Source organism: Cylas formicarius, unplaced genomic scaffold (genome assembly GCF_029955315.1).
Source record: "Cylas formicarius isolate icCylForm1 unplaced genomic scaffold, icCylForm1.1 PGA_scaffold_6__28_contigs__length_40554024, whole genome shotgun sequence".
NCBI lineage: Eukaryota > Metazoa > Arthropoda > Insecta > Coleoptera > Brentidae > Cylas > Cylas formicarius.
Window position 1 is genome coordinate 1,785,060 of NW_026844347.1, and position 72,089 is coordinate 1,857,148.

The 72,089-nt window shown below is 33.2% G+C and overlaps 3 protein-coding genes across 7 annotated transcripts in view; 2 read left to right on the forward strand and 1 right to left on the reverse strand.

Annotated features, from left to right (window-relative positions):
• Window positions 1–10,061: 10,061 nt before the first annotated feature.
• LOC132703036 (ABC transporter G family member 20-like) lies at window positions 10,062–50,362 on the forward strand. 3 transcript variants are annotated; one of them, XM_060672060.1, is made up of 11 exons: window positions 35,911–35,989; window positions 36,050–36,110; window positions 38,282–38,503; window positions 39,758–39,837; window positions 40,607–40,841; window positions 40,907–41,108; window positions 42,827–43,141; window positions 44,244–44,778; window positions 47,341–47,527; window positions 49,087–49,175; window positions 49,244–50,362. In XM_060672060.1, exons 2-11 carry the CDS (start codon window positions 36,058–36,060, stop codon window positions 49,720–49,722), a joined length of 2,397 nt encoding a protein of 798 aa, XP_060528043.1. In that variant the 5' UTR covers window positions 35,911–35,989; window positions 36,050–36,057; the 3' UTR covers window positions 49,723–50,362. The 3 variants fall into 3 exon arrangements, with proteins under 3 accessions (XP_060528044.1, XP_060528042.1, XP_060528043.1); XM_060672061.1 differs by lacking the exons at window positions 35,911–35,989; window positions 36,050–36,110 and adding an exon at window positions 10,062–10,384; XM_060672059.1 differs by lacking the exons at window positions 35,911–35,989; window positions 36,050–36,110 and adding an exon at window positions 29,340–29,479.
• Window positions 50,363–52,380: 2,018 nt separating this feature from the next.
• Window positions 52,381–72,089, reverse strand: part of LOC132703540 (adenosine receptor A2b) — a 29,529-nt gene continuing 9,820 nt past the window's right edge. For 2 of the 3 annotated variants that reach the window (XM_060672861.1, XM_060672862.1), the window contains 3 exons: window positions 70,115–70,641; window positions 56,370–56,581; window positions 52,381–54,316 (listed from right to left, as the gene is read on the reverse strand). In XM_060672861.1, the coding sequence (XP_060528844.1) occupies window positions 53,378–54,316; window positions 56,370–56,581; window positions 70,115–70,541 (1,578 nt within the window). In that variant the 5' untranslated portion in view covers window positions 70,542–70,641 and the 3' untranslated portion in view covers window positions 52,381–53,377. Of the gene's footprint in view, window positions 54,317–56,369; window positions 56,582–70,114; window positions 70,642–72,089 lie in introns of those variants that run through there. The other variant, XM_060672863.1, reaches the window with a different exon arrangement.
• LOC132703541 (tubulin beta chain-like) lies at window positions 59,832–65,872 on the forward strand. Its single transcript, XM_060672864.1, has 7 exons — window positions 59,832–60,110; window positions 60,176–60,366; window positions 61,108–61,252; window positions 61,314–61,527; window positions 63,491–63,712; window positions 64,377–64,652; window positions 65,574–65,872. Exons 1-7 carry the CDS (start codon window positions 60,054–60,056, stop codon window positions 65,795–65,797), a joined length of 1,329 nt encoding a protein of 442 aa, XP_060528847.1. The 5' UTR covers window positions 59,832–60,053; the 3' UTR covers window positions 65,798–65,872.

Consider the following 72,089-nt stretch of genomic DNA (forward strand, 5'->3'; position numbering starts at 1 on the left):
TTAATAAAATTGAATATTTTGAATTTTTTGGCAGTTCCTATTTTAAAATTTCAACAAATTTTTATATTATGGAATTTCAATAATCACTAATGTAAAATACTGTATTATAAAACAAGCATGATAAACGCCAGGGTGACAATATTTCATATTTTTAGCTGAGGATAAGACCTTTCATTTTAGATAGGGCTAGAATTATGTAACAAGGTAATTCTATAATTTGAAACTTTAAAGAATTTAAAGAGGTACATACATGTTTGTTGTGCGTTGTTTAATTATAGTTGGGCATAATAAAACAAATGACTTTAATAAAAAATGTTTACGGCATTTTGGTATTTTCGAGGTTACGTTTTTTAGATGACGTTTCTAGGAAGAAAAAGTTAATAGTCATGTCAGTGTGTGACGCAAAACCCATCAATATTATTTACGATAAAACGCAAAATTTTTTATAAACGTTTTTTTTTTTCGAGGTTATCGCTAAAAATATTGCATAGGTATTAGTGGCCGAGTCTTCAAATATATAATTTTTTCAATTTATCAACTCAATATTTTTTTATATTTTAGTCTTTAAAACAAAGTATTTTCCTGAGATATCTTTATAAGAACTTTTTGTCTAAATAATAAAAACTGCTATTCAATTAAAATTTGCATATTTGTAGTGTAGTACTCATATTACTAACTAGAAAAACTTCAATTTGCTTTCCATTAATCGCTCACTTAGCAAAACCCAGTAGCACTTTGCAGAATTCTGATTTTTAACCCTGACACATTATTAAGACATTACATGAACCTAGAGTTATAATTATTTTAAACACGTTCGGGTGTTTTACATTATATGACTTATGAAATCCAAGTTGAGACCTTAACCTAGAGGAGCAGACATTCATTATATAGAAGTGGGAAAGAACACAAAATATTTTCCTCGAATATGAATGCAAGCAGAAGTTGGAACTTGCTAAATATTTCGTTAGGTGAATACTAATTACTTGCATTGAATACGACCACCTGAATGTTAGGATTTTACAGTTTTTACCGTGAGTCATCAAAAACTATCATTCGTGTCTAGATTTTCACGAAATACATTATCTCGAGTACGGCTACACTTTTTTTAGAAATAGTATACTAAATATTAGAGTGTTTAACTAAGAGTTGACCATATGATAACTGGAAGAACTGTAGCACAAAATGTGAATATTTAATCTAAAACAAAAAAAATTCCTCCTTACCCAGATAACTGATTTCATCTTGGAAAATGTCTTTCCGTACACAGAGGCCTGCCGTAGTAATTAGTAATTTCTTTTATTGTGCTCTTAATTCCATACACAGTTAATGTTTATTTCGCAGGAGCTTCGTTAATAATGTAATAATAAATTTCATTCACGTTCTATATATTAATTTCACTAGTTTCCCTTACAAATCCTTAATTCGTGTCAATGGTTATTAAATTATCTTTTATTAGCATTATTTATCATCAACTTGATTCATTCAATAACGATACTTATTTAAAATAAGCAATACAGTGATATTAGACATTTTACTTAAATGCAAATAACAAAAACAAAAATGTGTGATGGCAAAAAAAATATTTTTCACCATTTTTGTTCATTTAAGTTTATATTTATTGAACTGATTAACCAGTTGAAAATTTCAAAGGTTGAAAATTAACAAATACGTATTGGAATTTAAATTGTGACTACTGAATAAATTCAGTAATGATAGACCGGCTACAAGTAGACCTTAAACAAAAAAAACGACAATCAATGGAAATATATTTTAAGTTTTATATCCTCTTGGAAAACGTATTTGCACTCTGAATCATCGCATGCTTCGTATAAAGTCCGATTGATATCCGGAAGATTAATTTTGCCGCACTGTGTGTATAATTATTGCAAAATGCAGCGGCTTTCAAAAAACCGTGAACGGCAGAAATAAGTTATATAATATTTGAATGCTTTAATTGTTAACTATAAAATGCAGATATACTGATATATTGATTAACTGTTTCATGCGTATAAGAGTACTTAAAAATAAATAAATAATTTTCCTTCCCTATTATCGCAGCACACTTCTCACTGTTATTACTAAATTATTTGTTTTAAGGTCAGTTTAATGGTCTACACGTTTTATGAATTTCAGTAATCAGTTTCTGTACCCATCTGTGTAATATTGTGTAAATAGTGGAAGAACACAAAATTTTTCGCCATCACTGACAGATCCGATTTAAATAAAAATAAAATTTATAAAAAACAAAAAAATATTTAATTGTTTCTTTTGCTTATACTATTATATATATATATATATATATATATATATATATATATATATATATATATATATATATATATATATATATATATATATATATATATATATATATATATATATATATATATATATATATATATATATATATATATATATATATATATATATATATATATATATATATGGGGTTTGTTACAGCTCGCGCCGTTTTCCCTCTCTCAACCAGACTCTCCATTCATCTTTGTCATTCCAATCTCCGTCTTCCAACCCCCTTTCCTCCATGGCTTCATCTATTTCATCCCTCCACGATCTTCTGGGTCTTCCTCTCTTTCTACGTCCCATAGGGCTCCACTCTGTGATTTTCTTTATCCACCGTCTATCGTCACTTCGTCTGACATGACCATACCATTTAAGCTGTTTTTCTGCTATTGTAGTTAATAAGTCTTTTTCTACATTCATTTGCCTCTTGATTTCTGCGTTACGTATTCTATCCATGCGTGTTCGTTGGCAACACCTTCTCCAATATTCCATTTCTACGGCGGTTACTTTAGATTTGTTCTTTTTGTTCAATAGCCAGGTTTCTGCTCCGTATGTAATTATACTTTCTACTATTGTCTTAAATATTGTTGTTTTTGTTTTCTTTGTTAATTTCTTGTTCCATATAATGGAGTTCAGTTGTTTTATACATGTTCTACCCTGACCTAGTCTAGATTTGATTTCTTCTTCTGTTGATCCATCTTTTGTTATTATACACCCTAAGTATTTAAATTTGTCTGTTGCTTTTACAGTTGTGTTTTCATCTATTTCCAAATCTTCGATTTCCCCTTCTTTTGTTGTTAGATATTCTGTCTTTTCGAAGTTTATTTCCAAACCTACCTTCTCATATTCCTCTTTCAGCTTTCTGAGCATGTAACTCAAGTCGTCTTCATCCTGGGCTATGACCACCTGGTCGTCGGCAAAGCTTAGGGTGTATAAGTGGTCGTCGCGTACTGGGACTCCCATACCTTGACATTTTCTTTTCCATTGTGTTAGCGTCCTCTCAAGATAGATTTTAAACAACGTTGTTGATGTAGGGCATCCTTGTAGTAGGCCCTTTGATGTTGTGAATCGATTTGTGTACCTATTACCTATTTTAACCGACAACTCGTTGTTCTTGTACATTGTATCTACGGCTTTTATTAGTTCTCTTTCTATCCCAATATCTTCCATTGCTTTCCAAAGTTGTTGTCTGGGTATAGAGTCATAAGCTTTTCTTATATCTATGAATGCTAAATGGATGTCTCTGTTTTTAGCTTTTTTCTTTTCGATAGTCTGCCTTACCGTATATATCTGATCAACGCATGACTTCCCTGCCGTGAAACCGACTTGATCTTCACCTATTTTCCCTATTATCTGGTCTTCTATTTTGTTTTTGATTATCTTTCCATATAGTCTTCCCATGCTTGATATAATGCTAATTCCTCTGTAGTTGGTACACTTCCTACGATCCCCCTTCTTGAAAATAGAGCTTATATATGCCGTAAAAAATATTTAGTTGTTTCTTTTGCTTATACTATTATCATTACAAAATTAGTTAAGTTTTAGTTTGAAAACAATTCATAAGCAATAATTTTAACATAAAGTTATCCATGGTGCTATTTTGCATATATTTTTAGTTAAAATACATGTTTAAAGCCCTTAAATGCCTCATACTTAAAGGTCGGCGTTTAATAGGGCTAGAATTATTGCATTGCATGAAGATCTTTCTGGACATCAAATGATGTTTCTCCCATAAATATAAGATGTTACCATGAACAGTATCCAAATAATGCGCACATTTTGCGCAACCCAAACGAAATTTTGCGCATACTTTTTGAAATGTAACACATATTTGTAAAGGTGGGAAAATTTGACGTTTCTCCTTCATCGATATGAATTTTTGGGTTGGGGAAATTTTTGAAAATTAGGAGGGAAAAATAGGATTAATGTGGGAGAATGTACAAAACAAAAATGTGTCAAAAAATTCGTTCGGGTTGCGCAAAATGTGCGCGTTATGTGGGTTTTGTTTACAGTGGTATCGTTTACACATGTTAAATTGTTAGTCGAACAACGATAAGCGGGGATATTGATTGCCGTTTTAGTTCCGGTTGAGGAAGAGTGACAGATAAAAGACAAGACCTCTGCCTTGCTCAGCATGCCAGGAGAAATCGCTCAACCTGCATTCGAGAACAACGATTTCAATTTAAAGGTAGATGTCATCAAGTCATCAAGCCAGACAATTAATACGGCCACGAAGGGTTCCATAATTAAATTTGCCACAAAGGGGAAGACGATTAGAATAGACTAGATAGCATCAGGGTTAGTTGTTAGCTCAGTTAAGATGCGTTCTTTATTGAGAATTACCTGATAGCAGGATGCATCGACCTGTTCATGGATTAATAAGAAGTAGAGGAAAAAATGCTCATAATTAAATTGTTATTATTAACAAGGTTTCTATTTGCATTTCTACCTAATTGCAAAAAAAAATTAAAAAAATCATTTCACAACTCAAATAGGCTGGGGTGCAATATGACCTTATATTCTGCAGGCAAACTCAGATATTCTTTATTTAATGATTATGTCTTTTTTGTAAAGCCGAATAATGACTTTTGCTAGCAGAAAAAGTGTATAACGTTAATATAGTTTCTTTGTTTTGCACCCGCCCATCAGCATCGTTACATATGGGAATACATTTTGACATCAGCCACGTGATAATTGTCAAAATAGCCAAAAAAGTATTTAGAATGGTGCTGTATATGAAATTAAAATGATAATAACGAGGGCATTTCCTCTTAATTAGAACACTGCAAGTGAACTATGCAATTAATCTTTTTCATTTGAAGAATAAAATAAATTTGTTCTCACTAAATCAATCATTCGCGCCTCAATAACAATATGAGAATTGTTGAACTGAACTTACCACTATCTTAATATCGCATCTTAAGATTATCTTATCATTTGTTGAGTAAGCTTGCTAACAGTTTCCACAGCAGCTTTCTTTTCATTTAATGATCGAATAATAAATTTAATTTTGGAAAATCAAAGAATATTTAAGGTGGTTTTCGCTATTTCCTCGCCTGAGAAATTATTATTTAGTAATATGTTACAATAATTAGGCAACTACAAGTGGTATAATAAAATGTCAATTTTACTCGGAAGCAACTATTGACTCCGATATTTTATTGAATCGGCAGGTAAAATAGGAACAGGGATTTAGTGCGAAAACTGGTATCTCGATTTGCGTCACCAAATGCCACTAAGATGGAGGGTCCGAAACTGGTTTCGTCTTTATGTCTGTTTAAATAAAGTGTATGCGTCGTAAATTTGATTGCAATAATATATCAGATAAACTCGTACTTTCCTGAAGAAGTTAATGAACGGGGACACAACCTTTATTTTCCATACAGTCACGCATGTATTTTTAATTTTTAAAGCCAAACAACATTATACGTTACAACGTGTTGTTTATTGCGTAAATGATTATTAATAGTTTTTTATTAATTATATATAAATGACATTTTATGCTGTGAGAAATCTGTTACAATATTTCCAGCGAAATTTAAAAACAACCGATTAATAAGTGATTAGTTCCAAAAAATCCAAGAATCCGCCATATTTTTTCTACCAAAATCTCTAATAGTACTTTTTTAATATTCACACCGGAAAATGCCAAAAAACATCATGTTAGCCGAATGCGCCAGTTGAATACTTAACTGACACAAAAGGTTTATTAAAAACGATCAAAAAACTACAGATTTTACTATTGTTGAAAGTGCTTAATGTGTACACATTGTACATGCTATTGCTATATATTAAAAATACATTAGTTGTATCTATCTATGTTGATGTTGATATTGTCTTAGAAGTCACCAAAAATACTATTTACAAATCTTCTGGATTCCTCCTGCGTCAGTCAAACTTGCTGACGTATCGCCCATCATCCTGTTATATTCTTCAGTTAAGCAGGAGGAATCCAGAAGATTTGTAAATAGTAGCTTGTGGAAGTTTCTTTGAAAAAGTTTACCAAAGAAATATTTTTGCAAAGGACACGGTTTAACCATTAAAGAAGTAAAAACCAGCAACCAATTTAAAATATTTATGAATGGTTTGGTTTCCAAACATGTTTGACGCTTGAAAATGTCAAAGGTGTGCGATGTCACCAAAATGAAGTTAAAGTCAATTCACACATTAAAACAACCCAAAACCATTTAACTGCTTAAATAATCTGACGTTTCTAGGTAAAAATTTTACGCACCTTAATGAAGATCAGAACGATTGTATACCTAAAAATTATTCAAACACTGAAGCAACGCGCTTCATTTTTTTTTCGATTTTTGTCCTTTGTCCTTTATTCTATAGTTTCCAATATTCCCAATTCCCTTTAAGCGTTAAAATTATTAACGGTTTCAGCAACAAAATGCTATGAATTGAACTACTACTTATGTGTTATGTAATTTACTTTCATTTGCTGTGTGAAGTAGGGCGTAAATGTTATTCCAATAAGTTGCTTTTGCTAGATAATCCTGTGTATGTAGTATACAGTGTCTTTAAATAGGACCGCATCATACTATTATTACAAACAATTGTAATAATAAGTTTTCTGGAAATTCCCACAAACAATGTCAATTAAAATAAATATTAAACAAAAATAAATGATCTTACTCTGATTTTTAAATTTTAAAGAAATATGAGCGGCTTGATGGTGATCAATGTTATGTGCTACGTAAAAACAACGGTCAAATATGTATGGCAACCCGGTAGTAATTTCTGTTTGAGTAAATAATATAATGATGCTATAAACTTTACAAAAAATCTGTTGCATGAAAAAGAATATCACATATCGCGCAACTTTGATGCAATCGGCGATGTCCTCACGATTTTTTTCGTAGACCTTAAAATACTTTCGGTTATGCTTCGAGTAATTTACCATTTCATCACACAAGCTCTGTCGTTCAAGGCTTTATGTTACAGCAGACGGTGTCGAAGAGATCTGGCTGTTTCGCGATTTCACAATTTATTTTAATGCCAACGTATTTCATTTAAAATTTGTGCTTTATTTATTCGAAATTTACTAAAAATAAAAATTTTGCAGTTGTCTCGCGACATTGATAATTTTTCAAAATTGACATTTTCTCGATCAGCGTGCAATCTGCAAGTACAAGTTTGGCAACGCTTCCATAAAAGCTTAATCAGAAATACTCGTAACGCGGTTAATCAATTATAATTGGATTGAATAAAATCGGTTCAGTTCTCGGAGTGCACATAATAAATTTTTGATTGTGTGAAACTATAATTTACATATAAATTTTCATAATATTTTTCAGTCATGAATGAATGAAGAAACAAAGTAAAGAAACGAATCTAAAATGATCGAAATTAACGCCAACCGGAAAGAGTGATGAAATAGACTAGAAAAAAAAGATATTGTCAAGGTAAATTTTAATAAAAAAATAATTCTTCACGGTTTTACATTTACCTAGATGTAATTAACTAATTGTGTAACGCCACCGGCAGCGGCGGCAAAAAACGGGAACACTTTTCTTAGTATGCAAGCAATAAAAAATATCATAATCACACTTCTGGCTTTTAGCTAAGAGGATAATTGCTTCGGCGTATCTTGGAAATATAAATACAGAAACAGATCAATGAAAATAGAAATTAAATCATAAACATAGCACTCTATTTAAAATTTTATTAAAAGACATGTAAAATTTAATTCTTACACTGTTGACATTGTCATCACGTAGTCATTTTCGAAGCCCATTTACACTTATTAAAATTATATTCTGATAATATCGAAAAAAAAATTTTCAAACAATTCTCAATAAATTATTTTGTTTTAAATTAGAAGAGCAAAAAAATTAACGAACTATTAACTTACCTGCACCACCAGAAAATATGCACGTGCTTTGATATATCCAGAATTTTCTGTTAAATATTTGTTGAAAATTTGAAAGGGAAAGGTACCATCAATTTCTAGGTAAAACCTGATTTTCTGCATCTCTTTGGAAGATTACTTACTTGACAGGCAATCAAGTGAGTCCGACATGATTAGCAAAGATACCTTTAATAATTGAACTGAGTTGGCTTTTACTTGATGAAAATCCATTTATCAAAATAAATAAGAACTAAAAGTTCAGATTTTCACGAAATTATATATTTTGACAAGACAATTGTTTCGACAACAGCGTGTCTTTATCAAATGCTATTAAATGATAAAGACACGGTGTTGTGAAAATTTCGTGAAAATCTGAACTTTTAGTTCTTATTTATTTTGATACTTTTAATACTTCACTTGAATATAAGGGGGATACTCTAAATTTAGCCAATCAACGTCAATTATCTCCAATGGTGCACTTTTATTATTGAGAAACTTCGGTAAACTAAACTGTACAAAATTAAAAAAAAAAAATTTCAAAAAAACAAAAAATTCAATACTTCAATACTGACAAATCAGACAACAATAGGCAGCCTATTTTACAATACACACAAAACTTTTACTTCCAACTATTCTCATAAGAATTGGGGGCTTCTACCAATAAAAAAATCCTAATAAAGCTATAAATGAGCCGTTTGCATTTTTATCGTAACAAACACATGAATTAGAGGGAGATTTAGATGTATCGGTGTATAGAGTCAACAGAGGGTACCAGATATTGTATTAATATCTAAATTTTATATTGTTATTTTTATTTGTTATATTTGTTGGTAACTTATTGTTGGGCTTGATTTGTGACATTAATAGAGTTTTTTCAACATCAAAGATAATTTATAGGTTCGTCCCAACCGCTGTCAAGTACGTGAATTATTTTTAAAGTGGCTCCAAATTTGAACTTGTGAATTGTTTCAAAACTGTTTGTGACTTGAAGTGAGGCTTGATTCTTAAAACTTGTTACCTCCAAGATGAAGTGTCCTTTGGTGTAACATATAAGGCGTTATATAAGGTTATTAGTAAACTAATCAGAAGGACTTGTCTAAACCGTCATTAAGCAATTGAGAATATTTTTAACGCTAGCCCGGCCAACGCTAGAATTTTAGGGAATCACCAGAAAATTGTAAGTGTAGCATTTATAGGAAGACAGATGAAAAGGTTAGTAGCCATTTTTTTTCAATAAAATTAATCATTGCAGACGATATTTACAATAAACAACATATTTGAGTTTATTCAGTTTGAACTAGTTTCACCTAGAACGCGCCGGTTACTCTCAAAGAAGAAATAAGATAAAACAAAATAAACAAAAGTATGCTACCACATTAAAAATAAACCCTTTTAGGCAGACGAGTTTTCGGTTAATTTTTGTTTCTTTTCAGACACTGATTTAGCCTAGGACTTCCCCGCTTAGGACTGTTTTTTAACGTTTTTCCCTGCTTGTAAGAGTTGCCCGAGATAAGTGGGGTATTGCTGGGTAGTGTAGTTCCTTGAATAAAAGAAAGACTCCATCCAGATCATTATACTCCTATTCAGCACTTAATGTCTCAAGATTTATCAGCTCCCCTATACGGTCATGTGAAAAGACTTTCTCAATTAATGAGAAAATTTTAAATGAAATTTAAAATTTGAAACCAGCGACTTTATATGAGACGTGTATCTCTAGTTGTCAGATTGCCCGTTCTTTTGGAATCCCTCTGTATATTCTGTAAATGTTGGTAAAGAAACGAAAAGTGGACAGCCTGTATTTTCCCGACTTCCGAGGTACCCATGACGTACACGTTCGTCTTGGACGTACCGCATACTCGTTTGACTAAAATGAACCTGCCTCCAGATAGATCGACCGAAGTCGAGGGTTTGCGATCGGTGGGGAACCGCCAACCCTCCCGCGGATACGCAAAAAAGGAAAAGTAGACTTGAACGGTCAGTATGACGAGAAACCTTCCTTCAAGAACGTACGACCAGCTATAGGTAGTACGCGTCTGTCCGTCAACTGAGTGGTGCGTGTGAGTGGGCCGTTACGGATTACCACCGTCATCTTATACCGAGTGCCTGGTGGGTTCTATAGAGTGGATTTATATCGGAAAAATGTGGATTTGATCGGTCGACATCGTATAAACCGATACGAGATTTTAGCTTCAATTTCCGTTCGTTTCGCTATTTCGAATAGCCGAGGTAAGTCGCTGAATGCTGACCGAGGGTTTCTCCGCTTTTGTTTTTCGTCGACTTAGCGGTTTTCATTTTGTTTACTTTTATTAATACGCTGCAGTGTGCAGTTTTCAGAATTAGTTAGACTGACAAATACAATACGGGTGTTGAGGAAAATGTTAGCAATTTGTCGGATTTCCAAGAAACCCAAAAATTAACGTGATAGTACTACTATACAATTTTTTATTACAATCCCTCCCATATTTGCCCCTAAAGGCCGCCGCTGGCAATCTTCATTCAGGTATTCGATATATCTTAAAACAGCGTTCTTCACATATATTCACCTATTTTTAATTTCGGTTAGGTTTGGTTCGAAAGGGGCGGCTGAGTTGTATACCTTAAAGCTTATATTTTATAAACCTTGTACTAAACTTAACAGGTTGTTTGGAACAATAATTGCCGAACAACATTGTTTTCCTTTTCCACAAACATTTCAATGGTTTTTTCTTTACATTCTTTTTTCGAAAAAAAATTATAAATATCTAAAATGGTATTGTACCGTGCGTTCAATTTATCTTGATAACATTTTAATTGACTGTAATTTTTTTGTTTTTAGAGATATCGAGGTAAACAAAAAAAAAACAAAATGTAGGGTTAGTAGCCAAGTTCTTTTCCAAATTTCTGGCATATAAGCCTACTTCATATTTTTTTAATACACCCTGTATATTATATATGTATGTATGTATATTATATATGTATATAAAAATTTCGTATTTTTGCAGATTTGTCAAAAACGAGTGAACTAAAATATGAAGTGGTACATAATTCCAATCCACATATATAATATAGAGGGTGTTCTATTTAAAAAAATATGTGTAGGCTTGTTGTCAGAAAATTGAAAATGTTTTGTTTTATACGTCGAGTGGAAAAAAACTTGGCTACTAACCCTATATTTTGTTTTTTTGTTTACTTTGATATCTCTAAAAACAAAAAAGTTACATCCAATTAAAATATCAAGATAAATTGATCGCACGGTACCTACTTCCTTTTTATCGAAAATTAATATATAAGTTCCTCTGCGCAGTGATATACGCTAAAATGGGACTTCCTATTAGCGAATTCCCCTTCAAAATATATTTTTGTTTTGTATACTTACCTACTCGGGGTTGTATTTAAATGATACGACTTGAGTTAAACGAACATTTTCTGTCAACTTTTATATCAATAGTTTTTGATTTTCGTTTGGTTTTTTTTATTATTTTTTAAATCGATTTCAAAATTTTAACGATTATTTCAAACGTACAAAATTTACGACTTTTAGATAAATTTGATTAAAAAAAGAGAAAAAAGAGGGAAATAGAAATAAAAAATATTTATTCCTAGTTCTTAAATAATCAGATCGGATATTACGTCAATTTAAGTTTGAAAAAGATGTATAAAAATTCTTTCGAACCTAACGATCCAATTGAGTGGATGTACATATACAAAACTACGCCTAATAAACAGCACGACATCCAAAGATAGATTTTTCGCATACTTAAATGGCGGAATTTTAGGAACTGGGGCAACATTAAATGTACAGCGAATGTTATGCTAAGTTTGTACTGTAGAAACTATGTCGATGAATAACCAAAAACAAACATAGAATTTTGAGCTAACATAAATGTGATAACTAGTAAGTAAATCATTTATGTAACATCAGCATTTACCGATTGATGTTATTCATTTGGTAAACGAATGTCTGGACGCAATAAAAATAACATTCCTGTACATTCTCGTGATTTGAATAGTAAACTCGGTGTACATACATGTTGATGATGAGTAAGCAGTGATTGCCAATCTCTTATTTTGATTTCGTTTTATGTACGATTTAACGCGCCCAATTTGAATAATAGTGATTAAAACTAATAAGAGTTTAGAATAAAGTGGTTAGTGTACCCCGCGAACAGAGCTACGCGTTTCTTTTGAATGTCAGTCGTTTGGAAATGAGCTGCTGAGAAATAATGATGTTTATTTTAAAAAAATAAAACAAGCATTTGATCAAAACTCAAGATTGCATGAATTCTTAGTGGTGTCACTACTACTACTGATATTGGTCTTCGAGATGTATTATTCACTAAATGATTATTAAGGGTCGCACCTGCGACTTTTAATAATCATTGCTGACAAAATTGGTTTAGGACAAAATTCGCGGTACTCCATGTATAAACCAATAACACAAATTTAACACGTTCGTTCGTTGTAAAAATGGGTTGTAAATTTGAAATCGTTAAAAGTTCAAGGTTTCATGTGCTATTAAGCAAAAACACGTTAAACTACTTACATCTTAATATTTATTTGCAACTGTCTAATTACACATAGCAAGCAAAAAGAACTATTAACGAAATTGTTTAAAATGTTAAAGAATTATTTAAGTAATTTAACTGTCATATAAACTGAACATATTTATCCAATTATCTATTTCATCATATTAAAAAAACAAGATCGTAATATTCTCAAACAATTTCAAACTGAGTGATTTAAAACACTATTGGTATTTTGACGTTTGTCAGTTCTGATGGTCACATCGCACATCACTCAATGAAAGTATTCCTGCAGTTTTGCAAAAGCGTTACCAAAAGCTAATGTTTGAATGCAACATGTTCCGAAACTCGTTTAATTAATATTATTATAGATTCGTCACTATCGTTTGTATACAATAATAATTAGGTAAATTTTCTTGAGCTTATATTACATAAAAGTGTGAATTATAAAAATAGATGTAGTAAATTTTTATCGCACCGTTTTTGTTTTACGTTACTGGTTAAAGAGTTTTTCTACTCTCGTCTGTAAAATACCTAATTACGCACCGATCTAGCGTGCGGGAAACGTCACTTTACCACGTCAGTTTCGTCTCCCACGAATCCGAGCCTCTTCGGACATTTGCGGGATTCTACCGCACGGGTTTGGGAGCAATCGGATGTTTTCGGAGATATTTCCCACGCTTTGCATTTTGACGTTTATCAATTCTGACAGTCATGTCAGTGAATGTATTCGTGTTGTTATGCGGAAATGTACCCAAAAACCAACGGTCGTAGAACAAGTATAGTATGCAACACGTTCGGTAAACTTTTTAACTCACTCGTTTATTAAACACTCGCTCTGCTCGTGTCAAATAAACTCGTGAGTCAAATGCCGTTTACCGCACTAGTGGCATAATATACTATTGTTTGTTACTATTTTAAGTGAAAAATATTAAAATGTCATTAAACAACTCTGTATGTAATATAAAAATGTAGGATATGGAAGCACACAACATAAAACAAAGCTATATTTGCATTGCTTATTGTTTCGTTATATGGTGAAAAAAAATCTAAAAATTCTAGATAAAGAAATAGGTAAATTTCATTGAACTGCTATGACAAATTTCTGAAATATAACACAAAGATAAAATAAACGCCAAATTTGATAAACAAACGAAAAAATCTAAAACCGAGTTTTCTTAATGGTGTTTTGGCAGCAGAAGAGTGGGGCGAGCGCATAATAGACGAATAGAAAAACAAAATTATATACAAGTAATGAACGGTTAGGTTAAAATGGATATAAGCTAATCGAATTAAAAAATGTGGCCACAGCATGGCGCAGAAGAGCTCAATGTGACTAAGCGATGACAGCCATAAACGCAGGATTAATATGGAACAGAGACTCAAGAATAAGAAACAAGAGAGAGAAAAGGTCAGCAAGAAATACACTTTTAAAAAGTATGATAATAGCACCTGATGTTTTGTAGTTTCTAAGTAAAAATTTAAATCCAATTAGGAAAAGTTACGGCTTTTCATCGTTCATTCGATATTTAAGTAATACGTAACGATTCTTGCCATCACGTCATCGGGAATATTCCTTTAATAGCTCGGAAATTTTTTGATTTGCCGAAATATGGATTTGTTAAGCTCACATAAAAGTTGACCAGTTTCGGGTTTTATGTTAAGTTTCAAACGAGTTAATTTTGACTAAAAAAAGTGTTATCTACATACATAATTTATGGGGAAAACCGTAACGTGAAATTTCATGGTTTTTGAGATATTATTGTTACATAAATTTCACATTTTGTAGCTATTACTTTTGATACTGAACCTGACGGGCTCACATAGTCTGTCACAAACATTAATTTAAACAATTGAAATTTTAAAAAGCACAAAATTATTATTTACAGAATATCACATTAAAAGTTTAGTAAAACTTAAACGCGGATAAATATGTGAAAAATCGTCCTTGTTTTTAATTTTAATAGATGAAGATAAAATGTACAAAACCTTTTTTTGAGAGTCACCAGTTGAAGAAGCCAACAGGATGATTGGCGAATAATTTTTAGGTTTACAATCGTTCTGATTTTCATTAAGGTGCGTAAAATTTTTACGTAGAAACGTCAGACTATTTAAGCAGTTAAATGGTTTTGGGCTGATTTAATTCACTTTGGTGGCATCGCGCAACTTTGACATTTTCAAGCGTCAAACATGTTTGGAAACCAAACCATTCATAAATATTTTAAATTGGTTGCTGGTTTATACTTATTTAATGATTAAACCGTCTCCTTTGCAAATATATTTCTTTGGTAAGCTTTTTCAAAGAAACAGAATTGACAAATGTCAAAATTCAAGGCGTGGAAAATATCCCCGAAAACATCCGATTGCTCCCAAACCCGTGCGGTAAAATCCCGGATATGTCCGAAGTGGCTCAGATTCGTCGGAAACGAAACTAAAAGTGACGCTTCCCGCACGCTAGATCGGTGTGTCATTAGCCATTTTACAGACGGGAGTAGAAAAATACTTTTACAGCAGCCAGTGGACGTTTCTTGATATGATGATAATATAATGATTTTTTTAATACATTGCCATAATAATCACATGCAGTTAATAATTAATGAAGGTATATTTGAGACACTGGAACTGTATATAGAAGTTATATATGGTTAACAAAAAAAAGTTATCAGCTTCTTTCAATACCACCAAACTCCATCCTTACACTCGGTCTATTCAGGGTTTTTCTTCGGTATTATTAACGTTTCTACTAGAAGGTAAACTTTTAAATTTGTATGGTCCATAAACAAATCAAATCGATAGAATGTTATTTGTTCAGGAAAGTGTTGCCTAGGAACGGACCGCTTTCTTAGAAATATTTTATTATACAGGATTACGGGAGCGATTTCTAATATAAATAATTTTTATAAACAAGACAAGTTCTATCAAATTCAAACCGAGTATCAAAATATCTCAACACTCGTCGTCAATTACAAAATTTCAATCCGCACACTAAAGCATGGCATTATTTACATTTGTTAAAACATGAATTTCATTTGCTTTTCTCTATTCTCAGTTGTATAAAATGTGTGTCTGATTCAAGGCTTCTTTTAAGAATTTGAAATATATTTGGAAATAGTTACGACCTTGCTATATTTAAATTTTTCTAGCAAAAAAGTCAGAAGATAAATTTTATATGGCGATAAACCCCATAGTGCAAATACATTTTCAACACTTCTATGACTTCTTATTGCGGCTAGATCGAAAGATGAGGTTTTCATTATAAAAGATGATATAAAATTTGGATATACCTTAAAGCGCATATTCAAAAATCTCTAAAACGTAAATGAATAAAGACAAGTAGTACATTATTGCCGATTGTCAAAACCGTAACTATCTATATATTCCGTATAACTGTGGAAGACGGAATACCCTGTATAACAAGTATTTCTATTTACATAATGATGAATGAGTGAAGCTGTCAACAAAGTAAACTGATATATGAAAATGGTTTCTATGAGTGATTGTGATTAACATTTAGAATATTAGGATTTACACATCGCAGCAAATAAATAAAATTAAGTTTAAGCTTCATTTAAAACAAGTATTGTATATTTGAAAACTAAATTCTATTTTCCCCAAGTTTAGCTTTTCACTCACTATCATCCAATACAATTTTAAACTAGTGCTAACCAATATTAATTATATCTAGTCAAATCTACTCAAAACCATCGTGAAAATTGCCAGTCTGCTAAGACCCTAATCGCCATGTGTCTCTTGGCGAACATTAATGGTAGTGTTTCATAGCTAAAGTCACTCTAGATTGCAATATTCAGTTCTTCTATGAAGCCACGGACTCCAGTCAAATCGGGTTTATTGAAACTTTTGCGACTCGTTCAATTCTGATATATACGTGGAAAAGAAAACTTACATAAAACCCATTCGTTAGCATCAAGCTATAAATAGACATTATTTAATTTGAATCTATTTCTGGTGGTTTTGCGTTTGTGAAATAATTCCCCTTAAAATAGTTTTTAAAAAAATGAATATTCTTATTGCGGCGCAAGTAAAAAGTTGTATCTGTGTATGGTTGTGTACTTAATAGGGTTAAAATTCTTAAAATATTTAAATTTATTTTGTAATTTTATGGTATTGTTTAGTAGTGCTTTTGGAAGAATATTGTATATATGTTTTGCTAACCTGTGATCTTTGTAACCCATGCAAGTGTGTATTAGCACCTATATATATATATATATATATATATATATATATATATATATATATATATATATATATATATATATATATATATATATATATATATATATATATATATATATATATATATATATATATATATATTCACGAATTGATTCACGGATGGAAAAATGTGATGACACTATATTCCGGGATATCATCCGTTCGGTTGTTGAACTCCGACTGGAATCCTGCAGACGTTTCGCCAAAATCTCACTTGGCATCTTCAATGCTCGCGCTCCGAAAACACTTCGAACACTCGAACTTCGAACAGTGAAGATGCCAAGTGAGATTTTGGCGAAACGTCTGCAGGATTCCAGTGTCATCATATATATGTATATATATATATGTATCTATATATGTATATATATGTATCTATATACAGGGTTTTTCACTTAAAACTCCGCACGCCAATAAGTCCAAAACGAAAAGAAATATTTAATTTATGTAAAAAGTAGTCAAAGTGTGGGGTCAAGTAGATATTTCCTAAAGTTTAAAAAATTCGACGCCTGCAAAGAGCTGGGCGTCGCGACGCGTCGAAAAATTATTCGATTGCAGAGACTTTGGAAATACGCGCATACAAAAGTACATATTATTTAAAAACTTTTTTGTTATTTACTCAAACTTATTTACTTTACCCGTTTCTAAGTTATACCGTTTTAAAGTAAAGATATCTTCAAACTACACTTCCGGAACTATTAGAAGAAGTGCCTCTTGACACTAGAATGAATATGTGGCTACAGCAGGATGGAGCGCCTGCACATAATACCCAAATAGTAACGAGGTATTTGAACCGAGAATATCCCAATAGATGGTTTGGTACTAATGGACCGGTAAGGTGGCCGGCGAGGTCCCCGGACATTACACCACCAGATTATTTTCTTTGGGGCTACCTAAAAAACGTTATCTATGAAGAACCTATCGAAGATATGGCTGATCTCATTAACAAAATTTGTGCAGCGTGTGCCGCTATCATAAGAAGGAATCTCCTACAAGTGACCCAAGCTCATCTGTTAAAAGTTTTTGATAGTTGTGTTCGAGCAGATGGACATAATTTTGAACAAAATTTTTGAAATGTCTTATTATGTAGTTAATTGCAATAATAATTTTGGTTATTAACTTGTAGGCATTTTACTGTTTTTTCATTTATCATGTTATCAGAACTAAATCGATAAAAAATAATAAATAAAATCATACTAAAATAGTTGAAATCTATTGTTTGTAATTGCACTTAAAACAACTGCGATAACAATGGTTGCCATAGTAACTAACATTCATGGCATACTTGTAAAAATAAGCGTTAATCACATTTTTTATGAATCAGGAAATGTTTACTTTAAATCGGTATAACTTAGAAACGGGTAAAGTAAATAAGTTTGAGTAAATAACAAAAAAGTTTTTAAATAATATGTACTTTTGTATGCGCGTATTTCCAAAGTCTCTGCAGTCGAATAATTTTTCGACGCGTCGCGACGCCCAGCTCTTTGCAGGCGTCGAATTTTTTAAACTTTAGGAAATATTGCTTGACCCCACACTTTGACTACTTTTTACATAAATTAAATATTTCTTTTCGTTTTGGACTTATTGGCGTGCGGAGTTTTAAGTGAAAAACCCTGTATATATATATATATATATATATATATATATATATATATATATATATATATATATATATATATATATATATATATATATATAATAGCCGTTAAATATTTTTAACGTCAGTTCCATAAACTTTAAGATGTCAGTACCGTTTTCCTTTTATCAATTGTGTGATAATAGAGACCCGTTTTAAGTTTTTTTTATATTTACGTTTCAAAGATATTTGAACAATCAAAAATATTAAGCTTTATGGAAAATGCTACTACTTTCCTGTAACTATTTATGAAATTTTTGCAGGCACACCGGATACATTTGCAAGTTCCAAACATAAAAATTACGATTTGGCTAATTTTATATGTATACTCAAGACAAATCACAAACGCAAACAGAAACATACATACACCGATTATAATTTCATCGAAATTGGTTTTACAGGAAGCGGTTACAATCACGTCCAACTCGACGAAAAATCACATTTATTTTGTTAGCGCAATAAAATACAGGATATCGTAATCAAAATAAGTGTTTGTGCGTTTGTTCGTAGAAATAGTCATGTAAACGGTTGACAAAATTATCGGAATAACACGAAACGCTGGCGAAAAAGTTTTCAGTTTAGTTTGCATAAGGACGATTTGGAAAATTATTTCTTAAAATCAAACAGCTATTAAAATTCTTGACATTCTGATATCGCCCCGCGCAACTGAAGGCAAACCACAAATTACGTACAGAACGTTGACTCTGAACATGCCGATTTGGGCGTTTTTTCCACAATCTCACACGCAATTTATATTGAGGGCGAATTTATGCAAGGACGAGGACACCAAACCATTAATAAGCTGCAATGTCACATTATATATATACAAATACATTAAACCAATTTGGATATATGCGATTGCTTTGCTATTATGTACGTGTTGCATAACTTTATGGTTTTGTGTGTACAATATGTTTCTATACTATTGTAATTTGCAGCGCAGATAATTTTTGAACAAGCTACCAAGTGCAGAATTGTGGCCTCATGCAGCAACAAACCAAGTTTGTGTTCTACGTCCCAACAAGCCTTAAATCCTAATTTACATGGCCGTTCGTTTGTACGAGTAGGTTACTCTGTTGTAGAAAACAGAGATAAAATCTTTCTGAAAGAATATGATAATTTACGAGAGGAGTTTCATCGAACTAAAATATAAGGGGTGTTTTTTTCTCGATGTGTAGAACTTTAAGTTGCAATAAAACAACGATGGATTATTCGATGAACATGAATTTTATTTATCTGAAAAATAATCTTGTGGCATTACATTTTAAATAAGATTTCGGCATATGACCGCCACGGCTGGCGCGGATGTAGACCAATCTGGACGTTCAATTTTCGATGACTTTTTCCAACATTTATATCGGCAATAACACGGCGAATGTTATCTTCCAAATGGTCAAGCGTTTGTGATATTCGCATAGACCAATGACTTTACATAGCCCCACAGAAAGTAGTCTAGCGGTGTTAAATCACAAGATCTTGCAGGCCAATTCACAGGTCCAAAACGAGAAATTAGGCGGTCACCAAACGTGTCTTTCAATAAATCGATTGTGGCACGAGCTGTGTGACATGTTGCGCCGTCTTGTTGAAACCACATCTCCTGGACATCATGGTTATTCAATCCAGGAATGAAACAGTTAGTAATCATAGCTCTATACCGATCACCATTGACTGTAACGTTCTGGCCATCATCGTTTTTGAAGAAGTACGGACCAATGATTCCACCAGCCCATAAAACGTACCAAACAGTCAGTTTTTTTGGATGTAACGGTGTTTCGACATACACTTGAGGATTAACTTCACTCCAAATGCGGCAGTTTTGTTTGTTGACGTAACCATACAACCAGAAGTGCGCTTCATCGCTAAACAAAATTCACTTATGAAAATCGGGAACAACGGCAATCCCGTTTTGGGTCCATTCGACGAATCTACGCCTTAGTTGATGATCGTTTGGCTTCAATTCTTGCACGAGTTGGATTTTGTAAGCATGTAAACCAAGATCCTTCAGCAAAATCTTCCATAAAGTGGATGGACACAGATCGAATTCCTGTGCTCGATGTCGGATGGACTCATTCGGGTCTTCCTCAATGCTACGCTCTACAGCAGCAATAGTTTCTTCTGTACTCACCGTACGGCGTCTCTGGGAATGTGAGTTATAAATAAGAGTAAACGTGGTGCGAAAACGTTCTATGGATAATCGAATTAGCTGCTCTGATGGACGATTTTGTCGACGATAAAATGGACGTAGTGTGCGATACGTATTCCGCACAGAACCATTATTTTCGAAATAAAATTGCACTATTTGCAAGCGTTGTTCAGGCGTGACTCTATTCATGATGAATTGCCAAACCAAACTGAGAATAAATCACTTGACAGCTGTTAAATCGGTGGCCATCTTCAACATTAATGCCAACTTAAAGTTCTATACATCGGAAAAAAACACCTATTAGAAGCAAGGTTAGGGCTTTGTTGAGAAAGTAGCTTCAAATTTAATATTTTAAATGCAACGACCTGTATGAAATAGAATTTGCTCTTTTGTCATTGTTTTTAAAAAGTCCAGACACTTTGCGCACTTCTAATTTAGCATTTTATAGTAGAGAGTAGAAAAAAGTGTTTTTATTCTTTCTTTATACTCCCTACTTTAAAATACTCTACTCTACTTCCTATGATACCCAATCAAGGATTTGAAGTGTTACTTCTGGCGTTTCCGAAGTTTAGGAGAGATCGGATATTTTCGGCAGATTTTAGATAAGTTGATAAACTTCTTTAGTCACTCTTTTATTAAAAAGTTGCTCCGCTGATGCCAAAACAAACTCTTGACTAAAGTAGCGTTTATAATTCTTGTTGCATAATTTATTGTTTAAAAATGTGCATCAGTTCGGACATTGGAATAGGTACATTTCCGTTTGAATAAAATAAAACTAACCAAAACATCTGACTTCTCTGTGAATGTACTGAGAAAGAGGTGTGTAACCGTTGCAAATATTTTGTTGTAATAGTTCGCCAATTCACTTATAGCATTCATAAAATAAGGATGAACCAAAACAATTTTATTTTTATTTTTTGATATTTAAATTAAATATATAAAATACAATAAAATTATATTCTAAAAGATAATCTGCTGTTTAGGTGTTTTGGTAAGGGCAGATGCATATCCCGAAAGTGTATCTTTGGAATTATTCTCAAATAAATTAAATATGTCACAAGCCAATTTATAGGGATAATAGAACCGGACCTGTGATGTACTAAACAAATAATAATCGTGTAGATACATTCCACAAATGTTTATCAAATGAGCCAATCCAATGCAGTTTGCTGAGGATAAACTTCGAAGCGTTAAATTTATGTTTACTTGCTGCATAACATGTCCACAATTATCCTTTTGTCATTGTCCGTGATGAAAAACCGCGAATACAATCCACCAAATAGTCACACTCGTGAATGTTCGTAGCTGTTTAATCAATCTCTTGCCGTACCCTATAAACTGGAACTCCACGACCAAGTTTTTTAAAACTAAAATGTGTGTATATTATTTGACATTTTAACTTTATTTTTACACAAACTTTGGTATCTCTGAATATTATACGACTTTTGCTTTATTAAAAAAATTAACTTGACATCCTTGGAAAGCAACGTGTTAGTTGGTTAGTTAGTTAGTCTGTTCTCTTGTTCTACAAGAATTCTAGAAAACCAGATGAGGTGGGGTTACACAATGACCTCAATTGCCGGTTGTGCTTGGAAAGAAAGTTTACGGTACAGCATACATTATGCAGATGACGGGGTGAAATTCAGATTCCCAAACCGACAACTCTAAATCCTCAGACTTAAAGATCCGAAGAACTTGCCTCCTCCCATATAAAATAAAAAATAACAAACTAACCGATCTAGTGGAGAGTGTGAACTTAACAATATGCTACATATACTAAATGCTTACTCTAATCCTATTCATCTGAGCTATCGCATTCTCTTGAATGTCATCAAACATACGACACGGTTACACAAAAGTGTCATATTACAATTCGTTTTGGTTACCTTTTTTGAATATCTGATATTTATAAAACAAAAGAAACTGTTGATATATCGACTTTGTGGTGTATATAAAGAAAATGTGACCATATACCCGTTTGGTCGGTTGTGGTTAGATACAACGGCGCAAATAGCAAGTAAGATATGAAGATGTTAAAAAACAAGGTTTCAATTTTGCTCTGTACAGTATGGATGCCATCGTATGGTTCATGAAAAAATAGAGCAAAATTTAATAAAACAACAGCGAACAAAGTGTTGAAAACTGAACACCCTGTAGAATGCACTATATTTAACCAGCAGTTTAGCCTTGAGGTGTTTTTAATGATCTTGACGCCAGATGCTTCTTCGGCAATGTCGCTAACTCTTTCGTCCTCAGTCTTACGGCACCCAATTGGATTTCTCTAAACAATATAAAAAGTGAAAACGCACGATAATGTCACACTGGTATAAAATACGAGTACGTTTTTAGTTAGTAGTGGCATTTTATATATATTCATGCAAATTCTGAATCACTTGAAACGCAATAAAAGTGTAGAAAACATAGACTCGAACCACATTAAGTCACAGGTATAGCTACTCCACCGTTGCCGAGTCATAATTCCTTATAACAAAGAAGTGAAAGTCTGCTTGCAATAATAATTGTATTAATTTTTTCGTCGGCTAGCGACCGAACATGCAAAGAAATATGTGCATATTTCTCAATAAAACAATTTTGTAAAAATTTCCATTACGTTGTAGACTGTTTTATTGGCAAGTGGGTCACGCTAAAAACGGACGTACCATACGTGGTTGTTAAATCGTATTTATAAACGACAAATAACTTCCGATGCTGAAATACGGCAGTAAATGGCATTTATAGAAACAAACAAAACGAATACAGTTTTTTTTTACCAAAACTAACCAAATCGATCTGAATCTTGGAAATATAAAGAAGAAGAAGAACGGTGTTAATACTTAATTTCTCTTATAGTATGACAATCTTTAAGCTATCAACTTAAAATTTGTCATTTTGTCGAAGACCATAAATGCTTTTAGCTTGCACATAGATGGCGCAAGCAGCAAATCTTTCGTTTTAATTCCTTGCGTCATAACATTTTCTACTGTACATCGAGCGATCTTTTATACATGAAAACGATAGTCTCGTAAATTTATGGATTTCATTCTTTTTTCAATATCAATTTGAGTTCGATAACTGAAAAATTCTCATCTGTGGTTGACCCATCCGACTATATTTTTTATCTCGGTACAATTGCTACCGTGTTTTCTTCACTAGCTGTTTTTTAATCCAGGTAGAATCAATTTATCATATTCATTTGAATATATTATTGTTACCATAGTTCTTAATGTTGTTGAATAAATATATATAATCTTTAATGCCATTAAGTACTTGAAATTATTGGACATACAAATTCAAACATTGAGAGATGCTTCTTAATCTTAAAATTATTGAGTACTTCATAACGCTAGAATATTTTCCTCACATGATACGCAATTAAATAAGTTAATAATTGACCAAACTTTATACATTTTTGCGTCAGTATATCCAATTACTCATTACAAATGCGAAAACTTCGCTTCATATGTAAATTCTTAATGGAACAATCTAAATTGCAAAGTAGTCGTATATGAACTGCTAAGATGTTATACATAATTTGTGTTTCTTAATTACACTTTACCGGCAAACCATATTTTCGGGAGTTATAAGTCTAGAACAATATCAGATTGTTACTATAACTACAAATGATGCTGACGAACCAGATGTTACGTATAGTTTTACACTATTAATAATGGGAAAAAAATGCAAATTCGAAAGGGGTTATGGTTATTATAGATTATAAGAATTTTTGTTAAAATTAATTTCTTTAAATATGTTTATGATTCCCTATATATTATTAACAATATGCATATTTTAATATGAGTGCAAATACATACAAACTAACTTAAACATTCCATCAGTTATTATAAAGGCAACCGCAGAACGATTGATTAATAAACGAGTGACTGCATAAGATCATCAATGATACTTTTTCTATGACCATTAGTTTTTGGGTACATTTTTGGATAACGGAACGAATACATTCCGGGTGACGTGGCTGTCAGAACTGACAAACGTCAAAATATCATAATTACGCTTCGAGAGCAATTTATATTGGATAATTCAATTTAGCTACCAGATACTCGGCCCTTACGAAAGAACTTTTGAAGCAGATATGAAAAATATGTTGAGAAGGGCCATTAAGTATGCTCATGCGCTGTCATTTCAAATAGCGTGTTCAATCAGTTCAATAGTTAACACGACCGTTAATCCGACAGTTTACAGCTTGGATGGATTGGATCTCTACGAAATAGCATATTATGCAACAAGTGCGGTAAACGGCATTTGACTCACGAGTTTATCTGACACGAACGGAGCGTTGTTGCATACTATACTTTTTCTACAACCGTTAGTTTTTAGGTACATTTTCGCCAAACAACACAAATACATTCACTAACGTGACCTTCAGAATTGACAAACGTCAAAATTCAAGGCGTGGGAAATACCTACGAAAACATCCGATTGCTCCCAAACCCGTGCGCTAAAATCCCGGAAATGTCCGAAGCGGCTGGGATCCGTGGGAAACGAAACTGACGTGGTAAAGTGACGCTTTCCGCACCCTAGATCGTGTTTCATACTATACTTTTTCTACGATTGTTAGCCGCTAGATGGGAGTAGAAAATTATCATTGCCGCATCAGTTTTTACAGTCCTTACGGCCACTATATAGCTCTATGGATAATTTAAGAATCTAACGAATTATATCCCGGAATAATCTATATTTATATAAATTACGTTTAATAGTTCCGAATGTCTTTTTTTTCGTATTACCATGAGTAAGAAATATTGTCTAACTTAAACCAGTTAATGCAGCCAATTAAGGACTAAAAGTGAGTTATGTCGCTATTAAATTAGTAATCTAAACAGCGCCACAATATTCCATATGTATAATCCACAATGACGAACAATATTCAGTAAGTGAATACTTTCCATTTTTAATATTATATACTTGGCGCACGCTTCTTGCGAGACCTTCAACAGTTGCATTCAAACAAAGTAGGCGGAGATAAATGCAAATAATTAAACTACTGAACTGATTCATCGTCTCATGTCTTGCAAAGATGCAATTTAACTAACGCCCTGAATATCAGCCCAGGTATATGCTGCCGATAAGTAGATGCAGATATACTAGTGTTAAACGAATGCAATCCTCGAGTTGACCAAGACGGAGAAGTCCGACATTTAGCAGAACCGATTGATAATTGGTTTATAATGCAGTGAATGCGTTACTGTAGAATATTTCTAGAGCTATTGATATGCATTATAAAGGAAAAGCAAGGCCTTCAGAGAGTCCGCTCAAATGGCGCAGAGTATGGTAGTGACAAAGTCCAACTTTTTTTTATGCACCGCACGTGATGGTGATTATAATAAAATTAGGTTTAATTATACACCTGCCCGTTCATGAATGGACCTGGCTTGACGTTAGTAATTTATGATGCCAGATCTCAAGTTATTGTGCAAGGGGTGGTATAATTTCAAACTAAAATATTTTCTCGATAGCTACTTTGAAAGGCACACAACGGTGAACTAGAAACTCGCTATGGTCTTTTATTTCCAAAATTTCCCTTTTGGAATGTCGATATTTTTTTGTTTTTCAAGTTACAAAAAAAATTTACACTTGCAACTCGACTATAAACTAATTTAATAAATTGTTTGCTCACGCTTGTTGAAAAGTTACGAAAAATTGCGTTTTTCAAAACAAACTGCGACACAGTTGCATGCGAAATTTCTTTATGGTTTGAATAACATGTTTTAGCTAAACAAGTTGGAACTCTATGGAAAACTTTTGTTATCTTTACTGATATAGAAAAAAGTCTTATAAATTAAGTTTAATATCCGGAAATACGTACCTAATTTGTCAACTGGATAAGACGAATTAGAGACATATTTTTTTGTACATTTTTGTGGGTTTTTTAAGATCTTCCCGTGTCTCCTGTTTTTTTTTTCATTATAAGATTGTGAAATTTATTTTTTAAATATTGTTTTGTTAATAACTTAATTATTATAAAATTTTAATAGAAAAAATACCGAGAATCAAAATTTGCAATTAAAAATCTCATGTCTACTAACTCTGGAGTTTTTACAGCGTTCTTCGTCCATTGCGGTTAATTAAAATAATATAAATCTGTGTGATTCTAATTCGTTAAGTGCAGCCACGTGCTAACTTATATAAATAAAACAAATTAAAGCATCTCTTGTTTAAGTATGTTTTTATGCATATTACGGCACTGATTCGAAGACCAAATGAGGACGCCAAATGTGCCTTTTCGGCCCCTTCACAGAAAACGTCCAGAACCATATTGCAGTTAAGTATATTAATCAAATCAAAGTAACTATTTTTTTGCGATACCGCCTGTTCCTAAATTTTGAATGAAACAGAATTCAATTTAAGCGGAAATAACGATAGTAACGAAATGAACTATTGTATTAGGAATACTCAAATATAATATTCAGAAAAATTGGTCATTGGTGAATGACTATTTAAAAAAACAGAAATGTTATATTACATATGTACATTTCAATAACAAATAATTATTTCTACTCCCGTCTGTAAAATACCTAATTACCCATCGATCTAGCGTGCGGGAAGCGTCACTTTACCACGTCAGTTTCGTTTCCCAAGAATCCGAGCCACTTCGGACATTTCCGGGATTTTCCCGCACGGATTTGGGAGTAATCGGATGTTTTCGGAGATGTTTCCCACGCTTTGAATTTTGAAGTTTGGCAATTCTGACGATCGTGTCAGTGAATGTATTCGTGTTGTTTTGCAAAATTGTATACAAAAACTAAAGTTCGTAGAAAAAGTATAGTATGCAACACGTTCGGTAAACTTTTTAACTCACTCGTTTATTAAAAATTCGCTCCGCTAGTGTCAAATAAACTCGTGAATCAATTGCCGCTTATCGCACTTGTTGCATAATATACTATTTTAGTTTTATTTTATTTGAGTTGGTAACAAATTAAAAAACTACCGCAAAAAAAATTTTACAATTATTAATAGCTCTAAAAAAGATCGTTATTAGATAATACAACTATGTGCATTTTGCGTGATATTTAATTTTATTAATTTGATTTAATGGGGTGTGAGAATATTCTGCCGAAAAAATGCCACATCCAAACTGAAGTTGTGGATTGACAAACTATCAGCGCCGATATTGATTATTTAACTCCGCAAGGTCGTGAATGTGATTTGGAAATAAAATACGTCAATGTCAACATTCCAAAAATGTCTTACTGCAAATCGTGCTAGAATGAAAAGCAATGTTTACAGTTTGATGTACTGACTAACGACACAAATCGCATTGTTCAAAAAGATCCGTCTTTTGATTGAATATCTCATAAATGATAGATTCTTCTGATTTCTAAGATACCCTTTCTTAGTAACATATTTTTTTTCTATGAACTATTATTTAACTATATGATCTGCATATCGCTGCTCCTGCAGGACAGCGAAGTAATTGCAACATTTTTGGAAATTGAGTTCAGTCCATCATTAATCCCCAAATGGTTTAATATGTATGACAAAACAATGACGCGATCCATAGTTCACTTACTAATACAATGTTTTCAAAGTCACAATTATGCCTGCAAAGTTTTAAGGATAACTACCAAAATTTCATTTTCGCTTTTTGCTTCTCCTCAAAGTTTATACCACACAAAACCAAATATGATTTCAAAATGTGGCTATTATTACAGTTACAGTAAATTATTATAGTAATCATTAGATTGTATTATAATTATTTTAAATTACATACTCGAAATACATCTAACTTAATTGATACAATCGTTGAGATAACTAGTTTTATACTACGAAACAAAGCAATATTAATGAATATTAGTGTGTATTTTCACATTTGAGAATAAGTCCAAAAGACAGTGGCCCCAATTATATCATATTGGAATTATTTACACGGTGGATTTCTAGTAGGGATGGCCTTATAAAACAAAGTCTAAATATGAAATACCTTATCTACGTGGTGCAGTTTTTTAGTTATAAGGATATTATCAAAAGTTTGCAGTTTAGAAACGGACATATAACTTTTTTAATTCTGAAAAGTAAGTTTTCAAGTAGAAAACTATTTCCTTAAAATCGATTTTGACAAATTTATAATATTCTCAACCATTAGCTCGATAGATTATTAGAAATTTCGACGATGGTTGATGTGTTACAGAAATCACAATCGTGGAAAAATGGCGCAGCGTAGCCCATCAATCAATTATGATTCATCAGCATTTTAGCTATTATATAACGGACGTTTTTTTGATATTTTAGTTTGACTTATGAAAGGGATTCATATCTAGCACTAACGTTGTTGTCACGCTCTCCAGACGCCTTCCTCATAGAACTTTTATGTGCTCGTCATAGTTACTCGACCTCCAAAAAGCATGATTCACTATCACAAATTTTCGTTGAATGCGATAAAACCGCGATGTCCAGTATTTCACTGTCACCGCGAAATTAAGCTCACACTAGGCCAAGTAATTGATCGAATTTCCTACGTCAAAATGTTTTTATTCAGTAAAGGTTAAGCGAAAAAAAACAATAATAACTTAGGTAATTAGTTGGGTGAATATTTTCTCTGGGGTCTATTAGTCGATCGGTAACACAAGAAATTAATTACAAACGCTTGTAACTTAATTACGTATCTAGTAATTATTATTTTTTCGTTTGGGAATTAAATTCGACCGACGCACTTGTCCATCCTCGATAGCGTATGCAAATGCAGCAGTTTACTGAGTCGATTAGAGTGACGCCAACAGTTTGAAGTTGATGTGGGAGTTTTTCCTTAGACTCCTTTCGCAAGTTTTGGGGATTGGCAGGGATAAGCCTAGCATGTGAGTTTCAGTGGACATACAGGATGTTCATCAACAACTATCTAATTAAATTGCATATGCGAAGTGGTTAGAGCAAACAACTTTTGAATCTGTATGAAGGTGACTTTGTCTTAATTCAATTTACTTTATCTTAAGTCTTTTTAACTACCCTATATCAATGTATACGAAGTTATAGTTATGCGTTATTTCAAACACTTTAAGGAAGTATTAAATTGTGTTCATAGATTGAGAAAATCAATTGGTGATCGAATATTTTTAAACGTCCTGTATATTCATAGATATATCGATTTAGGATATTTTTGTGAACCAAGAAGTTTACAATGAAAGCAAGGTATCACTTTTGTTGTATCTGGCGTATTAAACGCAAAATAAGAAATATTAATATTAAAAGGGCTAGTAATTAGAGAAATTAATTCAATAATTTGTGTGGTACGGAAAACTTTAAACAAATGGTGGTCACCGCTCGTGCTCCCTATTATGATACACGCTTAGTAGGTCTTTATTCCTAATCCATTATTAAACTCCTCTGCTTTCGAATTAAATAAATTCACGAATTACTGTGTTACTTTTTTTTTTCATTTAAGCGTAATAAATCATACAAACTTTTTTTTTCTAAAATGATATAATGACTGCTTCTTTGAAAAATATGCATTTTCTTGAACATGTTTCCTACGCAGATGTCTTACTGAGATACTGGATTCCATGACTTATATATTTCTCATAATAACATTCTTTCTGCTTAAGAAATTGCAACGTGGGATGGAAAGTGGGGTAAACTATAGAATGTGATTAATCAAAAATGCAAATTCGAAATCTTTGGGAATTTGAAGGCGCTGGCATATTTGCTATAAAGTTTTAGCTTCCAGAATTCGATAAAAGGATACATAATGTAAAAAGTCAAAAACCGTTTTTCATTATTCCCTATATTTCACATGAGAGAGAACACGATTTGCTCTGGGCACACGGGAAACATTGTCCACTACCTCACGCCCTTTAGATTTAGATGTTTCAGTAGCGGAGGTACAGGTTTTGATGGTGGATTTTTTCTAAATTTAATAGTAGGTACGTCAATGGTTTATTGTAATAGTCAAAATATTATTGAATTTATATTTCAATTGTCTGCAAAGTTTTACTACTGTTTATTATTCGAAAAAGGCAAGATTTATTAGTAAAACTGAATAGTCGATTTAATTTCACAATTCGACACTTGACTAAACTTGGGGTTTAAAATTGGACGAGATAAAAACCAAAAATATTATAACTGTTACAATAAGCCAGTAACGCCACTGCCACTGGGACATCTTCATCTTAAAAAAAGGGTTAAGTTTTTTTTTCATGTAATTCGTTTTTGAAAAATGTAGAATAATTAGGCACTTTAAAAGAAAGACCACCAATAAAATGTATCAAAATAACATTTAATTTTGTGAATAATGCTGTATATGAGTTGTGTCCACTTAGTTAAAGACGAACTATAGCCAGGAATTTCTCCAAATCATTTGTCAAATTATGCTTTTCTTTTTGTCTTTCTAGTTTACATAATTACTCTACCGAAATTACAACTGTTCTGAATAGTTTACCTCCGTTGCCGTCCTTCACTCTTGCGCCCCATAAGAGTCTTTACAATATATTTTGCAACAAGTGCGGTAAACGGCATTTGATTCACGACTTTATTTGACAAAGAGTGTTGCCTACATATATAATTTATGGGGAAAACCGTAACGTGAAATTTTATGGTGTACGATGAAATAGTTTTTGAAGTATTATTATTATTATTACATAAATTTCACATTTAGAACCTATTACTTTTGATATTGAACCTGACCGACTCACCTAGTCTGTCACAAACTAGTTAAAATAGTTCAAATTTTAAAAGGTATAAAATTATTATCCACAGAATATCACATTAAAAGTTTAGTAAAACTTAAGAGCGGATAAATATGTGACAAATCGTCCTTGTTTTTAATTTTAATAGATGAAGATAAAATGTAAAAAAAAAAATCACCGGTTGAAGAAGCCAACAGGATGATTGTCGAAACGTCGGCAAAGTTGATTTACAAACACGCAAGAGGAATCCAGAAGATTTGTAGTAGTATATTATGCAACAAGTGCAGTAAACGGCATTTGACTCACGAGTTTATTTGACACGAGCGGAGCGAGTGTTTAATAAACAAGTGATTTAAAAAGTTTTTCTACTCTCGTCTGTAAAATACCTAATTAGGCACCGATCTGGCCTGTGGGAAGCGTCACTTTACCACGTCAGTTTCGTTTCTCACGAATCCGAGTCACTTCGGACATTTCCGGGATTTTACCGCACGGATTTGGGAGCAATCGGATGTTTTCGGAGATATTCCCACGCTTTGAATTTTGACGTTTGTCATGTCAGTGAATGTATTCGTATTGTTTTGCGAAAATGTACCCAAAAACGAAGGGTCGTAGAAAAAGTATAGTATGCAACACGTTTGTGTCAAATAAACTCGTGCCGTTTACCGCACTTGTTGCATAATATACTATTACCGAACGTGTTGCATACTATACTTTTTCTACGACCGTCAGTGTTTTGGTACATTTTCGCAAAACAACGCTAATACATTCACTGATATAACCAGAATTGACAAAAGTCACAATTCAAGGCGTGAGAAATATCTCCGAAAACATCCGATTGCTCAGAAATCGGTACGGTAAAATCCTGGAAATATCCGAAATGGCTCAGAACCGTAGGAAAGGTGGTAAAGTAACGCTTCCCGCATACTAGATTTGTGTATAATTAGGCATTTTACAGACGGGAGTAGAAAAAATTTACATTCACTTGTATAGGTTTCATAGACGCTATCTCTGTGTGTAATTAGGTATTTTACAGACGGAACTAGAAAAAATTTACATTTACTTTAATAGTTTTCATACACTTTAAAAGAAATGTGTCGCATAGTTCAAAACAGCTATATTTTCCAATATTTTGCAGCCATATTTTCCAATTTTTTTCAAATATTTTTTTATATTTTTATATTTTTTTAACGCAACACATGTACGTGATTCGATAAAATATTTTATAAATTTCGCTTGATTATAGTTTTGCTAAAACTATAATACGTTAGGAATTATAGGGGGAGAGCCGTTAAAATTTATGAATAAAAATGGAAATTAGCAAAGCGCCTTTTAGAACACTGCGCATGTTATACCGTAGTTCATAATGCAACTAGGATTAATTTTTCATGAAATGTTGCACCCGTAACATTGACATTAGGCATCATCCTGCATTCTGATCCCGTGTATGATTGTTCTTATGGTTACACCCACAACCACGCAATGGTTTCATTAAAATTTGGTTATTAAGGTTAATAACAGAAGAAGCACTGTCACCTCATCACGCATTAACAACCAAATTTCGTGACGTAATATTTTCGTCCTTGACCTGATAATATAAAAAATGCATAGTTTACAAAACGGACAATAACTTTAAACGTGACGGTTTTCATTTAATGAGTTAAAATTGGTGCCAAGTTAGTCAATATCCGAGTGGGCATTTGAACATATGCTGTTTGACATCCTATTTGGTTAATGCAGATCTACTTAGTGCTTATTTTATTTATTTAATATTAAACTGATTATTGAGTTTGCTCGTAATAATAATAATACAGATTTTTTGGCAACGCTTCCATGTAATAAGTTGAATTAATGGATATGTTATACGAAATTTGCTGAAATTTGAAAACCTCAGACGGTTAACGCCAAGAATTGCCCGTGATTTATATTTGCACTTAAGTACACCGTTTCCTTAACGTACATAATAAAACTTTCACTTTTAAATTACAAGAAGTGTTGTTACGCAATATTAGATAATAACAAACGTGTGCATTAACATTCAGGCTTCTACCAGCAATGAGTCCAAGTTTAATTTTTGTTTTTTTACAATACATTTCGAAAAAAGTTATTGACTTGGACGATCCTTCCTTTTTTTTTAAATTTAAAAATGCAGACATTAAAACTGTTACATAACATTCCCTAAAGAATTAAGACGTTAGATTGGAGCTTTAAAATGTCTAAAAAATTTTCCTGTCTATTTTTGAGTCTACTAACTCTACTGTTTTGTTTAATTTTTTAATTTTAAGATTTTTTACAGTTCTTTCTTTGATCCTGTTTTTCTTTTGAATCTGAACATAAAATGCAAAGTAACTTTTCTTAACTTTTAGTTATAGCAAAGAGTATGTTTTTTCTGAATAAGCAAGCTTTCCTCTTTTAAACGAGAGCTAATTTGCTTAAATGTATTGAGTTAAACTAAAGTATTTCGATCAGTCAGACATCTACCTTCCCCTCATCACTTATTCGTTCCCCTACAATTAAGTGATGAGAGAAGATGTAGAATGTTTCAGGGATTACAGTCGTATTATTTTATAAATTTATAATAAAACATTGGTTAAACCCCACAAATGTTCCACCATAGCTATAACGCCCCCTATTTCAAGTATTTTCTTTTGGTTGCTTTTATTATAAAATTTTACACCGTGCAATAGTAAAACAATTTCAAAAATCTTAAATAAAAAAAGTTCAATATCAATCAAGGCTTATGACCGTAAGGAAACGATTTTTTTTTATGTTCCTTAACTCCGATACAATTTTCTTTGGTCATATTTTTTACTGATGTAAAAATAACAAAATTTGTGGATATGCGCTCAAAAATTTACTCTTTCCTTTGCATGGACCAGCTGAACATAAAATAAATACTACATATAGGGCTATTATCTTGATTCGGGTTTAAAGGCCGTCGTCGGTTGGAATTACTTCCTAACGTTTCGCTAGCACGAGTGGCGAGCTTCTTCAGAGGTCCTTCCATCTCCGATGTTGGACGTAGACTGATGATTTCTCCTGCGCAGGTTGTATTTATGCCGATTGGTGGTGGGCGGGGCTTGTTCCGCTTCGGTTGGTCTCGGGATATCGATCGGTACTGCTCGGGCGTTCCTAAGGATCGGGTTCCAGATTTGGTTGAGTCTAAGGGTCTCCTCCTTTCTGTTGAAATTGTGTGGGTGTTTTTGTATCTCAATGGCTTCCCTGACTAGTCTGTTGTGATAGCCGTTGACCGATGCTAGTAACTTACAGCTCTCAAAGTGTATCCTGGGTTCCCCGCTGCCCAGTGCGTGTTCAGCTACTGCAGACTTCTCTGTCTGTCCTAGCCTGCAGCTTGCTTTATGCTCCTTAAGTCTCGTTCCCATTGATCTCTTGGTAGTTCCGATGTAGACCTTTCCGCATGAACACGGAATTCGGTAGACTCCTGCAGCTGAAAGTGAGTCCCTCGTGTCCTTCGCTGACCTGATGGTCTGCTGGATTTTCTTTGTAGGCTTAAAGATTGTTTTGATGTCGTGTCTTTTCAATACTCTACCAATCCTGTCGGTGACACTCGGAATGTACGGCAGATATGCGTGAGAGGTGGAGGGTCGTTGTTCGATATCCCGTGATCTTGATGATCTTGAGTTCATTGATCTCTCGATCTCCCTCTTGCTGTAGCCATTTGCCTCGAACGCAGTTTTCAGGTGTTCAAGTTCCCTCTGGAGGTTCTCCGGTTCGCAAATCCTTCGGGCTCGTTCTGTCAGGGTTCTGATAACCCCATACTTTTGACTTGTATGGGTTGGTTTTCTGTAAACTGTGCGGCCCAGCTTGTTACCTCGCTTCCTCACAGTGAGGTTATCAGCACCGTTATAAATAAATAATAAAAAATAAATAAACATATTTTTCATCCAACCCCACTTTCAGGTCGAATTTTTCGGACTTTCCACTGTGAGATTGGCCACCTGATATCGAAATGCACTTTGTATGCATATTTTGCATTGCTTAAATAATAAAAGGTTTGGCCATATGTAACGAATATTATGGAGAACACTATAGAAGGACATATCTAGATCATAATTATAAAAAAATGACTAGTTTTTACACATTTTATTTATGTTTTAATAGGCAACAATTAGTCAGACATATACGAAAGAGTTATGGCTATGCATATTCTGCTGCTTTCAAATATAATATAATTCCATGTATAATTCCATGTTTTCTTATAAATAATTATGATTGGCTGGAGTAGCTTACGAGAGGTCTCTCAGTTATCAATAAATTTTTTTTAGAGTATAAAAACTTCTAGTTTATATGTTATGAGAGACGATGTAAACCGACACAAACAGAACTATGCTACGAATAATCGACCATTTTCTTTGTCTAATTTGTCTATTTACGAATTGACGAGTGAGCGTCGAGTTGGTGTTCATTAATAATGTAAATGATCATTCGCTTTCGAGTGATCATTAAAAACCAAACGCACCCAATAATTAAGAACAGAAGGAATGAATACAAACATATTTAGTTTTGTACATTTTTTATAAATATCGAGCGTAAAAGCGACTACTAAACGTCTAGGTCATTAAATCGAATTGACATAGTTATCACTGGCAACAATAGTATCAATTTATTGATTGATAGAACATCTCGCTGCGGAAAAACACTCTTCTCGTTCACCTGACGTTGTTCACAGTAAGCACGTGTAGAATAGGTATCATGGCCGTTTTTATTAATTAAATTCATGATCTGTAGCTGGTAAAATGGTTCGGCTAATGAATTCTGATCTCTCCGTGCATCCAGAATATGAAGACAGGTAACATTTGTGAACGTTAACAATCTTTTTTTACACAGTGTTTCGATCTCGATATTATGCAACAAGTTTAACACAAGGCACTTTAGCCACGAGTTTGTTTTGGCACCAGCGCAGCTCAGCGAAGCATGTGTTTAATAAAAGTGTTATAATCAGGAGAGCGCTAAGAAAATCAAAAACAGCTTTTTGCGTAAATCCATCCTGGAACGTTTAATGCTATTATAATATAAGTATTGTCTGTCTAGTTCGTAAAAGTTTTATTATTGTATAGTGAAGTTGAGTGTCAAAATTGACAAACATCAAAATATCATGGCTAAATTCTACCGAAATATCCGATATCCGATCACACTAAAACCCGTGACTAAAATACCGGAAACGTCTAAAGTGGATGACGAAGCTGACCTCTTAGATTGAGTAGCGAGTAAAAGAACAACTACATCCAATAATTTACGCTAATAATTAAATTTGCTGATGGAATGTAAGAGAGTGGCTATAAATCACTCAAATTGAAGCAAGTTTCAGTTACACAGAAATAAAATAAAAAAATAATATAAATAATAAATTAATGAAAATAATAAAAAAAATTTGCAGCATATTACAACTATTTATTTTCTCAAATATTTTGTATTTCCGCAACTAAGATGCTATATGCTCTCCATAAGAAAAAATAATACAAAGTGCGCTAATAATGTAGAATTTATTATAAATTTTAAAATGGGTCGGAAATTTCGTGTTACGAAATTTGGAACCAAAATAATATCATTGTACCTCAATATAAGGCAACTTCAATTATTATGACTTTTATTATGGCTTCTGATATCCCAATCATCAATACTAGTGGACCATGAAAACTGAAAAAATTGGATTTTTTTGTCTTGCTCATTTATATAAATAGAGTAACGGGATGTGTTACTTTAAACCTATCCATATTATTTAATAACCAAATATTAACTAACCAAAACTAACCAAATAATATTTTCTATAAGTTTTTTTTTGGTAGAATAAAATACGGTTTTACCAGATCAAAACAATATTTTACCATTTTAAACAATATTTTTTAATTAATATGAAAGTATGAAATTAGAAATAATTAAAATTTACCGCAACTTGTTCAAAGAAGAGTAACTATTGAAATGATTTCACAAAGTATCCGTTAATAAATGATTTAACCCAAAAAAAAAGTAAAACAACTTCTTATTATACTTAAAGAAAAGAAGAATAACCATTACTATCCGTCTTCCTCTAAATAACATAATAAATTGCCCTTTCTTACGTTTCTACCTTCAACAAAGGTTTTCAATAGTTACATTACTCCGTAAGCCTTCCGATTGCCAAATCTCGTGCTCAAAATGCCAAGTACCAGTCATTTACACAAAACGTGGTTATCAACAAATCATGTATCGTCCGCGGTCATGTAAGTTTTCAGGTAATATGCAAATGTCATGTAAACGTGACTTATGACGTAAATGTCCTTTGAAATTAATATGTTAATACGAACGAATAAAAAATATATTTGGACTTTACTACAAGACACATCGCGTGGAAATGATTAAGGAAATAAGTTTGCGTCGGACCTCCTATTTAGGCTGTTAGAAAAAGAGTGTCAAGGATATCGCGCACGTTAAATAGTTATCAATTCTTTTTTTTGTGATATGTTTAATTTAACAAGATGATTTGCTTGAGACACAAGAATGGCCTTGGAAAAATTCTGGGACCGAGTGAAAAGTAAATAGCTAAACGTTCGTAATATCCACTCAACAGACTCTCTAACAAAAACGTGTAACGTTTTCTTTTACCATTTCTAACCCACACTTTACGGACACAAAGAGATTAAGCATACATTTCTCTATGGTCGCTTAATAGAAAAACATATTCCAGTCAAATAAACAGTGTTCTTTTCATTCGCTTGGTTTCGTATAGTTAAATCGAATCCTACGTTTAATTTTTCTCAATAGATTAGTTACAAACGGTGTATTTAATTGCCATATTTAAAAACGTCGTAAATCATAAAATGATTAAAAATATTTATTACTTAAAAATCTAAACAAGCAGCTGCCAGAAGAAAAAAATTATGTATTTTTTTGTTGTGATCATAGGTATAATTTTATGACTTGCTAAAATATCGAAAAATTATTTGCCTTTATCATTGTTAAAAGCGCTTTTGTTTGTTTCAGTGAAAACCACGTAATGGGGGAACGGGTGGAATCGACAATGCCTGGTCCGGACTTGGTTGGGGTAAACGTGGAAAGGCCATCCCTTATGAATCAGCAATCCGCGTTATGGAACAAAAGGCAACAGGCCGTTTGTGTACGGCACGCTTTCAAGCACTACGGGTCCAAAAAGAACCCCAATCACGTACTCAGCGATTTAAATATGACAGTGGGCAAAGGTACCATGTAAGTGCACTAGATTCGACTGAAGATCAGTGAAGACTCGTTTTTTATATCTGCTGACCATAAGTGTTCTATTATTTTGCATTCCAACAGTGTAACTTCTCATAAAATGTTTAGACAGTATGTATTCATATATCTATAAAAAAAAAGTTTCCGACGTTCTATCATACTCTCATTAACAATTTTTTTTTATATTAATAGTCTAAATTCTATACATATGTATCACCATATCAAAGATATTATCTGTATTATATCTTTTATGTATAGGTTTGCTATAATTTTCATAACAAGTTTCAAACAATCAGAGTTAAAAATAAATGTAGACTACCAAATAAACTTAATTTTCTTGTATAATAGGTAATTTGAATATTACGCTTCAAATTCAAATTCAATATGCCTTCGCTTTATAACTCCCCCTCATATCACTGTTCACTGTTTGCACTTGGAAATTTACTATAGTATTGCCGAAAATCGTACTGATTTTGCTTAACAAGTTATTATTAATGTCTAATTCCCTCTGAATTTTAAACATCATGATCATAGCAATTATAAACCCCTCACGGACATTTCAGAAACTCCAAAAATAATTCCCAGCATTTTCTCCCACTTTAATAGTCTTACTTAAGTTTCCATCAAACAATATTTTCATTCTTTTCTGTTACCATTGCGCAAGATACGAAGCGTGTTCGAAAAATGTTCGATTTTGCTCCGTATCCACGTGGGCTACAAAAACTTTGTTGGTTAATGAAAAAAGCTTTAACATTCCATTTCGCTTCGCAAAAGTATCAAAAATTGAAGGCTCTGTGGATACAAAGAACCAACTGGATGAAACTAGAGTCGTTAATAGTTAATAATAACTTCTTTTGACTCTTTGCGAGTTTGAAGGAAAGTTCCTTCAGATCGAAAATACATTTTTATTTCCTGATAAAGCGGTTGCACTTCGCGACATCTTTTTTCTTTGTTTTTCAAAAGGATATTGTTTAAGCTCAATTGTTGTTAAATCCAATGGTAATTCAGTTAATCGGTAAGGGACTATATTCGATGAAATAACTCATGCCGTAATCGAAAAAATACGACAACAAGAAATGTAACAAGCAAGGTACTTTAAAACAGGTATTCAACATACAATAATTACGAAGAAAAATCGATAAAATAATGAATTGTTAATTTAAACGTGTCGCAATGATTGCGCAAGATGTAAAAAGAGATCCTCAAAGTCCATTAAACGTTACATAATCTATACTTTCTCTGTTTTAGATATGGCTTGTTGGGTGCTTCGGGCTGCGGCAAAACAACACTCCTGTCTTGCATAGTCGGAAGAAGGAGGTTAAACACGGGTTAGTGGATATCTTTTGTCATCAACATATTCGAAACTACAATTCTGCCTGCCGCCCTTTTTGGAATGCATTTTAAATAATGACAATACGCATTGCTAAGAATTATTTATTCTAAAAACTTCAAATTTGGGTTAAAAATAACTCTGGCATATCTTGCCCAATCTTGACGAAATTATTTGCGTAACGCTTATCATATTAAGTTCATAGCGTAAAAAACTAAAACTTTAAACCGAGTACTTTAAATTGTCTCGTTTATCAAAATAAACTATATTGGAACAAGCCCAAATAATCTCAAACACGAAATATTTATGCACCTTGGTAAAAGAACTGTAATATTATTTATTTGGAACGAGACCAGATATTTGTTGTCAGCTATAAAGAAATTGTTTTATTCATATTTCCTAAATCCTGCTATGGTTTAAATCTAATACGCCCTTAATAGGAATTTCGATTGACGGATCCCATCTCATTGATAAACATATATACAGTTTTATATGTAAATATGCACCTTAAATAATGGCATTAATATATTCTAATATTTGGAAAAAAACATGCATACGCGTTGCGAACAGAAAGTGAAATCATTTTAATCTTAGAATGTTCATTACTGATATGAGTGAAATTGAAATAATATACTTTCAAATTATTTACCAGGCAGGGCTTTTTGAAAAATGTAACCAGAAGTATGACCAAACCGCCTCTTGCGATAACTTTTCGATACTTGAATTTAACAAATCGCCATTGTCTTAAAGTCTTGATTAACATCCAGGTGAAATATGGGTATTGGGTGGCAAACCAGGCACAAGGGGATCTGGGGTACCAGGCAAACGGGTTGGATACATGCCCCAAGAAATAGCTCTATACGGCGAATTCACGATCAAAGAAACTATGCTCTACTTCGGGTGGATTTTCGGCATGAAAACCAACGAAATCAAAGAACGACTTCAGTTTCTATTAAACTTTCTTGATCTACCTAGTCAGAATCGCTTAGTAAAAAATTTAAGGTAACAAACTTATTCAGCTTTAACGTAGAATAACGTTTTCAACTGTGGCCTCGCCTCTGTTCCAGCGGTGGCCAGCAGAGAAGGGTATCCTTTGCGGTGGCTTTGATGCACGATCCCGAGCTGCTCATCCTCGACGAGCCCACTGTCGGTGTTGATCCTTTGTTAAGGCAAAGCATTTGGAATCACCTGGTGCAAATTACGAAAGATGGAAACAAAACGGTGATCATTACTACGCATTATATCGAAGAAGCTAGACAGGCACATACAGTAAGTTAATTTTTCAAAGGAACTTCCACCGGCTACTATGATACTTTTTATTAAACTCCTGAATTCCTGCTGCGTCGGTTTTTGTTGAGTCGAGCTAACTAACCTCTCGCCAGTCATCCTGTTGACTTCTTTAGAATTTGACTGAAACTAGCTCGCATTTTACTCTGTACCGGCTTTTATATTTTTTGAGGGGGGTGGAGCTAAATGAAGTCTCGGATGACTGATTTCCCTATTGGTGACAGGTAGAGACCTCAGTCGCGGTTAAAATTGTTACATTACTTATAGATTTCTATAGACTCACGGATTTTTAGTTGATAGAAGAATTGATTACATGCATTATCGAATAAAATTTTATGTCCGGTTTCGTGATTGTGTTCCGCAACTGCTGATGAGTTTATTTATCTTAGCCTTAAGGTTCTTTCATGTTCTTTGAGCCTAGTTGATATTTTTCGTCCGGTCTCTCCAATATATTCTTTGCCGCATATGCATGGAATGCTGTAAACTCCTGGCATCTCAAATGGAATTTTGTCTTTGACGGATCGAAGATTTTTGGACAAGTGGTAAATCTGGTTTTGACGTTATATTTCTTTAGAACTTTTGATATGTGGTCAGTGATGTTTTAAATATAAGGAAGGATAAGAGTGGCAAGTGTGGGATTGATTTCGGTTTCATTGCTATTGGAAGGTAAAATGTATTTTGTGATGGATCGCTTAGATCTTTAATGTGGAAATTATTAGAGAGAAGAGCGGAGGTAAGGTGTTTTAATTCTGGGTTCAGTGAGATAGTTTCACGGCTCTGTAAGCAAGAGAGTTGATAACCGATTATTTTTGGGCCGGATGGTGATGTGACAATGTATTAGGGTATAGGTCTGTGTGCGTAGGTTTTCTGAAAAACACAATGACCAATGTTGGGTCTGATTTCCTTTTGATAAGAATAGGAGGTTGTTATTAGTTTCTATCTATCTATCTATCTATCACATTAAGCGTCCCATCACAAAATACACTTCACCACAACCTTCCAATAGCAATCAAACCGAAAGCAATACCACACTTGCCACTGTTGTCCTTTCTTATATTCAAAACATTACTGACCAAATATCAAAAGTTCTAAAGAAATATAACGGCAAAACCAGATTTACCACTTGTCCAAAAATCTTCGATCCATGCATACACGGCAAAGAATATATTGGAGAGAGCCGATGAAAAATATCAACTAGGCTCAAACAACATGAAAGAGTCTTAATCTAATACAAATAAACTCTTCAGCAGTTACCAAAGACAATCACGAAACCGGACATAAAATTTTATTCGCTAAAACTAAAATTCTTGCATATAATCAATTCTTCTACCAACGAAAAATCCGAGAGTCTATAGAAATCTATAATCAACATAACAATATTAACTGCGACTCGTTTCTACCTGTCCCCAATATGAGAATCAGTCATCCGAAATTTTGTTTATGCCCCTAATTTAGCTCCTACCCTCTCAAACACTATAAAAGCAAGTACAGAGGAAAATGCGAGCCAGTTTCAGTCAAGCTCTGAAGAAGCCAACAGGATGATTGGCGAAACGTTAGCTAGTTCGACTCAACAAAAACTGATGCAGGAGGAATCCAGAAGTTTTATAAAAAAAAATAAATACCGTAAGTTCTTTAACAATTTAAAATCGACAATATTAATAAAATAAAATAGTTGTAAGCTAAACGAGAAAATGTTGCAGATTGGCTTGATGAGAAGTGGTAAACTGTTGGCGGAGGAAGCGCCCAGTGCGCTGCTATCGATGTACTGCTGTACGTCTCTAGAGGAAGTGTTCTTGAAACTGTCCAGAAAACAGGGTCAAATAGGGGGTGGAGGTGGCGGCGGCGGCGGCGGCGTTGGTCAAACGGACATGAATATCAGCAACAATATAAGCTTGGCAACGTTGAACTGGGGCAAAAAAGATTCAATTTCAGTCACTGAAGAGAGTGGAGTGGTCGGGTTGAATTTCCATCAGAGCAAAGAAGTGCTGGTGCACGATTCTAACGGGCATCTTGATGTAAGAAATTACCGTTAATGAATTAATTCGATATTAATTAGCAAAAAATCTCTACCAAAAATGTTATTAAAAACGTCTATTTTATACTATATCACAAGCTCTACCAATATAAGTGGCGTATTTGTTTGTTTTTGTAAAATGTTTAATCTTAGAGAACACAGCCAAATAAATTTTAGCGGAACACCTTACCTTATTTTACGCTCTACAAAAAATATATTAATTTGTATTTTTAGTACATACAATGCAAATACAAAACATTGTGCAATTTGCAGCCTATGTTAACTTTTGTTGTTGTTAGTCCATTAAAGAAAACTAGTTTGTTAAAATTTTATATAGTAATAGTTCAATATACTGAAAATACTGATATGAATATGATAAGTGGAAAAGAGAAAAATCGTGAAGGAAGTGATATATCGTGATACACGCAAGTAAAAATCCTCAAAAACATTCTCAGTCATATATTTATGATTTGATCTTAAAATGGTGACATAATCGAGAGAAGCTTTAGTCTGCTCTGACAATTTGACTCCATATTAGCATATACTATAAAAGTTGTAGTTCTGGAAATCAATTGAAATTATTTTTTTAAATATTAAACTAAAAACGGGTGGATAGTGGTTCCCTGTGTTTAAATTTTGTAAAAGTTTTATACAGATAACGACAAATCTTACCGCAGCCTAGGTTAAACGTCAAGTGTAACAAAATTACACCGAGATTTTAAAGGAACGAAGCGATATGGAAAATGTTATGCTATTGCCTCAGCCCCTCGAGACAGTTGCTTCACTACTTAGTATTAGTACCTCGCAAAGCGAAAATCTTTGATAAATATGACAACAGCGGATCATTTCTCGTCCCTCTTTTTGATTCCAATAATCTCAACATATGTTTCTTCCAGTGGAGATTTAACCTAGAGCGCGATCTTTTTTTTTTTAAATGACTACTATTCTATGCAAAAGTCTACATAATGTGCGCAATATCTCTGGTTTCGCCAAAAAGCAGTCTAATCTTGTGGAATTTTTAATTACATCTACTTGGTCAACTTGGTCACTATACGCGCAGATTCAGAAAGCTGTCTTATCCGAATTGTATTTGCTTTTTTCAGTTCTCAAGCAAAACAGCGTCCGCCAAAAACGGCATCCAAGAGGCGTGCGCAGATTGCGGCAACTGTTCGGAATGGACGACGACCGGGAAAATTAGGGCGCTTCTCCAAAAAAATTTTCTTCGAATGTGGAGGAACGTGGGAGTGATGCTTTTCATATTCGCCTTGCCAGTCATGCAAGTTATTCTGTTTTGTTTGGCCATCGGCGGTGACCCAAAGGGATTAAAATTGGCTATAGTTAACCACGAAGTTGGCTACGAAAATATGACGTATCAAGATTGTCCGTACGAACAGGGCTGTAAATTTTCGAATTTAAGTTGCCGCTATTTAAACACTGTGAATACTAGTACTATAACGAAAGTGTATTATCCGGATCCGGAATCGGCAAGATTGGCGGTGAGCAAGGGCGACGCGTGGGGTGCGATGTACTTCACAGAGAACTTCACGGATGCATTGGTCGCTAGAATGGCGTTGGGGAAGGACAGCGATGAGGAAACGTTGGACCAGAGCGAGATAAGGGTGTGGCTAGACATGTCAAGTATGATCGAATTGTTAATAAACAATATTAAAATGATGAATGTACCGGATAATCGGTTAGATTTTACTCAACAGGTCTGCTAATTTTTCAAAGAAACTTCCACAGTAATACTTTTTATAAAACTTATGGATTTCTCCTGCGTCGGTTTTTGTGGAGTGGAACTAGCCAATCATCCTGTTGGCTTCTTCAGAGTTTGACTGAAACTAGCTCGACTAAGACAAATAAACTCATCGGCAGTTGCCTAACACAATCACGAAACCGGACATAGAATTTTATTCGATAAAACTAAAATTCCTGCATAAAATCAATTCTTCTCCCATCGCAAAATCCGCTCTCTCAAACAATGTGAAAGCAGGTACAGAGTAAAATACGAGCCAGTTTCACTCAAGCTCTGAAGAAGCCAACAGTATGATTGGCGAAACGTTAGCTAGTTCGACTCAACAAAAACCGACGCAGGGGGAATCCAGAAGTTTGATAAGAAGGTCCACTAATATTGGTCACCTCATATTATTTTTGGGTGTCCGAAATCCAAAAAAAAATATGAAATTAAAAGATCTGACCTAATTTCGTTATTTATATAAAGGATAATTGGTGTAATAATAAAATCCGATTTAAAAAATATAATAAGCCTTTAACAGATATTCGTTACTCGCTGGCTCAAAATCGTTTAAACCGCTTAAAATTTTAATCTGGCAATAAGATGGAGCTCTAGCTCACACAGTTTAAAAATGTATGGGCTGATACAAACGAAATCAAATATTGAAGGTGATGAAATCGAAATAAAGGTCGAAGATAATTTATACATCCAAATAGAACCATCGAAAATTGGGCAATTTCTACAAATTTTGGTTAGTAAGTAAATAACACAAGCCACAAGTGCCTGAGAAGCCGCACTACTATACTACTTACATTCTGATTGTCTTTTGTTATCGGCACCATATAGCATTTTTAAACCTGAAATAGTATCCACAACACACATTTAAAAATGAAAAATATCACCTTAGTTGGCCTTGTCTTCACTGTAAATGTTTGACAAATCATTTCGTTTGTGAATAACTGAAATGTAATACTTAGAAAACAAAGAGAAAACGTAATATGAAAATTCTGAAAGCTTTCCAAAATTTTAAGCAATTTCAAAATTTCAATTGGCCTGAATTTAATGATCTCCTATAGTTTCAGTTTCTGGGATCTAATGTTGGGGTCGAATTGCAATTAATAATTGTTTTATTTGTTGTATTAAGATTGCTGCTTACTTTTGTAATTACATTATTTAAAAGTAGTCAAAATCAAAAAAATGTGTCCATTTATTTGATAATTATATATATATATATATATATATATATATATATATATATATATATATATGATGACACTATATTCCGGGATATCATCCGTTCGCTCGTTGAACTCCGACTGGAATCCTGCATCCGACTGGAATCCTGCAAATCTTGCATCCGACTGGAATCCTGCAGACGTTTCGCCAAAATCTCACTTGGCATCTTCAATGCTCGCGCTCCGAAAACACTTCGAACACTCAAGAATATATATATATATATATATATATATATATATATATATATATATATATATATATATATATATATATATATATATATATATATATATATATATATATATATATATATAATCTGATACTAGGAGAATCATATCTACTGGTCACTATCCTTTAGAGTTTTCAAGTAACGTATTTTGCTACCAAATTAAATCTGGTTTATTTTCAACTTCTTAACTCGAAAAATGTATGTTTTGGGTTTCGGCTTTAGCTCGCAATGCATCGCAAAATGATGAAATAACTGGTAGTTGATATATTTAGAACATAGAGCCGCATTTATTTGGTGTTGTTTAAAAAAGTTAGTACAACGCTTACGCGAAAGCAAACCCAAAGGTAATAAAAAATGGGTGTAAAAACATTGGTTAGTTGATTGAGAATAATATGGGATTTAGGAAAATATGTAATTGTATACCAATATTTACGAAAAAATATAGCCTTTTAAACGGACCCTGTATATTCTGATTCTGAGAGAGATATTAAGTTCTGACTAGGCAGTTTCATAAAGAGCAGATTATTTTTTGATAAGTTATTTTAATACAAAGATATCTGCAACGTTTTTAAATATGAAAAACACAAATGGCTGGGAAATGATGCTGGTCACCTTTTGTTCCCTTCAGTCTGATTTATGGTATTTTAATAATTATTTTGCCTCGTTATTTGTTTAGAATTATTGATAATTTAATGTAATTGGGGCTTTGTAAAGATATGCATATCAACAGTTTTTCAGCAAATTTGTCGTTTTGTAGGGTTGTTGGTGGTTCAAAGGAACAATTTATACTATTTTTGGCTCTACTTTGAAATGTTAAACTTTTCCAAATATGCTATTATGATTGTTTTGAAATCAACTGCGATTACTAACGCAAACTGCCACTTCAAATCTTAAACAATCCAGCCAAATTAAGTTATTTGTGTTATTTATCGTTAGACTGTAAAAATTCACGACTTTTTTTATAATCAATGGGAAACATGCGAAAGTTTTTCCTTTCCAGATCAACAAATCGGCATAATATTGCAACGAGATCTCCAGTTGACGTTTCAGAACTTCACTAAGGACATATTTAGGGACTGCGATCAAAACGAAGCTCTCGCAGACATACCGATATCGTTCAAAGCTCCAATATATGGATCGAATCAGCCTTCCTTTACCGACTTTGTCGCTCCCGGTGTTATTTTAACGTGAGTGTTCATTTTCCGTTAGAAAATTGCTTAAATGGAAAACGAATAAAAACTTAGCACAACAGATTCAAGTCGAAATGGTTAGATTAAGCGGTTAAGTTTTCTTTTCTGGAATTTGACACGTTTCGATAATGTATAAAACTTCCTACCTCGAAATGCTATTGAGGCACGATAGTGTTCTCGTTGATTTCGAGTATTTCTCGAAAGTCAAACTTATTTGTTCCATTATACGGTCATAAAATCCTTCGTTCCGAATAAACGAAATGGAAGTCACGAAGCGGAAACTTTCATGACTTCGACCCTGCTACTTGTTAGACTTTATTAGTGGCGTAAATCAAATCACCTGGCAAACTGAAAACCTACGCTGGAGTAGTAGATTATGCAACCAGTTGTGAAAAAAATATATGATTCAATAGTCTGCCAAAGTACCGTATCTCCCTTATTTGTCACCATTTGGAAAAACATTTAAAAAATATTCAACATGAAAATTTATTTTTCAAAAGGAACCCCCATATATTTTTTGCAATTACGTAAAGGGATGATTATATGACCCTGTGATTATTTTTTAATGTTAATGAAACATTGCCAACTTATATTAAAAAGCACTATTTTCTATGGTTTCATATACCTTTCAAATATCTATAATATGAAAAATGCACCTAGTCTTAATGCGTTAGTCAGAGTCTACTAAATCGTCCAATTACTTATTTCACACACAGGGTTTTCCAAGGCTTTGTCAAAATAATTTTGCTCCGTATTCTGTATCAAATAGTGTTCAGCTACTAAGCTATTATTAATCTCTCTATCAAACTTTTCCGAAATGTTGTTTAATAAAATCGTTTACATTCTGTTTGGAAAAACTTTGTTATGGCCAGTTTTAATTAATATTTGCACCACTCCTCGTTTCTTATAAATTCATTCGGCCTAGGATGAACTAGTTTGGTCTGAAATCTGGTATGATCGGTAACCTATATAGCTATATATAGCACGTATAGAATCTCTAAAAGGAAAAGGTCAATTGATACTGAACAAATACTTCATTTTCCATGTACCGACCTTAGCTGCTTCTAGTACAGCTGGAAATACCGAAAATTTAGAATATTTTCACTACACACTTAGATAAAACATTTTTTTTGGCATTATTAAAATTGCTCTTTAATTTTTCTTGTTATAAAATGGTTCTTTGGAGAAGCACAATTTTCTGTTTGCAATTATTGTCCAGATTTTGTCCTTACAATAAAAGAGTATGCTACTTACAAAGTATTGTAGACTCAAATATTATTATAAAATGGAAACTCCGTCATGGCAGCATTGATGAGGTCCTAGCAATTCGCCCCTGTCGTACCCTTCTGGTAGTAGCCAGGAACGTAGCCGTCCCGCTAAGTACGATAAATTTAAATTAATAGACAAAAATAAGTTTTAAATTTTTCATTCTGTAAATTAGCCCGGAACCACAATTTATTTACGTGATTTTAGAATCTTTCTTTGAATTCTATATAATACCCAATAATTCTAAACTTTGCGCGTAACATATAAATGAAGAAGGTTATCGTTTGCAGGATTGTATTCTTTTTGGCGGTGGCTTTGACATCTTCGGCACTGATCATAGAAAGGATGGAAGGTCTCCTAGATCGGTCCTGGGTGGCAGGCAAGTACAACGCTTATTTTTTTAGTCCGTCTGTTTAATATAGGTAACTAATTTAAATAATTTTCTAGGTGTTACTCCCGGAGAAATTTTGTTTTCTCACGTTGTTACCCAATTCGTTGTTATGTGTGGACAAACCACTCTGGTGCTTATATTCATGATTTTGGTATTTGAAGTCGAATGCAGGGGAGATATCATTATCGTCGTGTTCCTAACCATTCTGCAAGGTCTGTGCGGCATGTGCTTCGGATTCGTCATATCAGCAATTTGCGAACTAGAAAGAAATGCAATCCAACTGGCACTGGGTAGTTTTTATCCGACACTACTTTTGAGCGGTGTTATTTGGCCCATTGAGGGAATGCCGACCATTTTGAGGTACATTTCGACATTTTTACCTCTAACATTAGCTACGACGTCGCTTAGAGCTATGATGACAAGAGGATGGAGTCTCGTCGAACCAGACGTGTACTACGGTTTTATAGCCACGATGGTGTGGATAGTACTGTTCCTTTCGATCAGTTTAGCTGTGTTGAAATTTAAGAGAGGTTGAGACTCCTCGATGCTGTAGTTTTAAATTTTTTGTACATTCCGATTTTCCCGAATATGTGTTAAAATTCTTTGAAAATTTCTGGTACTGTAAAACAATAGGTAAAAAGAATCATCATGTGGTTGTGTAGTAAGTTATTATTTATGAGTCCCTTGCCTTTTTACATATAGGACGCTGTGTAAGTGAAACTTAATCTAAAACCCTTCATCGCTATTTTTCTCATTTTTCTTGATGAAATTTTTCGTCATTACCTTTCTCACCTTAATTATATATTAGATGTAATGATTTTAAGGAGGATTAAATCGTTGCCAAAACCATTATACAATTACAAAAAATCAATAGCCGTTCATTTTAGCAAAGCTTGTAGTTTTTACTGCTTAATGTTAATAAGCTTTCGAGAAAAACATATACATATATTATATCTTTTCCTTTAATACTAAAGCATTGAATAAGTATGAGGAGAGACAGGAAGACAGGCATAGAGTGTTATGAATCGGATAAGTTTTCAGCAGGTGGAAGATACCCAGAAAAAAAATGTAAAATATATTCGTAAGACAATGTGCTCAAATGTTAATTTTATACTGTTATTAGTTGTGGTTTGTGATGTACGTTTGTTATGAATAAAAATATAAGTACAGTTGTTTTCCCAATTTTTTCTTAACATCCAAAAATGTTTTTATTAAGTTATAGCCTCTTAAAATTGAAAATTGTGTTTGAACACAGGGACGAAACACATAAGATTTTGTGCCTTTAATACAGCTACCGTTAACTTGGGCCACTGTTACGCAAAAATAATATAAACAGGAAATAAAAAATAGTATGGACTTTCGATGGAACCATTGCACATGGCGGACGTTGCTCCTGCTCAGTTCCAAAAAATCTGTAGAAATCGGTTGAAATTAGGGTAGTTTAAAGAAAATTTTGTTTTGAACGTTTGTTATCTGGAGTAATAGAAGCATAGCGCCTCAAATTTTGAAAAATAGTGTTTGTTTTACGCGGATGTACACGGATTTGTGATGTGCTACTCCATGATGTATATGTTAACACGTTTTTCGGATGTCTTGTACTCACTCTTGCAACCAGGCCGGATGGGGTCGGATATCCCGTATAAGATAATTGGTCCAGACCCTTCTTTAAGGAAGGCATTCTTCAGGATTTTTGTATATATTTCACTTATCGTAAGCTTGCCGAGTGACCTATTGCAGTCGTGGCCATTAGAAGTAAAATCCAATCCAAAAAAGAGTAAAATCACAACAACGTAAAATAAGATAAATTAACCGAATCGTTTTGTTGTTTGGGTTTATTAACAAGGCCGTTTTTATTTCAGGCTTTAAAATAAAATAAAAAGATTTAGCAAAAACATTTTCTATGCCGTCTAGGTGTATTTCTTTTTTATTATTTACATATTAAATCTTTTTATCTTCAAAGAAAATGCGCTGCATCACCTAAACCTAAATTTAATATACAAAAGGATATTGACAAGCAAAATACCACTTTTAGCTAGTACAAAAAAGATAGTATTTATTTATACTGTTTTATTTAATAAAGACTAAAGACTAAAGACTAAAAGGGATAGAATCCGTCGACGCGGGAAGCGTCTCCACTTAAAGAACAGTTTTGTGATATTTTCATGTATCGATCGGCCGGACTTGTACTACGTACACATTTTGTCTGCTAAAATGTAAACAGTAGACAAGAAATTTGATGACCAGTTTTTCGATGATCAAAAGATAAAATTAGATAAAATTGTTTGTAAAAAGCAACTTACGAAAAGTATCTTGGTTCGATGTTAACCTATACGCGGATATTCGGTCGGAGAGTTGGAAATTCGCTTTGGGGTTCGTAGGCACTCATAAATATGCACATTTGAAGATACGAATGCGAATTTGCAGGATTCATGAGATGATTCTTAAAAAATTTTGGTGCGACATTCTGACGATGTGTGTTTAAGTTTCAAAGCATAATTGGGGCACCTTTTCGTGCATAATTTCAATAAAATAGCATTCCGGAATCAGGTTACAATCAAACCCAAGCATTTATTTAAAGATAGCCCTTTTAAATATATCATTAAATATCCTCTCAAAACTCGTATTGGATATTTTGTATATTTATGTACTAGAGAGCGAGCAAATATTTTTTTTTACTGCCTAGTTATTGTTAGGTGTCTTTGTTAAGGAAAATTTCATGTCATTCCTAAATTGGAAGTTGGAAGTAAACATTGCACATGTCTGGCTTCCGCTTCTGCTTCCATACACTCTCAGTAAATATATTAGTTAGGTTTAGTGTTTGAGATGTTGAGAGCCATTTTGACAAAATTTTAGTGAATTGTTGTACGTTTATTGTGGATGCTGACTGATTTCTCGAACTTGTTTATCGCATATTGATATTCCTATTTACACAGACACAGACTGGATGGCATCGCATATCCATAACGGGCATTCAGAAACGAACAGCGAGAGAGTCTGTCCGGTGGATATTGTATGACAGAGCACCAGGGACATACTTTTAAAGTTTTTTAAATCTGAATTGCCCCTGTCTTGTCTTGTCTTCAACTATCAATAAATTATTGCTTGTTGGGTTTTGCGGGAGGGTCCGTCAAAAACCAAGACTTTGATACTATACAATACATATAATAGTTCTATATTATACAATAGTTCTTCGTGATCCACAAAATTTTCAGATATATAACAGAATATAATACGCACTATTTTTACACACAACGTGTTTACTGCTTTGTCGGAATCTTTTTAATGGGAACAGGGTTTGCCCTGAAGTCGTAGTAAAAAAAGCAAATCTGTAGAATGGTTTATTAAGACCGACCAAATATCGTTACACCAAAAACTGAATATACTAACATGGGACACCAGCTAAATTTTCCGCATGGACACACCTTTTACACAAACGTCGGATCCGTTTTCCAGTTAGACAAATAGTTATTGTCAGCGACTAGCGATAAAAGCACTGGGTAAAAATAAAATTCCCATATATATCTTCTTAACTTTATTGAGTCGCGTTTTAGTCATTGAAGCACTATCTGCTTGTCTCACTCCAGAGCGTGCTTTTTGTTTTTTAATGACATTAACGACATTAGAGGCCCACAGGATAAAGGCGCTTCGAGCAAAAGTCACTATCTATCATGTTTCTCTGTTTATTGAATAATTGAAAGATTGTTTGGATATAATAAACTATCAAATTTAAATAGATTAATGTAAGAGCGGTAATTATTAAATAAAAATTTAAGATTTGTAATCAAACCCGAGAATTTACTTTTGATTTACTTTGGTTTCAATTAAGTTTGTTCAGCAAAATTATTCAAATTAGAAGGAAACTAAAATAAAACAAGCAGAATAGCAACAATTCCCATTTTAATGGAAACTTCATTCACTTGAAGACATAGATGGACGTTAAATTGCTATCCGAGTTTTTCGAGTGATATTAGTTGAATTTATCATTATTATATTGTTTAAAGTTATTCATGGTTTTCATTTTTTTATTCGACACTGACCTTGCGGCACCCGATCAATTTTTAAGCGGAATGCAGTGTTTCCAAACTAATTAATTTAGCTTATCCTGAAACGTTATAAATGATTGGCTTTCAGCGCTTCTCCTGGCCCTTTTTGCGTACACACAAATAATTTACATCAAATAGGTAAATCGCTTAACTAGCTGAAAAATATTCGGCAGCGATCGCCTTGTTGAGATGTTTCGTGGAATCCGAATGACCCCCGTCACTTAAGCTCCTGTCTAACTTTCTTTGATTTTTCAAAATACTGTTTACAAAACCGTAACGACTAAGAATGCCAAAACTTTTGGTGGAACCTGCCGCCATGATCGGTTCTTTTAAAATAGTCGCTCTTGTCTCCTCGAATAACCTACGTGAACTAAAGTCGACGTTTTTGCCGCCTTTGAAATTCACGTATTTGTCGCTCATTTCAAACACATTCGGGGCGTCGTAATAAGCGTCGCCGCTTCTCTCGCATTCCGTCGTCAAATGTACGAACACTGGAGATCTACCATGAATAGCGGTATTCACAGCGGTCAAAGAATCGTTAGAACTGCTACAGTTTCCCGAGTCTTCGGTGATGTTCCAGATTTTTTCAGGAGCTTGGGCCGCGTTGGTGTTGACATCAAATTGTGGCTCGACAGGTATTTTGTTTCGATAACAAAACTTCGCACTTGAATTCCTCGGTCTGCACTGACTAAAATTCGTATCCGATGGGTATCTGGGACGAAATTGATCGCAGTACGTTTGTTCCAATTTAAACAGCCTGCAGAAGAAATTCTTCAGCGCCGCTCGAAAGTCTCTGAGATTATACGCGTATAGCAAGGGATTACAAGCCGAGTTTACGTGAGATAAAATTATACACGCCAACATAAAAGTCGAGTTGACTTTAAAGTCCTTGTGAAACGCTATAATACAGTTTATCGTGTAGAGTGGTATCCAACATATCATAAAAAACAGCACAATGACGGCCAAATTCTGAGTCGCTTTCACCTCGTTGGTTTGATGGACACCCAGCATTCGCACCATGCCGCCAGAGGATAAACCCTTCGACGCGGAACCGCATTCAGGATTCATCACCACAATTTGGCGCAACTGAAATACAAAAATAAACCCTTAAACATAAATAAATATGCGTGTGTAGGATGTGAAGAGATAAAAGAAGAGCCAAAAATAATGTCAAAAGTTTATCTGAATATAAACTGTAGCACAGTCGGGGCTGTTTTCGGAGGCACACGTCTACAAAATTAAAAAAGATATTTGGACAGAAATTATTCGCGGTGGATGGCGGGTGAGACATTTATGGAACGATTGAAAGATAAAAAATTGTCCTGAAAATTTAATGGTATACATAAGCGATAATGATGTGGTTATTTTTGTATATTTATTATTTGTAAACGACTTAGATTATCAACCTTAAGTTTAACTTGTTATCTACTTTAATTTTAGGACGATTATTTCGATGTGTAAACAGCGAGCCTTTTTGTCTTGTTTTAGCAGTACAATTAATTCTTTATGCCGTTTTGTACAATATAGACATATCCCTACTATGTTATAAATGTATTTATTTGTAGAGAAGAATTCCTGACTTGTAGCAATTTTTTTGAAAAAGACCAGACATTAACAACGATTGTGTTTTAAGAAGTAATAATACCAATTTATAATACCAGTTATTTGTTAAACTGTTATACAAAGCAGCATTGATTATAAACTATTCTAGGGATTTCACGTTGGCTCGTTGGCAGATCAAGTTCTATTAATCTACCGCTTCGTTTATTTTGATTTTGCTGTTTTCACAGATTTTGGATAAGGTAATTCGAAAGAGGTACAATTAATGCTTGAATATTTAGTTCTAATATAATAATAATTAGATAAATAGATAATTAGATAAATAGATAATTGGATTCAGGATGGAAGGGAGTTGTGAAGTATTAAAATTTAATAATATTTAAATATGGAAATTGTGAATAGTTTGCTAAAATGTATCTTTGAAGCTGATGCCCGGACGGTTATATACCGAATTATTTCCGTTTTTGTAAATTTGAAGTGATATAGCACAAGTAGTAAACAACTTTTTTGAAAAAGATCAGACATTGACAACGATTGTGTTTTAAGAAGTAATAATACCAATTTATAATACCAGTTATTTGTGTCGAATACTAGGGTGAAACCTCACCTCTGGAAACTTGGATTTTACTGCCTTTTATGAAATAAAAAATAGTAAAGATAGTTCATCCGTTCTTAAATCACCAAAAATATCAAAGCCGTTATATTTTGTCAGCTTCTATTTAATAAAGAATTGAAATTTTGATCACTGTTCCTATTCAAGGGTCGATTTTCAACCGATTACTTTTAATTTTAGACGCAATAATACACATAGATCAAAAAAATACCCATTCTTTGATGTACTGTTATATTAAAAATCGTATTCAATATTCACAAAACATATTTTTTATTGAAGCCGAAAGATAACAAACCAACAAACAACCAAACAAACAAAATCTATTGACTATTGACTAAGACAAGACTCTTTTTACGCGTTAAAATAATAATGAATATTACATATGTACTCGAGAATCTAATTATTTAAGTAAAGCCTTAAGTTTTAGAAAGTATGGTTTAATGTTTCTGGTTAATCGTCTATCTAACCAGATACTAACTCGTCTTTTCCACAATTTCTTTGGTGAGCATGTATATCGATACATACATACATACACTTAACAATTGCGATCCGTTTTACGAACATTATTTAATCTATCGCGAATAGGATTGATTATATTTTAGCACATGTCAAGTAATGGAATATAAATATTCAAGACGTTGTGTCTTTTTTATTACTCCGTACATTGGATGTAGAGATTATAGTAACGCAGGACGACCACTGAAACGGTTGAAACATCTACTGAACAATAGATTTTTGTGGAGTAGGATGTAGTTTTCTTTCTTCCATTTCAAACAATTGCACTGTGCACTATTCTTGGCATATAAATTATTAAAGTACTTAATAACATAAAAATCCAATATCTAAATCAAAAATCATTTCAATAATAAACTTAAGATACCCGTACGTTCACGTATTTCAATAAGATTGTCAAATAAATGCAAATGCTATTTAGAAAGCTATATATCATGCCTTAAAATATGTTACCTGTTTTAATACGACGGTGTAAATATGAGCATAAAAAGCCACCAGGAGGCAAGCCGGAGTGATTATGGTGCCGAAGTACAGAAATACCAAGTAATTGTAGTCCATCACGTGCAGAAAAAAACAGCTCACCGGAGTAACACGATCCTGGCGCCAACCCATGAGAGGCAAAAGGCCGACAAGTACACCGGCAACCCAGCAACAACTTATTATCACTGAAAACAGAAGAAAAAATTCTAAATAAACTAAAACTAGGATTTATATAATAATGGTTTCGAGTAGAAGGTTATAGATCAACGTTGAATAAGTACAGCTTGGTTTAGCTTCTTTAACTTCATTAATTTCTCTAATTAAATTGATCATGTTTGGGAGTCAATTTATAAATCACAACACCTTTCTAATTGTGAGCTTTTTCAAATTTACTAACGATGAAAATTAAGAAGAAATAGTATAGGACAAATTAAGAATAATAAAAGATATGGAAATAGAGAAGGAAATTGCTGAAAAAGCTAGCAGGTATTTGGACAGGCTAAAAGGAAATCTAGATAGCCGGTAAGTTTAAAATACTGATGAAACAATGATGATATTTTGATGTCTGTCAGTTGTCTTGGATCTGCAAGACAGTTAATGCATTCATACCGTTTTTGAAAAATGTAGCCAAAAACGAGTTGTAATAGTACAAGTACAGTATTTTCAGTTTATTAAAATTCATTTCGCTGCGCACGCCTGGCTCGTGCCTAAACAAAGTCGTGACCAAAAGGTTATCTATAAAACGGGTATAATACTATTTACAAATCTTCTGGATTCCTCCTGTGTCGATTGTTGATGAATGGAACTTACTGATGTTTCGCCAATCATCCTGTTGGCTTCTTCAGAGCTTAACTGCAACAGTTTTACGTCAGCAAGTCCGATTCCTCAACAACACCGATCAGAAAAAATTCTTTGAAAAAAAAAACTTGTTGCATGATATATAATAAACTGATGTCCACCTTATAAAGCGTAAAGTATTGTGGACAAAATACTAGACTTTATTCCATTATAGTTACTTTTCAAAATTGCTTTTATATTATTCAGATTTTTCTAAAGTGATTATTAAAGTTTTCTTTAAAACTAGTCTTTTTTTCTGCTCGTGCTTCCCTATACAGTGTGTTAAATTAAATAATAATCAAAACAAAATATATTTTTTAAATGACCCTGTGTACATTTTAATTCCATTTAAAGTTGTTGTGACGTCAAATAGCGGGCGAAGATATAATCGAAAAATTTAATTCCAAGTAATAGTTCAATGAAATATGTTTGGAGGTTTCCAAAAAAGAATAAAAAAAAAATAAAAAATCATCCGCACTCCCTAAAATATTTAAAATTGGACACCCAATGTAGCACCATTTTGTGCACATCGTTATAGCGGCAACTAAATTAGTTAAATGGTGCAGCTCATGAGAGCAAATTGAAATAGGTTTATCGACACTGCGGCAGGCCGAAATGACTTTAATTTTCTGCCACAACGTTTTCGCGGGCGTACAAAAGACTTCCACTCGAACGAGAAAAGTCTTAAAAAGAATGATGAAATTAATTTGAAAAGTTCCACCTATTACATGTGTTGTATCTGTTAATGTTTTATATTCAAAGCTCTAAAATAATAAAATACTAAATATTCAAAAACTAACGAGATGTGGCAAAAATAAATTACATGTGACACCATCATAGAAATTTTGATATTCTTCAATTTCGAGGCATACTGGAAATCATGATCACGATCGAAACGTTGGTGCGATATGGGCTGCTGTACTAATGTAACTGATAAATTTTTTAAATTGGGTGAAAGATATTTCGGACGACTACATTAGTTTATCCCTAGACCGGTCTATTTAATAGGGTTTGTTTAGTTTTGGTTTGTTTTAATCCCTAGTAACTGGAGCTTTCTACTACTCTATACGACATAAAACATTATCTTACTGGATTGCTGAGCGCTTGCAGAAGTCAGAAGTTTGTAACAGAACCACATATTTCATTTAAAAAATTAAATTAAATTAATTAATTATGGAGCTTAAATTAAAGGAATGATTTCTTGATTAATTATGACCACAGAGCGATTATGTTTTACAGTTTGCAGATAGTTGTATGTGTTCATATTTGTAGAATTGCAAAAAACTTATGAAAAAATGATGTTGCAATTTTCCCATTTAAGTACACATGCATCGACTCTTTCAAGTTCAAGTATTTCCAGAACGGCTTCCCACATGTTTATAGCAAGTACACTATTTTTTAAGGTAAAAACAATAGAGAATTTTTTGACTGACATACGAAAACGTAAAAGAAAGTTATTACTGCATACAGAGTAAATAGACTCCTACATGTCTCGGCCAAGATAATTAAACTCATATTTGATATGTACAAAAATCCTAAAATAATACTTTGCGTCCAACTATCAATATTACTTCAAAATATTTAGAGAAAACAAAATTAAAAATTTAACACATCATATCTTAAAAAGGAATGGATTGCGAACCACGTTTATATGACCTTTGTGCTTTCAAATTACCCAAGGAATCGGAATATAGGATAATAAATAAATAACGCATTGTTTATGCAAATATATCAACGGTTGTGATGTGTTGGTCAATACACAGATAAATCGATTTGGCACGATCTTAACCACAGGAACAAAATATTATACTAAACCTAACTTTATTTATGAAAAAATAAAAAGTAATTTTCTGATTAAAATCTCTCCTAATAAATCAACGGCGGTTTGTGACTTTAACAAACTACTTCGCCTTTTTAATAATGCATATTTCATTTTTATCTGAACACCGTCTATACATCGTTTTATCGTTTTATTATTTCTTTTATCGCAAAAAACCGCAGGTTGATTAATATTCTAAAAATACACTCGAATAGAAACTACATTTTCACGGGCTTGCTAAAAAGCGACAATTATAAAGGACTAGATTGGAAGACGGTACTAATTTATTTATTCCGAAATACAGCAAGGGTAATTTAAGCAGTAGACTTAAACATACTTAAACACGCGAGAAACTTGTTGTGGAAATTTCAGAATGACTTTAGAATGACTACTCTAGACTCTTCATGAGTGGCAAAAAGTAAGACCAAAAAGATATCTGATATCTGATGCCTGTCGTACTTCCGATTTTTCATTTCCTACTAGACCTTGGTGTGTCCATTATTGCCCCTTATTGCTTTTGCCTTCGGGTCGGATCTACTCTCGCATCGTATGACCACCCCGAAGGGTTTGTCAAATTCGATCATGATTCACTGTCGGCAGCTGTCTTAAATGACAGCCAATACTAATAAAAGAAGTCTCGCTCCCTCCCATCTATTTAATTACATGACATACGAATTGCTTCTATTTATTCTGTATTCTGCGAAAATACCTTAAATTTCAGTTATACCGTTACATTGATTGAGTGATGAATTGAAACTTACGCGTTTTGCGTCGCCGAATCCGAATTCCAAATGTACTTTCTGAATGGTCCCTATGAAATGAAAACCGAAAAAAGTCGTTGAGTTCCTGAATGAAAATAAAAGTTTGAACTTGTGAAAATGTGAAACTACGATTTATATCGTATATTTTAGAAAGCCAAATGACAAGTGCCTAATATTTGTGCGACATTTCAAATTAATTGTCTATTTAAGGAATAGGGAAACAAATTTGCTGTGATAAAAATGCGCGAAATAGTACACGTTCAAATTGGACAAGCCGGAAACAATATCGGAAATAAGGTAGTGCTTCGCTATTTCATATCACTTAGGGATAATTTAATTGAATTTTAATGACGCTATGCCAGTTCTGGGAAGTGATATCGGACGAACATGGGGTCGATCCCGCTGGAAATTGGCACGGAGACACAGACCTCCAACTCGAAAGGATTAATGTATATTACAAAGAAGTAACCGGGGGAAAATTTGTACCAAGAGCTGTGCTAGTTGACCTGGAAGGTAGCACTATGGATAACGTTAGGTATGGACCTTTTGGACGGTAAATGTCAGAAACTTTTTTGTATTATTGCGTAAATTTACATCAGCTTCGGATAGATGTATTTTCTTTGAGAAGCAAAATATTTTATTTTTTCTTCTTTCTATATAACGAAATAAATCACTTGGTCCATCATTTAAACTAAGAAACTCAACATTCGGCAAATTTTAGACAAGATTAAACTTAGTGTGGATTCTACAGGATGTCCAATTCTTGTGTATGTCCTGAGGTACCTTAGTATCCAAAACAAGTGTACTACAGTAGCAAAATAAAATAGTAAACAACTAGATTTTTCACAAAACAATTGAAACAATGCACGTGTCATGTGTTTAAAGCGCCCAGGAAGCTGCCTTTGCTTCTTTCCTCTCCGCAACACCACTGATCCAACTAAGACGGAATATCAACATAAAAGATTACTTCTTAAACATTGCATGGAAAACTACAGTATTTTTATATCACGCATTATCTATCAAACCAACGGATCTTTAATTTATTTTTATATATTTCGGACAAAAATCGCAAATAAAAAATTAACATTTTAAATGTCATCTTTTTTAAATGACATCATAAAATAAATCTATATAAATAAATATACGTATGTGCCGGATTATTATTGACGTAATTAATTGTTGAGAGTTGCAGTGGATATTATAACTTATAGAACATATTCTTTCTCTACCTAAAAATGTTATTAATGCCTGTCACAATGAGAAAGGAGCACCGATTTTAACATTTATTTATTAGATTATTCAGCCCCGACACTTTTGTATTCGGTCAAGGGGGTGCGGGAAACAATTGGGCGAAAGGAATGTATACAGAGGGCGCCGAGTTGGTAGATCACGTACTGGACGTCATACGACGGGAGGCAGAGGGCTGTGATTGTCTTCAGGTATAACTTATTTTAGTAAACCATGCAGGTGACATATTCTGGTGTAACGATTTTCTTTTAGGGGTTTCAGATTGTTCATTCGATAGGAGGGGGTACTGGGTCTGGTTTAGGTTGTTTATTACTAGACAAAATCCGGGAAGAATATCCTGACAGGATTATAAGCACGTTCACCATAATACCAAGTCCCAAGGTTTCTGATACGGTTGTCGAACCCTACAATGCCACGTTGTCTGTAACGCACCTGATTGAGAACTCTGACCAAACCTACATTATAGGTTAGAAAACTTTCACCGTTTGCATTTTAAACTTACTTATTTCCTGCGTCTTAAGTAAGAAAGGGTAAAAAGAATGAGGCCACGTCCAATGTTGAAAAAATATTTCAAAGTAATTAAAATTCGATCCCCGCTATTAGGGTCTCGGATGCTGTTGAAGATCGAGAATCGTTGCATTGCGGCAAGTCGCTAAAGTAAAAGTGCTTAACAATGTACAATTTAGAAGCTTTTAAAATGCCGTTTCAGGCAACAGAAAATCGAAGATTTCTTTTATATTATTTCATCAAAAGCATACCGCTTGTTCTCTTCTAAAAGATGTGCCATGCAGTATATTGTCTTTCATTTTGGAACCATAAGCTGAATAATATTACCGTAGTTGGTCTTGACTTTTCTGGAAAATTATCTATAAATAAATATAAAGAGGATTTACATTAAAACGTGGTGTGAGAACAGCTACATTATTTAAAATTTTTGATGAATTTTTTCATCTGCTAGCCGACGAAGGAACTGAAGGAACATTTTAATCGGTGTATAAATTTCAAATTGCGCATTTTCTGTATTTTTTACGGCGACTGGGACTTCGGCAGGTGTTCCGTAATTTTAGTTTGCTAGACACGTGAACCGAACAATGCCTCAAACGTGTTCGATAAACTCGAATTCGTCATTTTTTTGCCCACCTTATACCAGATTTAAAATAAAATATTGCGGCGTCGGGTGTGAGAAGATGATTCGTTGGATTTGAATTGAGAGATGTTAGAGCGGTCTTATCTGGCTTCTAAATTTTCTATGTTTATATCAAATTTAATAAAAATCATATATTTCACTTCACATTTCACTCACAGCACGATTGATCGCCTGGGAAAGCCCGTTTTTAGCAACTCCAAGTTTAATTAAATGCGTTAAGCATGGTGGCTATTTCAGAAACTCGAAAATAATTTTCAGCATTTTGTCTTAACCGATTTACTTTTTTTTGTCAAATTTCTAGGACCATACTTCCATGCCCTTAATGGAACAACCAATAATTTTATTTACAATTTATTTAATACTATACAGGTTTCTGTTCCTGTGTGTAACCGATTGGCCAAATTCGATGCCTGTTCGATTTATTTTATTGATAAACATGTTCAAATATGAAAACCTGGTCCTAGGTTTTATTTTTAACATTTTCTTATTGATATATTTGATATTATTTCTAGATATATATTTTCTAAAACAGATTTTTTTTAATACATCTAGTTATCGAGATATTATTCAAAATTGCTCAGATTAAATGATTTTTTTCTCATCTCATCGTGGTAAGTCAAATCGGTTGACAAACAACCAACTCTATAGATAATGTTATAACTTAAAAAGCTATAGGCATGTAGCTACTACCTATATAGAAGCCACTAGAAGTAAGTAAATATATGATTTTTTTTTGTTTTTATACCTTTTTAAGCCATCTACGAGTAAATAAAATCACCACAAATAAAGTTACCTCCTCCTAAATTGCAAACTTTTGAAAGCTCTGGCGAAACTCAAGATATCAAATTTGACCCTCTCGGAATAAGCATTAATTTCCGCCATTTGGAAGTATTTTGGCCACCGGAAGAAGTCGTAACCGTTCAGGTCTTTTTTTTAAGTTTTATAGATGTTTTCAAGTTTATTTTTGTAGAAGGCCATAGAGTGTATCCGCCTACGTTCGCTTATAATGAAACTAAACTATTAACGATTAAAATATGTGGAGACAATGTAACATAAATTTAAACATAAAATATGAAAAACAAAAACACATCAAAGTTATTCATGGTTGTGGTAAAAATATTTATAACGATCAATTTAATAATTTTGTTGAATTACCTAAACCTACTTCAGCCTCACACAACAGAAGACGAAATTATTGAGATCGTAAGCGCATCAAAGCCTTTTGATTTATTTTATTCCTTTAGAACACCTCGATTTTACATAAGTAATATGACATTTTCAGATAATGAAGCACTACATGATATATGCCATAGAACTCTAAAAATATCAGCTCCCAGTCTGGCTGATCTTAACCATCTTATATCAGCGGTGATGGCAGGTGTAACTACTTGCATAAGATTTCCCGGACAACTAAATGCCGACTTGAGAAAAGTCAAAGTAAACATGGTGCCATTTCCCAGGCTGCATTTTTTCGTTCCTGGTTTTGCACCACTTGTCTCCAGAGGTAAGTGCAGTGGGATAGCACATGCTAGCACACGGACGGCGGCTCTAACATGCACGGGCACCGCAGAATAGAATTACCGGCCTTGACACATGTTCCAGGATCTTCAAAGCAGATGCGAGATCTGAAAAATAATCTGGAAGAGAGACAATTTGTACTGATAAGAATTAACAGTCAGGCAGCACTGAAAGCGTTAAAAAGACTTCAGTGCTCTTGTAAGACTGCAAAAAAAATACCAAGAGGCCATATCTACAGTATGGCGGATAGAACGGTAACTCCTAGAAAGGAAGAAAACAGAGAGAAATTAGCAAGGAATATAATCTAAACATTAAGCAGAGGAAACGTGATTATTAAGATGAGGAAACTGAGGTGCACGTTCTGTGCAAGTATCATTACGTCGCAGCGAATGTGTCGTTGAAAGTAATTCTACAATACCAATTGATAAGAACTTCACAACAAGAAAATAATTTCCCAATTAGCTTTCCTTATCTTTCTTGGTGTATATTATAAAACTTAAATCAGACTAATGAGTTGCGTGTTAAAGAATCATCAGTTTATCCACCAGCTGTGCGTTTCTGAAATTAAAACCGGATCGATATTTTACTTCTAAAATTAAGAGCGGCTAAAGTATCGCCGTTAAACGAATTAAAATGGAATATATTTCCAGGAACTAGGTCGTACAAGGCAGCAACAGTACCCGAATTGGTACTTCAACTTTTCGACGCCAAAAATCTGATGTGCGCTGTAGATCCAAGAAGAGGAAAATACATGACGGTCGCGTCCATTTTTAGAGGAAGAATGTCGATGCGCGAGGTGGAAGAGCAAATGGTCAACGTGCAAGATAAAAATAGCTCGTATTTTGTGGAATGGATACCGAATAACGTGAAGACGGCAGTGTGCGATATACCTCCCAGGGGGTTAAAAATGTCAGCGACCTTCATAGGTACTGTATGCCTAGCAGCATTGTTGCACCGAACATAAACATGAATAGTAAAAGAATGGTCACTCTTTAGTCTTTCACGTTGCTTTTCTTCGTCGCTCTTTCAGTAGGTGGGGATATAAAGTGTGTATTACATATTGATCCTCTTTAGTTAGTTGAGTAAATCTAAATTTAACTAAATATAACTGATAACATTGAATAATTGAAAACGGGTAAGGATATTAATACGTAGTAATAATGCTATACTGGGTAATGTTATGCCCTTCGAAGGTATTTAAAAAAAAGTAATAAAAATAAGTAACGGAATTTTATTTCTGTTTTAAATAACTTTTGCCTTTCTAAATAACAATTTTGACTTTTCATTTTGGCAAATAGGAAGCCTCATTTTTAACGACTTATTAACGTTTAAGCCATTACGATAGTTATATTAATTATATAATGTTTGAACCCCCTCAAGCACTATCCTTTCCTGGATATAGCGAGTATTAAACGAACGATTTAAATTTGTTACAGCTTTAAACCAGTACTATGCTTGGTAGTATAACAGAAACTTAAATATTAGAATAGTACACCTTTTTAGTTCAACACTGGTTGTTGTAGAACGTAAAATTATCATTCTATCTCTGTTGTCCCCCTTTCTATTGTCTTTTGCAGCTGCTTTCCAACCCAATGTAGAACTAGTTTGTATACGTGAAGCAAAGTTAGAATAGTAATTAACGAGGTAAAAAAGAACGTTCTTTGCCAAGGAACCGATGACGTCACTCTACTCATTTCAAATAAAGTGGACCAAAAGCATAAACGCAGCTCAATAACGATACTGATTATTATTTTATTATTTATATGCAAAATTAATTTTTCACTTAGCTCCTAACGGAATACTCTTTGCAAAGAAACAGTTATTAATCTGACTAATCCTGAAATTAGGAAACACGACTGCTATACAAGACCTGTTCAAAAGAATCGGAGAAGCATTTTCAGCCATGTTCCGCCGGAAGGCTTTTATCCACTGGTATACCGGTGAAGGTATGGAAGAAAGGGAGTTTACTGAAGCCGAATCCAATATGCACGACTTAATTTCTGAATATCAAATGTACGAAGTCGCAACCAACGATGAAGATGAAAACGAAGACTACGAATATATGGACTAATTATATTTGCGGAAAACTATACCGATCTCTTGGCAGACTCAGAAGGGGGGTGTGGGGCAAATTAATAAAATTGCACTTGGCTGAAGTTTAATTTTCCTTAAACTCAAATAAATAATAAAATAGAATATATAGTAGTTTGGACGAAATGAACTTCATTCCGGTTAGTATCCGCTTTGTAAAGGAAATGAGAAACAGTTCCACTTTATTTTATTTTCTCCGACGAGAAAGACAAATTTTTAGCTCACTACGAGCCTAGAATGGGATAAAAGAATACAAATTACTAATCAATTTCCAACGTTATTGATGCGTTTTAGTTTAAAAAAAGGCAATAAAACGAACCACTGCTTATATCGTAAATACCGAAAAATATAATAAGGAATAGTAATAAAATCGATGGCCATCGAAAAACATGATTTTAGCCATGTCTTTTCTGTCCGACAAATAAGGTCAAACTACGAAAAACTTCTATTGAATAAAATAAATGAAGAAAAAATGCATTACTTTTAATGAACCACTTAAATATTCACAATATATTCATGTTCCGTTTAGAAATTTGAGAAATATCTTCTATTAAACTTAGCTGAAATTCATTAATTTTAAATATTTGTCATTAATTGTTGCCCATCTCGACTTATAAAAATTTCGATGAAAATTTTGATGAGAATTTAACCCAAGATGTATAACGGCAATTTTAACTGCAAATATCGGGTGACACGCCACATAGTGAATGTATTCGAATATCATAAAAAATAAAACTAACCAAAACAAAGCATACAAACTTCTCAAATAAATAAAAATCATGCAATTTCAATAGAGATATATAACTTATTTAAAACCGATTTAAAGTTATCTGCTAAAAATAGGTACTTACATTGAAAATTAAAATTTTTAGAGCATATGCTAATCGGTACTTCAAAAAACACTTTATGCTTTTTCCAAAAAAAAAATCAAAGTGCAGCCCATGTATTTTTTTTTTCAAACAATTATCTACAAGCATTAGCGTAAGTTTCAAAATTCGTTATATCTATTTATATTTTATATAAATTTCCAATAACTTCTTATCATTTCTTTTTTCATCTCAATTAAGAGACAAACTATATCTTAACGTTTCGATGTTATGTTACTTTTTCTTTATAATGAACTCCCAACTTACTTCAAATATAAAAACCAACATTCTGAATCTTCGATACTAACTTCGTGAAGTCCAAATTTTAAATTTTCTGTCACTTTCACATGATTTTTTTTGTTGATACTTATTTTTAATGCATTGCTATATTTTAGATAGTTGGGCAGCATATTTATGGAATTTGTTTTTTCCAATGTGTATCTTTTGCAATTATTCTATTAATATATTTCGAAAACTTTTTTTATAGGCATAAACTTCTTGAACATTAAGTTAGAACTTGACACAGCTTTCGAATCAGCCCGGTGGGCCGTTTAAGTGCTAAAGAGATAACATGTAAACTAAAGTAAGCTGAATTAAAGTCAGAGAACAAAGAACATTTCGAGAAAATCTAATACAATTTTTTTAAAGTGATTTCTTAGTTTTTTTGTAATTTTGTAACATTTAACATACGATCAATTTATTAGGAGATTTAATATTTATATATAACTTTTCTTCTTAAGTGTAAGTGACTTCGCAAAGTTTAATTTATGTTAAAGATAAGAATTATTATTTTAAACGTAAACGTAAAATACTAATAAATAAACCCACAAATTCCAATAGTGGCCATACTGTTAAAGCAATTCCACCGGTGACCCGTTTTTTTTATTTTCACCCGGCAATATACATTTTACTGGAGCAGTAAGATATTGGATATCCCTTTTATGTACGACAATATAAAACAAACACGCGACGACAATGACAGTTTCTCTTAATAGTTAGAAGCTATTAATGAACCGTTGTGGGGGACTATAAAATCCTCCGAAGTCAATCATGAATGGATGTTAAATCCGCAGAGTATATTTTTTAAAGCATTTATTTCTTTATATTCGTACTATATCTTCAGATATATCTTTGTGATCGTAATCCCTTACTGAATATTGATCTTTATTATTTGGACATAATTTACGAAAGCCGTAGCCGTAGATTATTTCGGATTATTAAATTAACACAAGAGTTTCCCGAATAATTTATTAGAGAACCACTTTACCTAAAAGAACAACTTCACTTTTCTCAATAGTCTTTGCTGTTCTACGACTGGTTTTTAAATCGAATGATTCTCCACGAAGAACGAGTCTTACAAGAGTTCTAAATGGAAGTTTTATTACGGTTAATATTAGCGAAGGTGTCAGTACTATTTATAAATACTAACTACTAAATACTAAAACCATAATTTAGATACATCTAGAGGAAAACACCACTTATATGCAACAAGTGCCATAAAAGGCATTTGACTCACGAGTTGACACAAGCGGAGCGAGTGTTTAATAAACGAGTGACTTAAAAAGTTTACCGAACACGTGTTGCATACTATACTTTTTCTACGACCGTTAGTTTTACATACAATTGCTCCCAAACTCGTGCGGTAAATTCCCGGAAATGTCCGAAGTGGCTCAGACCCGTGGGAAACGAATCTGACATGGTAAAGTGACGCTTCCCGCACCCTAGGTCGGTGTGTAATTAGGTATTTTACACAAGGGAGTAGAAAAACTAATTTAATATTAATTGAAATTGACAAGTTTGGTGCACCCCAGTTGTTAATGCATCCCAGCAACAGTGGATCTTTGAAATAAAGAAATCTTTAGAAAAATATGTCCTAAATAAATAGAGAATCTGTTTTTTTATATATTTTATATTTATTTATAAATAATAACGATTAATTAATAAATTATCATTATCCTTTTGTAACATATCGCAGTGAAATATCAAACTTTTTTTCCAAAATGTCATTATGCCGTAGCACACGCGTGTTTGATTCAAAATAAGCACTTAAATATCGTTTAGAATTTATTTTCTAATGATATACGTTGGCTTCATTATACCGATATCTTAAAATAAAATAAAATAATTGCATCAATATACACGTACACATATTTATAAAACGCAAAGTCAAAAGTAGCACATGATTTCATCGACTAGACTCGAGAAACTTGTGCATTGCCTTTAAAATTAAGGACTTGAAATAGTACACCAGTTATCTCGTACTTGCATAGAACAAAATAACTAGGCAATTTAATTCTTACACATGTAATGAGTAAATTACCTACAATTTTAGAATTTAATTACTTCTAACGAACAATTTTTCTTAAGTAACAAGTTTGGACACAATAGCAAAATCGAAATTTACACGGGCTGTGATAAATTGCGCTCTTTTATCGATAAACCCCATTTGAACTTCCTTAAACTTATGCACGATCAGTCTCTCTGTATAGGGTGGACAAATTCATATGTTTCTGTAATAGATCTCGAACACTACGAGTGCTATGATAGGAGATGTGGTACATTCTAGATCTTTTTTTTTAACGAAACTCAACCGAACTAACTAACTAACCAGCTAACCAAAACTCAATGGTTAATACCACAACTAGCTATCGTCTTTTAAATTAATCAAGTCGCCCAAATTTGTTATAAATTTCAATTAATTTTTTTGATGAGAAATTTTTACCATGCTTGGTTAAAATATCAATCTTTGCTTGAAAGTATGAAACGTCATTGAAGCCAATGTAGGAATTCATTCTAAATAATATTAATAAATAATTAAATCAAGTTTGATTTTTTTAGACAATCTGATTCATGTATGGAAGCAACAATCATATCCACATATCCATTGTCGGTATCAGTACTTCAAATAAATCTACTGCTCCGAATTGCTAACGATAAGTTATTTACAGAATAGCCCGTCTATTATGGGGTGATATCTTACGTCTAAAACTGTAATTTTTTTTTTATAAAACACCAACTTAGCAACTTAGCAACGAACGATGCCACCAACAAAATTGTCATAACTTGCTTGTTACGGGATGAGCATATTTTCCATATCACTTCCCAAACCTGTGTCCGTGTCTGTGCGTCTACATAAATCGGTGGTATATGGAAAGCTATAATTTGTTTAAAAAGACATATTTCTTATATTAAATTATTTCTGTTGTATACAAGGTTTGCTCAATAAAAGTTGCCAATATCAAAAATTATTATAAAGAATTGTTCACACTAAAAAATAATTTCAAAATATTCATAATTGTTTATTTTCAGGAACGAAAAACGATAACTGAATAACTAGATAACTTTTTAGATATAAAGTTATTATTAAAATAGTGATGAATATTTTGAAAATAATGATTACGTTAAATATCAATTTCAAAAATAATACCTACCTAAAGCAGTCTTTGTCCTCACATTTCTCGAGTAGCCCATTGGATGTAAGATGGCCCAATATCGATCCACAGACACGGCCACCAAACAGAATATGGATATCGTACAAAGAACCACCAGCAACGAAACTGTAAACAGGCAAGCTTCAAGATTGTTGGGCAGACCAACCGAAGACATGATGGCGAACGGTATGCCAAAGAGTCCGACCAGCAAATCGGCGGCGGCCAAAGAAACGATATAGTAATTCGTGCGTCTCCGCAGCCGTCTTTCTCTCTTAAACACGTAAATTACCAACGCATTGCCAAAAACTGCCAACACCGCGACCATTATTTCGCAGATAACATACGGTAGGTTAAGTTCTTCTTTTTGGTAGTCATATGACGTAGAATTTGTGTCGCAGCTTCCCGTGACGTTGATTATTTGAGTCATTTATTTCAGTTCTTATTGCCGGTGGCATTTGTTTGATTTAAAGATAGAACTTTTAGCCATATTCCATTTTCGGACCTTGTACTTTCTCAGTATAGCACATCTGGAACAAATGAGGAAAACGTCAAAGTTATATGTGGGTCACTGAAACCGGGTGATGCTGATGATATTATAGTAATGGAAAAGTTACTACTTTTAAAGTTGAACATCTAATAGCGGGAGTGCGGGACTAATTTCGCTGTCCGCTGGTGAGATGAAATGTGTTAGCAGCACAAAGTTTAGAAATGGACAAAGTTCCTAATAAATTGCGATTTTTTATTAGCCATCGAACAGCAGCATCGTTTAATCGTCTGCTGTGTCTAAAGTATAAATTTTTGGCTAGTTTCTTTTGGAACCTAGCCCAGGAACGACCATAAGCGTAGGTAAACTTTTTCGACAACTACATGCTCGTCCAGGATTTTTGAGTTTCTTCTGATGGTTATTGCTTGTTGGTTATAGTAACAAATTTGGCGGTTTCGGTTTCGTTTTGAAATTAAATTGATTTATTAATATAGGGAACTTTTTAGGAATAAAAATCTTTTAAGAAGCTCATATATTTCGATATATGAATCAAATCCGTATTTTTAAACTGTTTATTATTATTATATTATATATTTATTATATTACGTCTGCAAAGTTTTCAGTTCTTTCAATTACATTGACTTTTTCATTAAAATGGATAATAAAGATAAACACACCAAAAACTAGTTCTGCCCGGGAAGTAAAAAAACAATAACAAACCAAAACTGTTTGACACTTTGCTCCAAAAGTCCAGGAGCGTTCGGATATACAGTTTACACTCTATTAACTCCAAACTTATGTGAAAACTACTCCTACTCCGCTCCGGCACTGTTTTTATTAGCCGAACCTATTATGGAGCTTTCATGGGTCAAGCTGTCAATGGGTGTTAAGGTGAATTCAGGGAAAGGGCAGAGATTAATAATCCATATTAGGAGAAAAGAGGATTTTTTAAAAGAAAGTTGGCTAACATTTCAGTGATGCCATAAGGGGATTATCACGACGACATAAGACATAAATTCGGATGTTTTTCAGGATTAACACCTTAACATCACCTTAAAGAAAACAAGAAATCGTTGTCTGGTTAACAACCAAAAATATTTAATTTGAAATAATTCAATAAAGAAGGAACTGTTACATGTGGGAATTTTATACAAACATCGTATTATAAAACACGTCGTGGAAGATATAGCAGCACACTGTAGTATCATTACAGACTGAATCCTTTAAAACGTACATGGCCGCAATTAAAATGATTTGTAGCAAGAGATGACACGACTTTCAGAATTAATTAAAAATTAATCTACTGTTTGATCAAGTCATTGAAGAAGCGCCACCACAGAACTGGTCAAAAGTCCAAAATTTCATTAAAAAAGAGGAGAAAATATAAGATCTTGACTACTTAATACATCGGACATCATTTTTGTAATTTAATTTCTGTATAATGCATTTTTGGTATAATATTTACTAGAAAATACAAAATGCCCAGTTTTC

What these genes read in the sequence shown, in the direction of transcription:
- LOC132703036 (XM_060672059.1), top strand. Translation starts at nt 29,415, where the DNA reads ATGTGGGAGTTTTTCCTTAGACTCCTTTCGCAAGTTTTGGGGATTGGC. An exon ending in CGCTTAGTAAAAAATTTAAG is followed by an intron (nt 40,842 to 40,906) that starts GTAACAAACTTA and finishes CCTCTGTTCCAG; the next exon opens with CGGTGGCCAGCAGAGAAGGG. An exon ending in GCTCCCGGTGTTATTTTAAC is followed by an intron (nt 47,528 to 49,086) that starts GTGAGTGTTCAT and finishes TATCGTTTGCAG; the next exon opens with GATTGTATTCTTTTTGGCGG.
- LOC132703541 (XM_060672864.1), top strand. Translation starts at nt 60,054, where the DNA reads ATGCGCGAAATAGTACACGTTCAAATTGGACAAGCCGGAAACAATATC. An exon ending in GAAACAATATCGGAAATAAG is followed by an intron (nt 60,111 to 60,175) that starts GTAGTGCTTCGC and finishes ACGCTATGCCAG; the next exon opens with TTCTGGGAAGTGATATCGGA. An exon ending in TGACCAAACCTACATTATAG is followed by an intron (nt 61,528 to 63,490) that starts GTTAGAAAACTT and finishes TGACATTTTCAG; the next exon opens with ATAATGAAGCACTACATGAT.